At 35.0% G+C, this 71,602-nt stretch overlaps 6 protein-coding genes and 2 long non-coding RNA genes across 13 annotated transcripts in view; 3 read left to right on the top strand and 5 right to left on the bottom strand.

Moving 5' to 3' along the window:
- The window catches only part of LOC112769144 (uncharacterized), a 3,340-nt gene extending 1,378 nt beyond the window's left edge, over nt 1-1,962 (bottom strand). For all 5 annotated transcript variants that reach the window (XM_029294840.2, XM_025813575.3, XM_072225770.1 and 2 more), the window contains exons 1-2: nt 1,442-1,962; nt 363-875 (exon numbers count right to left, since the gene is read on the bottom strand). In XM_029294840.2, coding sequence (XP_029150673.1) covers nt 363-875; nt 1,442-1,696 — 768 coding nt within the window. In that variant the 5' untranslated portion in view covers nt 1,697-1,962. The remainder of the gene's footprint in view (nt 1-362; nt 876-1,441) is intronic.
- A 140-nt stretch (nt 1,963-2,102) lies between these two features.
- LOC112769146 (14-3-3-like protein D) lies at nt 2,103-6,302 on the top strand. The gene is made up of 6 exons (XM_025813579.3): nt 2,103-2,353; nt 2,728-3,034; nt 3,366-3,453; nt 4,940-5,049; nt 5,129-5,277; nt 6,011-6,302. The coding sequence occupies exons 1-6, from the start codon at nt 2,278-2,280 to the stop codon at nt 6,070-6,072; spliced, it is 792 nt and encodes a 263-aa protein (XP_025669364.1). The 5' UTR covers nt 2,103-2,277; the 3' UTR covers nt 6,073-6,302.
- Nucleotides 6,303-7,291: 989 nt separating this feature from the next.
- Nucleotides 7,292-9,172, top strand: LOC112769847 (AAA-ATPase At3g50940-like). Its single transcript, XM_072225771.1, has 2 exons — nt 7,292-8,397; nt 8,473-9,172. Exons 1-2 carry the CDS (start codon nt 8,038-8,040, stop codon nt 8,809-8,811), a joined length of 699 nt encoding a protein of 232 aa, XP_072081872.1. The 5' UTR covers nt 7,292-8,037; the 3' UTR covers nt 8,812-9,172.
- Nucleotides 9,173-42,401: 33,229 nt separating this feature from the next.
- On the top strand, nt 42,402-44,071 carry LOC112769074 (AAA-ATPase At3g50940-like). Its single transcript, XM_029294743.2, has 2 exons — nt 42,402-43,460; nt 43,581-44,071. Exons 1-2 carry the CDS (start codon nt 43,173-43,175, stop codon nt 43,755-43,757), a joined length of 465 nt encoding a protein of 154 aa, XP_029150576.1. The 5' UTR covers nt 42,402-43,172; the 3' UTR covers nt 43,758-44,071.
- Nucleotides 44,072-44,554: 483 nt separating this feature from the next.
- Nucleotides 44,555-46,581, bottom strand: LOC112769075 (AAA-ATPase At3g50940). Of its 2 annotated transcripts, none has more exons than XM_072225696.1 (2): nt 45,343-46,581; nt 44,555-45,235 (listed from the first exon to the last, which is right to left on the bottom strand). In XM_072225696.1, exons 1-2 carry the CDS (start codon nt 46,360-46,362, stop codon nt 45,233-45,235), a joined length of 1,023 nt encoding a protein of 340 aa, XP_072081797.1. In that variant the 5' UTR covers nt 46,363-46,581; the 3' UTR covers nt 44,555-45,232. The 2 variants fall into 2 exon arrangements, with proteins under 2 accessions (XP_072081797.1, XP_029150736.2); XM_029294903.2 differs by having other exon boundaries at nt 44,555-45,118.
- Nucleotides 46,582-56,959: 10,378 nt separating this feature from the next.
- Nucleotides 56,960-58,413, bottom strand: LOC140181608 (uncharacterized). The gene is made up of 2 exons (XR_011876579.1): nt 58,225-58,413; nt 56,960-57,838 (listed from the first exon to the last, which is right to left on the bottom strand). It is a non-coding gene; the product is annotated as an uncharacterized lncRNA (long non-coding RNA).
- Nucleotides 58,414-62,709: 4,296 nt separating this feature from the next.
- Nucleotides 62,710-64,061, bottom strand: LOC140181609 (uncharacterized). Its single transcript, XR_011876580.1, has 2 exons — nt 63,962-64,061; nt 62,710-63,575 (listed from the first exon to the last, which is right to left on the bottom strand). It is a non-coding gene; the product is annotated as an uncharacterized lncRNA (long non-coding RNA).
- A 1,494-nt stretch (nt 64,062-65,555) lies between these two features.
- LOC112772154 (AAA-ATPase At3g50940-like) lies at nt 65,556-68,088 on the bottom strand. Its single transcript, XM_025817035.2, has 2 exons — nt 66,795-68,088; nt 65,556-66,300 (listed from the first exon to the last, which is right to left on the bottom strand). Exons 1-2 carry the CDS (start codon nt 67,779-67,781, stop codon nt 65,911-65,913), a joined length of 1,377 nt encoding a protein of 458 aa, XP_025672820.1. The 5' UTR covers nt 67,782-68,088; the 3' UTR covers nt 65,556-65,910.
- Nucleotides 68,089-71,602: the final 3,514 nt, after the last annotated feature.

The raw sequence follows: 71,602 nt of genomic DNA, 5'->3' as shown, positions 1-71,602 counted from the left end.
TTTAAGCAATTCAAACAATGGAAGCTATTAAAATACCTTGGACTCCATTTTCATCTCAAACCAACAAACCAGACAGGATAAGAGCAAAGTGTCCCCAAATGAAATTGACAATTACACTGGCAAGTGTATGGGTATTTTTTACTAAACTACTAACACAACTTAAATAAATACTAACTGTTTCAAAACTATCCTACTATTAAAAATTTAAAAAGAAAAAAAGAGGGTGGGAGATATTCTATTTTTGGACAAAACATTATCACCTACATGATAATAAGATTTTCTCCTCAATTGAAAAGTCAAATTTGTTTGACATCCTGGGAATAAAAATAAAATAAAATAAAATAAACTGATTACCAACTTACCAATGGATCAAAGGGTTTTCCAACTGTCTTAACTGGTTCAACTCCAAGTGCAGTAAGAATTTCCATGAACTGTTTATATATGCTCTGATAGCTGTTGTTTATTTTCTCCTCTCCTTCTGTCTCCACCTTGATCTGAGTTTTTGCTCTCTCAAAATTATCCAATACAGGCAACAAGCTCTCCATAACTTCCCCCTGTGCATTAGTGACCAGAGAAAGGCGATCTCTCTCGGTTCTCTTCCGGAAATTGTCAAAGTCTGCACTAATCCTTAGAATCCTATCCTTCTCTATTGATAACTCTGCAGATAACGAAGCTATTTTCCTTTCAAGACCTATTTTCTCATCTTCAATGGACTTCAAATATGATTCCAGCTCGGCAACTATGGCTTCATTATTATTAGCTACCGCTTCTTTGTAAGATTGCAGTAACTCTTGCAAGGGTGAAGATTCCTCACTTTCATCAGCCTCACTAACCTCATTATGGCCAGCACTGTCCTCTACATCAACAGCACCATCCTGTTACAAGAGTTCACCAGAAAATTGAGCTAGAACATGGAAAATCAACTAATCCTAAAAACTCTTGACTCATCATTTTCTTTATCCGAGATAATCAAAGTTGCAAATATCAAAGATAGGTATGCATTGTGTGTGATTCTTAGATAAGCTTCTTAAAAGAACAAAACCAGAATATTTTTGTTTTCCTTTTTCAAAATAATCTATCCAACCACAATCTAAAGTTCATAATTTCAGAGTCACAGTTTGCCCAAAATAAATTTGTATTCTGGAACGGTCCAAAATGATAGCTTTCCTCAGGTATCATAAACAATTAAAATAAAACTATCATATATTATCAATTTACCATTGAATATCGCCTCAATTTTATATAGCATCACAAAATGCAAAGTATGATACACACTACTTCAAAGTAAGTCAACATAAAAGTCTCTCATTCCAATACAGTCCTTCTCAAACCAAGAAATTTTGCAATCCAAAATTCAACTAGGTTACAATTTCACCCAACCGCACAAAATTTGAAAGGAAACAAAAAAAGAACTTAAATTTAATTCCAAATTGAAACTCACCTCAAGCTGAAGCTCAGGTTCTTGAACTTGAGGCGAGGCCTCGGTGTCTCCTTCGAAAGCGAAAGGGGCGAACTTCGTGAAGCGCAGGGAAGGAATTGAAGGGAACCGCAAAGTGGTCCTTCTGCGGGTAGCAGTTTGTCTGAAAGAGGGAAAGGCAACGCATGAGGGCTTGGTGGCGGCGGCGGCGGAAGAAGAGGAGGAGCGCGGCGGCAGGATAACTGGCCGGAGAATGGGGGTTCTAAAGACAGTGGCCATTTTGGAGAGGAAAATGAAGATTGAAGAGAGGAAGATAAGGGGAGGGAAGTGAGAAGTGGAACTGTGGAAGGGCAAGTGTTAGCTGTCAGGTGGCGAGTGGGGTAATTACTTTGGAAGACATTGGTGGGTGATGGGGCTCCGTTCGATGGCCACTTGGTATTTCAATCTGACGGTTCCCCTGCCTTCGTTTTGCCTTCTGTTTTATTGGAAGAGAAACCTTGAGAAAGATCTGGAAGGATTAATAACTGCTACTCTGCTACAACAATGAACATCAGTGATAGCTAAAATTTAATAAGTAAAAAATAACAAAGTATGTCATTTTAATTTCTTTCTCCCTGTGTCACCGTTAATAGCCGGTCACCTATAAATTCTCAAAACCTGAAAACCGTATCAACCGTTTCCCTTCCACTTGTAACTTCTTGAGTTTGGTCCCCCCTCTCTTTAAACTCTTGTTTCCTTGTTCTTTTGTCTCTTTCTCTCTCTCTCTCTCTCTCTCTCTCTCAAGTCTAACTACACTGGGAGCAGAGTGAGATAGTGGAACCAGAGAGAACAACAGGTTCAAGCTCAGATCAACAACAACAATGGCTTCCTCTTCCAAGGACCGTGAGAACTTCGTCTACATAGCTAAGCTAGCTGAGCAAGCTGAACGCTATGATGGTTCTCTCTCTCTCTCTCTCTCTCTCTCTCTCTCTCTCTCTGTGTGGACACTGTTTCAGATTCTTCCATTTTATGCTTCATTGCACTTTCATTCATTTCTTCAGCACTTTCCAAAACTACCCACTTTCTCTTTTTTGTTTTTCTTCAAGGACTCCTTTTATCTGATAAAGTTTGTCTTTGCAAAAAAGGTTCACGTTTTTTTTTTTTTTTTTTTAATTTTCTTCCCACCCATATGCATTAATTACACTCATACCTCATACTTCACTTTTTACATGCCCACATAGTCATTTATGCAAAAGCCACAAAAAAGAACAAAAATTTGGAATCTTTTTCAAAGTTTGTGCAATGTGTGCAACATGGGGTTGGTGATGCAGAAATGGTGGTGGCCATGAAGAAGGTAGCGAAGCTTGACGTTGAGCTGAGTGTGGAAGAGAGGAACCTGTTCTCTGTTGGGTACAAGAACGTGGTGGGTTCAAGGAGGGCTTCATGGAGGATCCTGTCAAAGATAGAGCAGAAGGAAGAGTCAAGGGGCAATGAGGTAAATGCAAAGCGCATAAGGGAATACATGCACAAGGTGGAGTTGGAGCTCTCGAAAATTTGCAGTGACATTATGATTGTCTTAGATGAGCATCTTATCCCATCCACTAATGTTGCTGAGTCCACTGTTTTTTACTATAAAATGTAATGTAATGCCTTCTTTTTAGTGTGTGTAAAATTTTTTGGCTGGTTTTCGTGTATGTTTGCGTATTAGTTTGTGATATCAATCCATGCCTCTAGAATTGATTCTGTCAGAAGTGAAAATATTTTATTTTATGTGGGAACCACTTTTTAGAGGAGCTAACAAAGTAAATCACTTTTCATCAAAATTAAAATTTTAACTAAATTGGTTCTGCCAAAACTTCTACTTAAGCAGAATTGTTTGTGGTGGAGTGGTTTTTTAAGTTGTTATGTTTTGTTATGTGTTAGATTATGGCAGTTTATGTACTGTTTTTGAGTTTTGGATTTGATGCAGGAAAGGAGACTACTATCGGTATTTAGCGGAATTTAAAGATGGTGATGAGAAAAAAGAGGTGGCAGATCAGTCACTTAAAGCATATGAGGTATTCTATTCACTTAATTAGGTTGGAATGAATTTCCGAATTTCCTTTTTTAGCACAAGATGTAAAATTGAAATGATGTTTATTAGAATATGAGTTGAAGGCAAAGCTTCATAGTCCTGAATTTATCAGAAAAATTGTCATCCTTTCACAGCTTTGTGTTAGAAGGTTAGAGAGATATGATTTCATTTGGAAATGGATTTCCTCATCTGAAAAGTTCAGATGATTTGATCATGTTTTGATTTTTATTAGATTCTCTTATCATCCCATACTTGGACTCCTCATTAATGGTTAATAGTGAACATCAAAATAGGACCAAGTCATGTGAAATCTTCACGAGAGGATCCATTTCCGATTCATCCGCATTTTGGCTCATAAGATCCTGCCACTTGGGATTACCTTGTACACCATGCTTTAATTAAGGCTTGAGTTTATCTGAACGTTTTTGTGTTTATATTGAAATATTGAATTAGGTATGATGTAATTGGCGTATGATATGAATTAATCCTCTGCAAATTTGAAGTTACTTTCAACGTTTTTATTGATCTATGCTATTTGCCTGATTAGGGAACTCCACACGTTTGTTTATTTAACTTTGCAACTAGTACTGAATTCACTTTTCTTTATGCATTATGAGGGTGTGGTCCATATGTTAATCTTTCATAATTTTCTCAAGTTGTTTGGCTGTTATGGAACTGACGCTGCCCCCTCCCCGAACAACAGCAAGAGTCAAGAGATTCTTTTGTTTCTCCCCAATGAACCTTTTGCTTAGCTAGTTGATATCTTCTAGACCGAAGTAGGACTTCACATGATACAGAAAGCTATTTGCAGTCTCAGAAAATCAAGCTCCGATTATACTGATGGAATGAGTAAACTACCTCTGTTTGGGAGGCAGATTAGGTGTAAGAGACGTGATAGTTTCTATGCCAAGTTTTCATATTTTTATGTTAATGGAAATTAATCTTCAATCCAGAAATTTTCAGGTAGAGAGTTGGCAAACATTATCAGTGGTGCACCGCTATGTTTCTAACTACCTAAGTAGAATCACTTGTAACATTATCAAACATACATTAGAAGCTCATTTTCCTCTACATCAACCTTGATTATACTTTCAATTCCCCATTCATATTTTTTGCTTATTGGAGAAGGTTGGATGTTCTTCATTTTCCTTCTGCTTAAGTTTGATCTGTTTAATTGAGTGCACTGAGCCACCATAAGATTTGCAGTTAACAGTTATAAGTTAATTTAGTATTTGGGTATATTTCTTAAATCTGTATTGGTTGGAAATATTTGCAAGTCCATTCATCAGGCTTACTTCTTGTCATAATTGTTGGAGTTTGCACCAGCTTTTCATTTCATGCTATGTTTGTCTGGGTTCTTTTCTTGTTCCCAAACAAGGTCGTATTTCAAATTATTCGTGAATAACGGAGAAAGCTTCACAACTTTCAGCACTGAAGACTGAAACTATTGAGTTAACGATTATTTGCAGGCAGCTGCTACAACTGCCGAGAGTGAATTACCACCTACGCATCCTATCCGACTGGGTCTAATTCTAAATTTCTCAGTGTTTTATTATGAGATAATGAATTCACCTGAAAGGTATAGTGAAATTGCTCTGCTTATGAGAACAAACAAAAGTAGTGGCAGATTCTTATGTTGTCTATCTTTGTTTCTCCAGGGCATGCCACCTTGCGAAACAAGCCTTTGATGATGCTGTTTTGGAGCTGGATTCCCTGAATGAGGACTCTTACAAGGACAGTACCTTGATCATGCAACTTTTAAGAGACAACCTTACTTTGTGGACTTCTGATGTCCCAGAAGATAGTGGTAAGACATATCCTTATACATACATAGGACTGTAGGAGTTGTGTTATTTGTGCCGATTCTTATCTTGTACATTGAGCTGAGTAGCTGACATACACCCTTATATGTCGGTCCCATACCCCAATTAATGGTGGAAGAGTGTGTGTTGGCTTCATATACCAGGCAAAATAAGTGCGCAAAAGATTTCTCGATACATAGCCGTAACACAGTTTCCATTTATTTACAATGTTTTGCACAACCTGTCTTTTGAGATGCAAAGGACATCTAGATTTCTAACATTGCTAAACCTATTAAATTTATATCACTTCTTGCATCATATCTGAAAATCTTTTAATTAGAAGGTAGAATCTAGTTTTGGCCTTTATCGACATTTTCAAATAAGGCCTTTTCCTTCTGAGGCTCCAGTTAGTAGAGTCAAGAGTGGATCTGGGGGAGGGTAGTCTTCTAGGTAGAGGTAGAGAGATATCCAAGAAAACTTTAGAGGAAATTATTAAAAGAGATATAAATGTGAATGATTTAAACCCATATATGATTTATGAATATGATAAAACATTTAGACATCATTCGTTTCATGTAACCAACCCCATCTATTGAGACAATGCTTAAAGAGTGATGCTGCTTTCAATACTTATTTATGTGGCCTTGATAATTTTTATTTTACGCCTTTGAAGCATAAACTTTTATCGGTGCTTAATTATAGTTACTTTGTCATAACTTTTTAAACTTGCATTTTCAGATGATCAAAAGTTGGAAAGCACAGCCAAGGGTGGTCAAGCAGAAGATGAGGTTGGCTGCTAAATAGTTTGTTCTTGTCAACTTTGGGTGATGCACCTCACAAACATTCATTGAGTTAATTGTTATTTTAGCTTGAGAGAACATTTGAATCATTGCTATTGTTGGCTAAGTCTTCTTAAGTTTCTGCAACAAACAACCCTATTGATTTGGAACACATTGTGATTCCACTTTTTTTTTTCTGCTTTGTTATAAATTAAATTGGTTGATACCACCAAAGATTAGCCCTTGAAAAATTTTATCATGATGAGCCTGTCCTAATATTCAGATAGGTAGCATAATAGTTAGACTATTAGAGCCTGTCCTAATTTGTGCAATACAGTATTAACGTAGTGAAAAAAAAAATATTTTTTAAGTTAAAAAGAAGAGTGGTGCAAGAAAAGGATTTTGAATAAACAAAAAAGAAAAGTATAACATAATTTAAGTTTAGTGCATTACAATAGGCTACTAAAAAAAAATGTTATAAATCAACTTGGATTAGTCTAGTGGTTAATTCATTAGTCTGTTTTAATAAGTGTTAGGAGTTTGAATTTTATCTTGTGCATGTACAGTGAAAAATCAAGAAAAAAAAGAATATAATCATATTTAATCACTGTGATCAAGCTTTTGCTGCTAGATTTCTCTTTTTTTTTTCTAATTGATTTTTTATGTATGAAATTTTTTTTTAAATCACAATAGAGCCTCTTTCTTTTAAAAATATTTATTTTTTCTCGCACTCAGAATGTTTCAAGTTGTAGAACCCAACAGAAATGAAAAATGGCATAAGTCTGATTTTTTCAAACTGAACAGGTCATCATAAGGTGGTAACATGGGAAAAAAAACATAAGTTGGTAATAAACCTGAAAAGTACAAGCCATATTTTAGAAATATCAAGGCCAACCAAGAAAGTGTGCAAATTTCATAGTTAATAAAAGGGCTAAATGATAAATCAGAAATTAACAATCCAGAAAAGTCTTCAATATATACGTGGTAGGCAGGGAAACTGTTGAAATTTGAAACCTCTTTATGAGAAAATGTCCTTGTAATAGAAATCATGATATTTATACTATATCATTCCTAGGATCTTAGGTGAAATTAGCTCACCCCATATTGCATTTGATCAAAAATTCATTATTAGTGAAAAATTAGGCCACGTCAGATTCCATTTTGATCAAAATAATGTCCAATAGTTACCAAAATAGAAAAATAATGATATCAAATGTCACTGCACTAATATCTTCAATAGATCTGTTGCAGCCTCAGCTATGCTAATTCGAAGCGTCGCCAATGAATTCGTCCTCATGAGGTCCTAAGCTTTTTTTCCTCACAAATTCATGGCATTAAACAACATTTCTCTTCCCAACTCAGCATTGTGATTGAAGAATTTCAAGGGCTGTCAAAGAACCAATTATATGAGGCTGCAGAGGCCTATTTAGGAAGCAAAGGCACCCTCTCAGTGTTACCATGGTACAAAGAGTTTTAGGAAAGAAACGAAGAATTATTTAGAAAAGTATTATTTTTATTATTCATATTTTTTCATCTGTGATTACAAGATTCTTACCAATATATAGACCAAGAGTACGCTAAGAGTACATTGATTTTTTTTTCTAATCTTTCTTTGATATTTTCCTGATTTTGTTTCCTAATTATGATATTCTAATAATCAGCTCATAGAGTTAAAGCAGGAAAATCTGAAGATGATAAGAGACTCGCATTCGTCATTAATAAAAACCAAGAAGTATGTGATGATTTCGATGGAGTCAAAGTGAGGTGGAAGCTTGTCTGTAATGTATACAGATACCATAATAGTATGAGCGAAAACTGAGACCAGAAATAAGGTCTTATGAGCTAAGCTTTCACAGGAAACACAAAGAGAAGATCTTGAATTCTTACTTGCCTTATGTGTTGGAAAGAGGAAAAGCCATCAAAGAAGGTAACTTGGTTGCCAAGCTTCACAAACATGAATGTGAAGGTTATTGGAAAAGAGAAGCTATGAATTTCAATCACCCCATAAGTTTCAAGACAATTGCAATTGATTCTAAGCTTAAAAAGGAAATAATTGATGATTTGGACAAGTTTTTGAATGGCAAAGAGTTCTATGAAAAAACTGGGAGAGCTTGGAAAAGAGAGTACTTGCTTTATGGTCCTCCAGGGACCGGCAAGTCTAGCCTCATCACGGCCATGGCCAATTATCTTAACTATGATATCTATGATCTAGATCTCGCTGGTGTAGATGACAATTTGGACTTGAAGAATCTAATGCTTCGGATGAATAACCTTTCCTTACTTGTTGTGGAAGATATTGATTGCAGTATAGAGCTGCAGAACAGAGAAGAAGGAGAAGAAAATAAGGTTTGCAATTTTTATTTCATTATATAATTACTCATTTTTGGTAATGAAGAATGAAATAATTGATAATTTCAACAGGTAACACTTCCAGGGCTATTGAATGCAACAGATGGTCTATGGTCATGCTGCAACGAGGAACGAATCATCGTGTTCACGACAAATCATAAAGAGAGGCTTGATCCTACTCTTCCAAGGCCTGGAAGAATGGACATGCACATTCACTTGTCATACTGCACTTTCTCTGCTTTTAAACAATTGGCATTCAACTACCTTGGAATCTCACATCACAATCTCTTTCAAGAGATTGAAGGGCTCTTAGGAGAAGTGCGGGTTACTCCAGCAGAAATTGCAGAAGAACTAACAAAAAAAGATCAATTTCAAAGAGCCCTTGCAAGAATTTGTCAATTTCTTGCATAACAAGGTACTAATGTCGGTGTCTTGGGAGAGTTCCTGTGACAGCCGATCACAAGAAAGCCAAAGCTCGTTCGCACATAAAGGCAGTAGACAGAGTTGGGTTGGCCGAGGCCGGAGGAGCAGATAGGTGTCGGTAGTGTAATTAACCTTAGTGCTAACGACCCTCTTCAAGAGCTTGTCAGCTTTCTTGAATCACAAGAAACCAATAATGCTATTCATGAATGTTGTTCATGACTTGTGTATGTAAGTTTTGATTTTGGAGGTAAAAAAATAGAGTAATGCTACACATCCAACTCTTTTTATGAATTAAGTCCAACCAAATTAAATAATAAGACTTGAAATAATGCTAACTATAAGTCTATAATTGATTTTTGTTATGTTAGACCAATTTAATTAGATTTGATTAATAAAAAGTCTTGGATATGTATTATTTAAAAAGATGAGACTTGGAGGTGTAAAGTTTTAAGTTCCTTTCAAGGATATTAAATTCATAGGAAAAGTTTAGTGTTACTTTGATTTTGCCATGTCATTACGTTTTTAACGCTTTAATTTTGCGCTACGAAAGTCACGATCTTATATATATATATATATATAGTGTGTGTTGCCTTGGGATAAAATTTTCATAAATTTGATCTCTAATATGTGTAAAAATTCTTTTTATGCAATTTTTTTAAAAAAATTAGAGAAAAAGACAAATAGGTTATTGACTTTTTGTTCTGTTGATATTTAAGTCATTGACGATTTGAAAATGAATTTAAGTTCCTGACATTTTTAAAATTTGGATATATCGATCCTTTATATTTGGTCTGTTAGACCCAACGGAAAAATCAAACGTGACTCTGTTCTATTGACCTAGTTGATACGGATGCAGACGTGAAAGAGTTTTTAAAATGGGACAAATTAAACTTAGGAATCGATGTGTCCAGATTTTAAAAAAGTTAGGAACTTAAATATATTTTTAAATATTTAGGGACTTAAAAATGTCTGCAGATAAAAAAATCAGGGATCGATTTGTCATTTTCTCTTTTTAAAACGAAAACAACCTCATGTAAACCAGATATTAGAAAATTTCTTTGATACAATCATCAAATAGAAAAAAAAGTAGTCATTTGTTTAATTTGAACAATGTATTTTAATTTAAACTAGAATGAGACCCGCGCATTGTAAGATCCAGAACCTTTGAAAAGTCTTTTTATGATCAAGTCTCAAATCATATGGTTATTTATAGCCTTAATTTCAGAAATTATTTTATTAAAGATAATTAAGGCAAGTTTCGATTTATTGAATTTGAGATAAGTTATGATTATTATCCAATTTTATAATTATTGGATTATTTTCTATATTTGAATTATAAAGTTGATAGTTATGAAATAATAAGGATTTTATACGATTTGGATTAGATAAGTAATATTTTAAATATTACTTTTGCTATTTTGGAAAAATGAAGAAAGTAAGTATATTATTTCTAATTATTTGATTTGGACATTTTATTAAAAGTAATTTGTAAAAAATTGATGAGCAAGTAGTATTTTCTATATACCTCTAGTGTTGGATTTAATTTGGGTTTCAATTACCATATTATTCCCAACTTTATTTGAAATTACCAAAATGCCCCTAACCCTAATTTTATTCAAAAATCCTAACCCTAAAACCCTGACCCAGTACCCGTTTCCCCTCTCTGAACCAGCAGCAGCAGCTGCTGCCCTCTAACCTAAACACACACACAGTATCTGAAGGAAAAGAAAGGGAAGGTAGAATCAGGAAAAAGAAGAAGGGGGGAAGGGGGCTTATACCGCCGTTCAGCTTGCCGCCACTATGTCACACCTTGCCGCCGTGCCTCACGCCTCGCTGCCATCATCCTCGCGGGCATGGAGGAAGCCTTTCTACTGCCAATGCTGCCAGTGAAGGCGACGCCGTCGCGTCAGAGCTCAGGCGAGAGGGAGAAGGTCGCGAAGGAGGAGGGAACCGCGCTGTTCTGCTCCGCCGTCGCCACTGAAGCTGCACCCAGTCCCTAGTCGCCACCGCGCCAAACACAGGAGTGGCCGCCGTCGCTGCAGAGGAGTCGCGTGGCCACCGTCGCATCCTCGCACACAGAGAGAGGGATGCGCGAAAGGGGACCCTTTTTCGCCGCTGTCGTGCCGTGAGCGCCGATTCGGTGTTTGCCGCCGCCGAGCTTCCATAGCCGCCGCGTTTCACCGCGGTTGAGGGCGTTTTCATCGTCGCACCTTGGCCGACGGCATTGCCGATTTGCTGCTCCGCGGTGCCTAGCTGGAGCTCCTGTTGCTGATGCCGGAGATCGGTGGTTGCCGGAAAACACCACTATTGTTGTTGCCAAAGGAGGGAGAAGCCGTGCCGCTGTTCTGGCCGCCGGAGCTTCTGGCCGAGCCTCAACCGCCGGGAACGCCACTGCCACCACCGAGCTCCACTGCCAGTAAGGCTTTTAAGTTGAGTTTCCCTTCTGTTGAGTTTCCTGGAACTTCATCGTCGCTGCGTGTGGTCCAGATCACCGCTGCTGCTTGGGGCTGACTGCCGGGGGCCACCACCCAACCGGTTCAGAGGACGCCCCGGTTCAGTTCAGCCGTTCTCTCTTAGTTTCAGTAAGTATTCCTGTTTTGAGAGCCTCGCTTTAGTATTTTGTTGTGTATGGTTAATGAATGAGTTCTGATAGCGTGGGGTCGAGTCCTGATTATTGTATGCTGCGATTAATGTCGCTATGGTTATTGCGGATGTGGCTTGAAGCTGAGGTTGCGGTTGTTGATGATTTCGGGTTGAGGCGGAAAGGACTCTGTGACGCGTTTGAGTTATGGAATTCACGTTTTGAGTTAGGGGCGCTTTCCGAAAACTATAGTTATTATCAGAATTATTAAATATTGATACTGATGTGAGATATGGTGTATTTAGTGATTGTATCTATCTTATGTATTATTTGATTGACTCGAATGATTATGGATGTGTGTTTGGCTGAATTGTTGTGCGGCTTTGTGAAATGTAATATTTTGAAGTGATTCTTTAAAGATTTGAAATCTGAGTTTAATCCCTTGAGGATTGATTTGATTTGAGTCAATTATTTGATGATGTGAAAAGTCGAATACACTTTTGAATTCAGCCTGGTTTACTTTAATTGACTTGATCTTGGACAAATGATTTGTTACTGAACCGTTTCTTTAAAGCTTTAGAAATGAGTTAAATCAGTTGATATTGAGTTGACTTTGAAATGGTTTTCTTGAGATATGCCACTGAGGCGACTGTTGGATTTAGCTTGCTTTGAATTGATTTCTGGTTTTGAGCTGTTGAAAAGGAATGAGAAACGGTTTAGTTGGGACCTGAACCGGGTGGCAAAAGTTCAAGTTTTAGGGGAGGTGCTGCCGAAATTTTTACAAAATCCTAGTCTTGTTTAAAAAGTTATTTAAAAAGGATTGGATTTGAGAAGTTGTATTATTTGATTTATTAAGAGAATATTTATATTTTCAAGCTTAATTTATTTAGTGAACTTTATGCCTTGAGTTTGACTTATTTAGAAATGAACTATTTTTACCGTTTGAATCACTGAAGGAGAGAATGATGCTCTAATATTGATTTCAATATAAAAAGGAGCTTTTAGTGATTTCAAAGGAATCTAGACTTTTGATTGAGTAATTAAGTTTGAGGCATTTTGGAAGAGTTAGAAAAATGGATTCCAAAAAGAAACCTGAAAGTGGTTTGATTCAAATGAACCGGTTCCTTTTCAAATGAGTTGATTTTTGGACCGGGTTGGAACTTGTGATTTTGTATGGTCGGTTTCATAATAAATTCAGTTTTATTTACTTGAACCGAGAATCCATGATTTTAAGAGTTTCAATGAATTTTAAGGAATTGATATAGGTTGACCTTCCCTAAAGACTTGGGACACTGCCGAGAAACTTTTGTTATAAAATCCCATTGTTGTATGGGTGATTTTGAATACTTTGAAATAAATCCTTAAGTTGCCATGGTTTTGGAAGTTTTGGAAAGAGAATGCCGAGAGTGGCTTTGTTTTAAACAAGGAACTCATTTTGAGTAAATTTGGCTTATGAGCCTGAGATGATTTGAGAAATGAGATCTTTAAAGCCAAGGCTGAAAAGAGTTAAAATTTGATTTCAAAGTGAAATGGCTTGAGAAAAGTGATTTGTGGCTTAAATGCCGGTTTTATGAATTTGATGATGTTGAATGGTTGAAGTGTTGTTTTGTTATGGGCCGGAATGGCTGTGTATGATTATGAATATTGGCTGGTTCTGGATTGAACCGTGAGCCGAAATGGCTGTGTATGATATTGATTTATGGCTGATTGCCGAATGAGTTATGGGCCGTATGGCTGACTATGAATTATGAATTTAAGCCGTATGGCTGAGATGGATGTTGATCGATGGCTGGAACTGAATGAATATATGCTTGAGATACCTGGGTAGTAGCAAGGGTTGTGGTTCGTCCCACTTGCTCCAGGTCAGAGACTATGACGCCTGGGTAGTAGCGGTAGTAGTGGTGATTTCACTCGCTCCAGGTTGAGCTTTTAAACACCCGCCTGGGTAGTAGCCGCAGTAGTGGTTATTCCACTGGCTCTAGGTTGAGCGGGTAGTAGCAATGGGGTTGTAGCTCAAACCTACTTGCTCCGCGATGGGTGTTTCTGTCCATGGTTAGCTACCAGGACGTGTCGGGTTGGCTACATAACCGAAAGATGATATCATCAGCCACTAGGGACAGGCATGCATCATATGCATCTATGTGACATTGTTTGGGTGTGCATATTATACTTGGTTTGCCTATGTGATTAATTGCTAACCGTTCTACTTGCAATAACTGTTTGTTTGTGCTTGCATCTTTCTATTTGTGTTTGCTACTGGGACTCTGTTGGACTGTGGTGATTGGTTGTTGTTGGATTGTTTGGGCCTAGGGCCGTGGTTGGAATGAGATGAATTGATGGTTGATTTCGGTTTTGTGTTTCTGGTTTGGAATAAAATATGAAAGGCTATTTTGGTTCCGCATAGATAAACCGTTTGAAAGGCTTTTGAATTTTTGAAAATTGGACGGTTCTTCTTTCAGAAAATATTTCCGTCTTTACTTTTATTGTAAACCGTTGTTTTTGAAAAGAGGCATAAGACAGTTATTAATCACTGCTGCGGTTATCTTCACGTATCCTATTACAGTAATTCCCAAAAACCCTCTACTGAGAACCCTTTCGAGGATGATATTCTCACCCCCCTACATTTTTCCCCTTTTAGGACATGGGCACAGAAGTTACGAAGATTTTATTTAGTTGTTGTTGAGATGCTCTGTATTGCTTTAGATTATTTATTGTACCCTCGCCTGTATCTTGATATATTCTGTAAGAGGATTAGAGATTGTATTGGTTAATGCTTATAATATAATATATATATATATATATATATATATATATGGATGTATCCTTTATGAGTTTTTGTAAGTTGTATGGTATCTATGGATATATGTTATCGAACGAAAGTATTTTTGGAAGCGGTATTGCGGTTTAAAGTTTTAAACAGGCTCATATTTTAGTATTAAATAATATAAAAGTCATCGTAATGTCCGAGCTATCGGAGTCGCGCAGCCGGAAGTGTGAGCTTTGGTAGTTAGGGTGTTACATTATGGTATCAGAGCGGTCTTTCCTATAGAGCCTGAGAAATGGACCGACTATGCTTTAGTTGCATACTCTGAGTGTCTATCATGCAATAGTCTTATCGAATGACGAGAATTAGAGCTTTATACACATGACGATCTATTGATTAACACCGTTAGTCTTGCATTGCATAATTCTTGGTATTAAGTTTGGCCGGCTTAATACTAGTGAATTATGTATATGAGAGCACTAATGGGTTATCATAGATGATATACGAGTTTTGAGTAAAGCGAATTGCGAGTTTGGGAACGTTAGAAACTATTTCTCGAGGCTATTCAGTTGTGTCTTGAATTCTGTTCGAGTCGACCTGTTCCTTCATGTCCTAACTTGAAGTCCTTGTTTGCTAATCCTTTTGAAAAGTAGTTTGATTCTTCAATTCTATTCCTCTATTCCTATGCATTCTTGTTTGATCTTAATTGCATATGCTTGTTTGCAATCATTGTTACATCTATCTTTCTCTGTTTGAGTTCTTCTTGATTCACGTAATCTTTGATATAGCTTTGAACTTGTCTTAATGCGCTGTGCCTTTTAACTCCTGATTTTGAGTACATTCTTAGAGAAATTGTTGATTCAGTTTTTCTCTTATTTGATAGTGATCACAGCCAATTTTGAGATTTTTATGAAAATTGCTGTTGAATAGATGTATACTTATCTATATGTGAATCTTTGAAGATTTCTTATACAGTTTAATAACTATTTATCTCTAATACCTCGCATGTACTTTTACTGGTTTACGGAACTACACTTACTTTAAAAGTAAATTGACTTTCTAGTAATTCTACTATAGCTCCAGTGCACATCTTCATTTGGTTATGTATTTGGATATTTTTCAAAATTTTGAAAAGAAAGGATTTACCACTTTTGTCTCGGTTGAGTTTCGTTTGATAAACTTTACTTAATTCATTTTTATTTGAGTTTGATTTAGCATACTACATGGCTTATGCCATTGTTGTTCTTTTGAAAATGTTGGACTCATGGCTTTCTTCTTATGAGCGAACTTGTTCTCTCTTAAGCTTTCCATCTCCATGAATGTCATGCTTGACCTTGTTTTTAACTGATCTCTTACATCTTGTGAGCATTACTATTGATCTTGGTTTTTCCAACCTTGTGAATCTCATTCTTATGTGAGTTAGTTTGATTCGTTTCAAAATAGTGCATCGTTTATTCTCTCATTGTCTTTACAAGAGTTTTTAGTCAAAGATTTATCCTTGGGAAATTACTAATGATTGGGTTGTATTTTCCTATGACTTTCGTATTCTTTTGAATCAATTGAAATCTTGTTTGATGCCTCATGCCTAGTGGATCTTGTTTGAACTATCTTGATTTAAGATCCTTTCTGGTATGGCTTAACTCCTTTTAAGTACATTCTAATCTCCTTGAATATCCTTCTGAGATGGTGATTTCAAGAACACTTTTGGAGTCTTGTTTTGAATTTTTTAAAGAAGTTTTGAATTCTCTTTAAAGTAGTTCTAAACTAAATTTATTTTTCAACTGCTTGATTGTAATGGAAACCATCGTTCAACTTTGACAAAGTTATTTTAAAATGGCATGCGCTATTTTAAATGAGGTTTTGGAAAGCTTCCTTGTTTAGTGGAAATCGGTTCGTTTGTAACGCACTACTTATTTCCTTTACCAAATTGTAAGCAAATTTTTACTTCGGAGTTTCTTTTCTAAAAAGAGTTTAACTTCCTCTTTCGTACTTGCTATAAATGTTATACACGCTTGTTTGAATATGAAATTTTGAGAATTTTGAACAAGCATTTGATTACTTCCGAGTTTTTATGAACTGCTTTTGGTTAAGTTGTGCATCTAATTATCTTTCTAAAATATTTGAGGAAATATTTTAGCTCTTAGCCAAAGTTGTGTGCATTTGTTTTTGGAACTCTACAAAATCTACTTCAACATGAAATTGTATTGAAGTAAAGCCACATTTATGCTTTTGCTACTCTCTTGAAGAATGTTTGTTGTTTAACTTTTCTTCTAGACTGCAAAGTGGTTTTTCCGCAAGTTTTCGACTCTTTCATGAACAATGTATCCGAAAGTATTTGTAATCGTGCTCTTGAGTTCTGTGAGCTTTGTCGTGGGTTCGAGATATTCTTTCCTGTAAACCTCCTACTTCTTCGACTCAATTTGAATTTGTTTCGAACTAAGGCGCTGGTTCTCTTCTTATTGGTCCTATTGCATTTCTTGGATCCAAGGGTTATCTTTGAAGTTGTCAATTGATTTATTTATAGCAAACTTCATTGCTTGAGCGTCTTTGTTTATCTGGGAATTGGATACATTCTCTTAAATCATGAGCATTATCCTTGATATTGTTTCTCCGTTCTAAATCTTGTATCCTTCTGAGTAGACTCGAGAATTGTTTGATATCACGTGCGACTTGTAGACGTATACGTAACGCGATGCGTTAGTTCTTTAAGACGTGATATGTGTATATGGAAGGTGAAGCAGTATGTGTGTAACGTTATGATGAGTTGTGGGTATTTTGTCCCTTGCAAACGAGCTTGCGGGTGTTAGGCTTATGATTGGCTATGAGGTTGAAAAGTGCTTGACGAAGTTGGAAAGTTGAAGCCTTGAGGTTGATATGAGATTAGTGTGTGGATGTTAAGCATGCCGTTTTAACCCCATCATGTTTTATAGCCTTCGATGCCTTGCTTTACTATCACATGTTTGAACCATGTCATCTTTGCTTTGTGAACGCCTATCTTGATTTGCACCCTATTTTGGCACCTCAAGTTTTTGTGAGGCATTGAAATCATATGACCTTGTGCATTGAGCCTATCTTATAACGTTTGCTTCACAATCACACTCCTGCCTTTGTATCTTTATGCATACCACCATCCAAGTATTTGAAAACCGTATATATGTTTATATGTTGAGATATTTTTGCTTCTTCCTTAAATGTGTTCAAGGATAAACTGTTATGAGATTTCTTTCGTTTTGTATCAATTTTCGAGGACGAAAATTTTTATAAGGTGGGTAGAATGCAAGACCCAGAACCTTTGAAAAGTCTTTTTATGATCAAGTCTCAAATCATATGGTTATTTATAGCCTTAATTTCAGAAATTATTTTATTAAAGGTAATTAAGGCAAGTTTCGATTTATTGAATTTGAGATAAGTTATGATTATTATCCAATTTTATAATTATTGGATTATTTTCTATATTTGAATTATAAAGTTGATAGTTATGAAATAATAAGGATTTTATACGATTTGGATTAGATAAGTAATATTTTAAATATTACTATTGCTATTTTGGAAAAATGAAGAAAGTAAGTATATTATTTCTAATTATTTGATTTGGACATTTTATTAAAAGTAATTTGTAAAAAATTGACGAGCAAGTAGTATTTTCTATATACCTCTAGTGTTGGATTTAATTTGGGTTTCAATTACCATATTATTCCCAACTTTATTTGACATTACCAAAATGCCCCTAACCCTAATTTTATTCAAAAACTCTAACCCTAAGACCCTGACCCAGTACCCGTTTCCCCTCTCTGAACTAGCAGCAGCAGCTGCTGCCCTCTAACCTAAACACACACACACAGTATCTGAAGGAAAAGAAAGGGAAGGTAGAATCGGGAAAAAGAAGAAGGGGGGAAGGAGGCTTATACTGCCGTGCCTCACGCCTCGCCGCCATCATCCTCGCGGGCATGGAGGAAGCCTTTCTACTGCCAATGCTGCCCGTGAAGGCGACACCGTCACGTCAGAGCTCAGGCGAGAGGGAGAAGGTCGTGAAGGAGGAGGGAACCGCGCTGTTCTGCTCCGCCGTCGCCACTGAAGCTGCACCCAGTCCCTAGTCGCCGCCGCGCCAAACACAGGAGTGGCCGCCGTCGCTACAGAGGAGTCGCGTGGCCACCGTCGCATCCTCGCGCACAGAGAGAGGGATGCGCGAAAGGGGACCCTTTTCCGCCGCTGTCGTGCCGTGAGCGCCGATTCGGTGTTTGCCGCCACCGAGCTTCCATAGCCGCCGCGTTTCACCGCGGTTGAGGGCGTCTTCATCGTCGCACCTTGGCCGACGGCATTGCCGATTTGCTGCTCTGCGGTGCCTAGCTGGAGCTCCTGTTGCTGATGCCGGAGATCGGTGGTTGCCGGAAAACACCACTATTGTTGTTGCCGAAGGAGGGAGAAGCCGTGCCGCTGTTCTGGCCGCCGGAGCTTCTGGCCGAGCCTCAACCGCCGGGAACGCCGCTGCTGCCACCGAGCTCCACTGCCAGTAAGGCTTTTAAGTTGAGTTTTCCTTCTGTTGAGTTTCCTGGAACTTCATCGTCGCTGCGTGTGGTTCAGATCACCGCTGCTGCTTGGGGCTGACTGCCGGGGGCCACCACCCAACCGGTTCAGAGGGCTCTGTGGTTCAGTTCAACCGTTCTCTCTTAGTTTCAGTAAGTATTCCTGTTTTGAGAGCCTCGCGTTAGTATTTTGTTGTGTATGGTTAATGAATGAGTTCTGATAGCGTGGGATCGAGTCCTGATTATTGTATGCTGCGATTAATGTCGCTATGGTTATTGCGGATGTGGCTTGAAGCTGAGGTTGCGGTTGTTGATGATTTCGGGTTGAGGCGGAAAGGACTCTGTGACGCGTTTGAGTTATGGAATTCGCGTTTTGAGATAGGGGCACTTTTCGAAAACTATAGTTTATTATTGGAATTATTACATATGGATACTGATGTGAGATATGGTGTATTTAGTGATTTATCTGCCTTATGTATTATTTGATTGACTCGAATGATTATGGATGTTTGTTTGGTTGAATTGTTGTGCAGCTTTGTGAAATGTAATGTTTTGAAGTGATTCTTTAAAGATTTGAAATCTGAGTTTAATCCATTGAGGATTGATTTGATTTGAGTCAATTATTTGATGATGTGAAAAGTCAAATGCACTTTTAAATTCAGCCTGGTTTACTTTAATTGACTTGATCTTGGACAAATGATTTGTTACTGAACCGTTTCTTTAAAGCTTTGGAAATGAGTTAAATCGGTTGATATTGAGTTGACTTTGAAATGGTTTTCTTGAGATATGCCACTGAGGCGACTGTTGGATTTATCTTGCTTTGAATTGATTTATGGTTTTGAGCTGTTGAAAAGGAATGAGAAACGGTTTAGTTGGGACCCGAACCGGGTGGCAAAAGTTCAAGTTTTAGGGGAGGTGCTGCCGAAATTTCTACAAAATCCTAGTCTTGTTTAAAAAGTTATTTAAAAAGGATTGGATTTGAGAAGTTGTATTATTTGATTTATTAAGATAATATTTATATTTTCAAGCTTAATTTATTTAGTGAACTTTATGCCTTGAGTTTGACTTATTTAGAAATGAACTATTTTTACCGTTTGAATCACTGAAGGAGAGAATGATGCTCTAATATTGATTTCAATATAAAAAGGAGCTTTTAGTGATTTCAAAGGAATCTAGACTTTTGATTGAGTAATTAAGTTTGAGGCATTTTGGAAGAGTTAGAAAAATGGATTCCAAAAAGAAACCTGAAAGTGGTTTGATTCAAATGAACCGGTTCCTTTTCAAATGAGTTGATTTTTGGACCGGGTTGGAACTTGTGATTTTGTATGGTCGGTTTCATAATAAATTCAGTTTTATTTACTTGAACCGAGAATCCATGATTTTAAGAGTTTCAATGAATTTTAAGGAATTGATATAGGTTGACCTTCCCTAAAGACTTGGGACACTGCCGAGAAACTTTTGTTATAAAATTCCATTGTTGTATGGGTGATTTTGAATACTTTGAAATAAATCCTTAAGTTGCCATGGTTTTGGAAGTTTTGGAAAGAGAATGCCGAGAGTGGCTTTGTTTTAAACAAGGAACTCACTTTGAGTAAATTCAGCTTATGAGCCTGAGATGATTTGAGAAATGAGATCTTTAAAGCCAAGGCTGAAAAGAGTTGAAATTTGATTTCAAAGTGAAATGGCTTGAGAAAAGTGATTTGTGGCTTAAATGCCGGTTTTATGAATTTGTTGATGTTGAATGGTTGAAGTGCTGTTTTGTTATGGGCCGGAATGGCTGTGTATGATTATGAATATTGGCTGGTTTTGGATTGAACCGTGAGCCGAAATGGCTGTGTATAATATTGATTTATGGCTGATTGCTGAATGAGTTATGGGCCGTATGGCTGACTATGAATTATGAATTTAAGTCGTATGGCTGAGATGGATGTTGATCCATGGCTGGAACTGAATGAATATATGCTTGAGATACCTGGGTAGTAGCAAGGGTTGTGGTTCGTCCCACTTGCTCCAGGTCAGAGACTGTGACGCCTGGGTAGTAGCGGTAGTAGTGGTAATTCCACTCGCTCCAGGTTGAGCTTTTAAACACCCGCCTGGGTAGTAGCCGCAATAGTGGTTATTCCACTGGCTCTAGGTTGAGCGGGTAGTAGCAATGGGGTTGTAGCTCAAACCTACTTGCTCCGTGATGGGTGTTTCTGTCCATGGTTAGCTACCAGGACGTGTCGGGTTGGCTACATAACCGACAGATGATATCATCAGCCACTAGGGACAGGCATGCATCATATGCATCTATGTGACATTGTTTGGGTGTGCATATTATACTTGGTTTGCCTATGTGATTAATTGCTAACCGTTCTACTTGCAATAACTGTTTGTTTGTGCTTGCATCTTCCTATTTATGTTTGCTACTGGGACTCTGTTAGACTGTGGTGATTGGTTGTTGTTGGATTGTTTGGGCCTAGGGCCGTGGTTGGAATGAGATGAACTGATGGTTGATTTTGGTTTTGTGTTTTTGGTTTGGAATAAAATATGAAAGGCTATTTTGGTTCCGCATAGATAAACCGTTTGAAAGGCTTTTGAGTTTTTGAAAATTGGACGGTTCTTCTTTCAGAAAAGATTTCCGACTTTACTTTTATTGTAAACCGTTGTTTTTGAAAAGAGGCATAAGACGGTTATTAATCACTGGTGCGGTTATCTTCACGTATCCTATTACACTAATTTCCAAAAACCCTCTACTGAGAACCCTTTCAAGGATGATGTTCTCACCCCCTACATTTTTTCCCTTTCAGGACATGGGCGCAGAAGTTACGAAGATTTTATTTAGTTGTTGTTGAGATGCTCTGTATTGCTTTAGATTATTTATTGTACCCTCGCTTGTATCTTGATATATTCTGTAATAGGGTTAGAGATTGTATTGGTTAATGCTTGTAATATATATATATATATATATGGATGTATCCTTTATGAGTTTTTGTAAGTTGTATGGTATCTATGGATGTATGTTATCGAACGAAAGTATTTTTGGGAGCGGTATTGCGGTTTAAAGTTTTAAACAGTCTTATATTTTAGTATTAAATAATATAAAAGTCGTCGTAATGTCCGAGCTATCGGAGTCGCACAGCCGGAAGCGTGAGCTTTGGTAGTTAGGGTGTTACACGCATCGCGCGGACGACAAATTGATGATGATAATATATAATAATTATTAAAAATTGCTATGTTTTGTAAAATTAAATTAAATATATGTAAACTAAAGTTAAATTTTAAAGATGTTTTATTTAAAATAATTTGTAGTACAAAAGATTTGGATGTTGAAATTGTACAAAGTGACCTTTTTATTTGGTAATTTGATTTTTGCATTTGTTTTAGTTAATGGACTTAGTCTTCTTATGTGGCGCTCATCTTTCTTTTTCTTTATTAGTTGTTGTTAGAGTTGTTGCTTTTTTCTTTCTGTCATAGGTTCTTGGAAAGGCATGTTCTTTATGAATAGTTGAGTTGTATGCACTTTCTATTTTGTTGTTTGTTCAATCTTTATATGTATATGTTCTTCTTTCGAAGATGTGTCTTGAATTTGTATGATTTTCTTTCTCCTTAATCTCTTGATGAATATGTAATCTTCGTCTGATAATATTAGTGTTGGCGAAGTTGGTTCCTATAATCATGAATAATTTAAATTAGAAATAAAAATGATGTCTTGAATGTATTATATAAAATATAATTCTTTGAACTAAGAAAAACAATAGATTTAAATTTTTTTGAAAAAGTTCGTACCTTTGTATTCACTAACCAATGTTGATGTGAGTGCAACAATTTTTTGGCCATTTGTTTGTGTTGTAATTTCTTTGTTTATTTGACGTGAGAGATTTCTCTACAACGTGACTTTTAACACGATATTCCTAAAATTATTAGTATTTTGTTAAATGAAAAATGAATTGCTTATATATATATTTTTTACTCTTTTAAGTATCAATTCCATTCTTTGTATTTTTGTGGTTTTTTTTAACATCTATTTGTTCTTCTCCTAGTGCATGCAGTTTTTCAATGACATCTATAATAAAAAGAACAAAAATGTGTAATTTTTTTTTTGAATAAGTTAATTTTAATAAGAATAATTGAAATAGTATAAAGAAAAATTACTTGTTAATATTTTTCTTTGGCCCACTCTGTCAAATAATGTCCCAAGTGGTACAAATTCAAAATAGTGTTGGAAAATGTTTAAAACTCAATCTTTAATTTCTGTTACAACAGTTGTGAGTAAAAAATTTGTTTTCATTGTACCTTTAATTGGTCTATACAAATCATTTGCATCTTCTATTTTCAAAATTTTTATAGTATAGACTTTTTCTTCTTATAACAAATGTTTGAATTTGTTCACCATATTTTTCTTTACAACTACATGAAGAGATGTTTGATGGAGAAAAAATATCGGTAAAGATTTTCATAAAAATGATCACGTTGCAAGTATAGTTCTAAACCGACAAGTAAACCTCAATCAATGTTTAAATTATTTGTCACTTAAGCAAACCCAATAAAATTAACAGAAGTATTTAAATCTCGGGTCGTCTCTCAAAGAATTACAGGGAAGTGTACTTATAATTGGTTATGGAAAAGTATTTTTGGAGTTTTTGTGATAAAAGACAAGTAATGTAAATAACAAAGAAATAAAATAACAACTAAGAAAAGTCCTAGCAAGGATTGAGAATGGGAATTCCTATCCTCGTTATCATCATCAATTGTGATGGTAATTGCCTTTTGCTTTCACTTAGTTAACCTCTAACAATAAAAGAAAGTCAAGTGAGTAAAATCAACTTAAGTTCACAAGTCCTAATCGAAGACTAGATTTATTGAAGCCTAAGCCAACCAGCAAGTCTCAATCACCAATCAACAAAAGAATTTCGATAACTCAAGAGTCTCTAATTGATCAATCCAAGTTAAGAACATAAAAATCTAATTTAAAATCCAACCAAGCATTTTATCAAAAACTTGGAAGGTATAAAATAAAAACTTAGAAAACTAACAAGACATAGCAAAATCTAAAACTAACCAAAGCAAAGAAATAACAATAACAAAGCAATTGAACAATAAGAAACGTGAAACATAAAATGCATTAATGAAAATTGAGAGTAACACATGAACTCATAAACTAAATTAGCAAAATAAAGGAATCAGTGAGAGAAGTAAATAACTAAAGTACTAGAACAAATAAAAGTAGAAGAAAACTAAGCTAAAGTAAGATGGAAAGCTGAATTGAAGAAGAAATAAACCTAAAAATCCTAAACCTAGAGAGAGGAGAGAGCTTCTCTCTCTAGAATTCTACATCTAAACCTAAAATGTGTATGAAAGTGTGAATGATTGATTCCCCCTTCCAGCTCCACTCTGCAGCCTCTATTTTGTGTTTTTGGGTTTGAAACTGGGCCAAAAACAGTCCAAAAATTGCCCCCAGTGATTTTTGATATCTGCAGCACGTGACGCTTTGTCATGCGTACACGTCTGCCATGCGTACGCGTCACTAAACTTTTCATTGGCCACACGTAGGCGTCGGCCACGCGTGCGCGTCATCTGTCGAATGCACCAGTCACGCACGCGCGTTCTCCTATGCGTGCGCGTCACTACCAGATTCTGAAATACTTGATTTCTTGCGTTCCTTCCACTTTTGCATGCTTCCTTTCTATTCTCTAAGTCATTCCTGCTCTGTAAACCCTGAAAACACTTAACAGACATATCACGGTATCGAATGGTAATAAGAGAGGATTAAAAATTAGTAATTTAAGGCCAAAGAAACATGTTTTCAATCACAGCACAAAATTAGGAAGGAAAATGTAAAACATACGAATTCTATGAATAAGTGTGAGAATAATGGATAAAATCCACTCAATTCAGCCTAAAATATACCACGAAATAGTGGTGCATCAAATCTCCCCACACTTAAACATTAGCATGTGCTCATGCTAAGCTCAAGAGAAGCTATAAGGAGTGAAGAGGAATGGTAGAATTTATAAAATGTAACCTATCTATATGAATGCAACTAAATGAAAAATACTTTTTCCTACTTGGATAAAAGTAAATCAAATTCTCCAAAAACAAATATGAACTAGATTCCACTAATTCAAATCATAAAATAAAGTACACATAGACTTGCAAGAAGAAAGCTCGTGAAAGCCGGGAACAAAGAATCGAGCATCGAACCCTCACCGGAAGTGTATACACTCTAATTGCTCAAGTGTTTAAGGTTCGATTCTCTCAATTCTCTACTAACCTTGCTTTCTAAGGCTTGCTCTTCTTCTACCAATCAATAAAAATTTAATGCACAAATACACATATCAAGAGATCTTTTAAGGGTTGTAATGAGATTAGGGTCAAGGTAGGATTGTATTTGGTTAAGTAGACTAAAATCTGAATCCTTAATTAACCTAAACTTCTCACCTAACTTAAGACAATCCATGTAATCAACATACAAAATCTAACTATCCATTAACTATGTTTCCCATATATTCATGCATCCGAATTTGAGTACAACTCATATGCATTGCTATCACCATTTACTTTGGGGCATTTTGTCCCCTTTTATTATTTGCTCGTTTTCTTTTCTTTTTTTTTTTCTGTTTATTTATTTTTTCTTTTCTTTTATTTTTCTCAATGTATATGACTAAGGTATTGAATGTATGAACATGTCCTCAATATTTTTTTCACATTTTTATAAAAATATACAACATCTAATTCTCAAACCAAATATCTCCAAACCCAATTTTTCCACAATTAAATCATGAGCACTCTCACTAGTCTAAGCTAACCAAGGATTCAAATGAAGGACATTATTATTTTCTGCTTAGAGTTAATGATGTGCTAAAATAAAGAATAAATTGGGTTAAAAAGGCTAAACATTAGTTTGCAAAGGATAATGAAAGGTTAAGGCCATATGGGTATGTGAGCTATAGTGAAACAAATGCCTCAATCATATAAGTGTATGCATACATCAACCAATGAAAATATAGAATCAAGTAAGACAAAGATCACAATTTTAGAGAGAACAACACACACCAAAACAAAATATTGGTTGATAAGATGCAACCAATCAAATAGGTTCAAAATCTCACTGGGTTTTGTGTGTTTGAGCTCTAAACTATGTTCCAAAATAAATTTCTTCAAGCAAGTTCAACAAAAATAAAATTTTTTTTATTCAAATTAGTGAAATGCTATAAAATAGTTTCTTTGAAAAGAATTCATCACTTCAATCAAGTAGTACATACATGCAAACAATTAACTACATATACAATGTATTATGCAATGCAACAATGAACTAATAAAGAAAACTAAACATTGATGTTGAAAAGAAAGTGACTAACCCATGGAAGTCGGTATCGACCTCCCCACAATTAAAGATTGCACCGTCCTCGGTGCATGCAAAGATGTGCAAGTGGACGGGTGGCTACAACTGATGTTTTTTCTCCAAAGATTGTGTGGAGAGACTTGTTGTGGCCCAATTAGAAATTTTTCCTTCTCCCTCTTGGTGGCCAGCCTGAAAGGAGAGACGAAGAAAGAAGAAGAAGAACCCACAAAAAAAGATATGCAAATAAATAAAATATGGGTGCGCTAATGCCAAGTAATAATGAGGTTCTCAACTACATGGTAAAAACAATGCAAGAAATATGCAACAGTTGAGTAAAAACAATCAACACCAATAGTATAATATCAAACTTAGAAAAGGAAATAAAAACATGCACAAAGTAAAAATGCAACGAATGATGGTATGCAAATGCAATTTGTAAAAGAAAATGAAGGATAAGAAAAATGATAAGTGAACTTTTGAAAAGTGAGAGAAGAAGAATGTAAGAAGGAAAGAAGAAAGGAGAAAGAAAAAAAAAGAAAGGCATAAACAAGGCGCGAACGCGACACGTGCGCATAGGTCACGCGTGCGCGTGAAAACAGAAACAGGCATGCGACGTGTAAGCGTCGTCCACGCGTACGCGTGGATGGCCCAAAATGAAAAGTGACGCGTGAGCGTCGGACACACATACGCGTGATTACTCGTTGTGCTAGCCGCACGATTCCAGCATTATACCAGCACAACTCTCTGTTCAATGTATCAAAGTGTGCCGAATTTGCATACCACGCGTACGCTTCACGGACGTACACGCGTGGAGTGGCAAAATAGCTAGTGATGCGTACGCGTGGGGTGGGTTGTGCGCCAGGCACCCCTTGCGCACAGTTCCAACGTAACTCTCTGTTCACTATACTAGAGAGCGAACCTACATATGACGCGTGCGCGTCATTGACACTTACGCGTCAGCCACAATTTTTTTTTAATTTATTTTTATAAACTAACAAGCTACCAGAGTAAAGACAAACTTTATTAAATAAGTAAAACCACAGCTTAAACTCAATAATCCTAACTGTTACGGATCCAACCCACGGATCCCACATACCCGATTACCCGGGGACAACCCGTTTCGACCCGAAGGCCCAGAACCGGCCCTTCAAAGCTCCTAACCAACTTTCGAATTCAAATCTCTCTCTTATCTTAATCAAACAAGATAAGATAAGATAACGACCATCACCTATAAAAGGAGGACCCAAGTCCCCTCAGGTATGATTCATTCCACACACCTCATACCTCTCAGATCCATTCTGACTTGAGCGTCGGAGTGTCTTTGCAGGTACCACCCCCCCACCGCTCCAGTCAAGCAATCCGGTTCCAGCCTTGCCCGCGGGTTCCCGATCCACCCTTCAAACCGTACCGGAGACATCTCTACCGGAGACATCTCGTACATTGGCGCCGTCTGTGGGGACCCTGCACCAGCTGGGCCCGATGGGGGACGTCCTGGAGGAAACCCCCTCAAGCCAGGACGACTCTCAACCGATTAACCCAACCCCCGAGCACCGAGAGGTCACGAACCAAGCGAGAATAGCGAGTACTGTCCAAAACGCGAACGACCACGACGTCACGGACCGACGACATCCTGAGAAAGCCAGGGACAAAGCGGCGCAGATCATCCAGGATCTCTGCCTCCGGGTTCAGGAACTCGAAGGCAAGATAACCAACAAAGAAAAATACAACAACGAACACGGAAGCCATGCAACCTCCAGATCAAGGTCTCGCCGCGGTAGGTCGCCAACCCGACGACACGACAGAAGAGACGGTCGCAGCTCCTCACGCGACCACAGACACGAGAAATCGCCAGAACGGCGATACAACAAGAAACATAACCGTAGCGCTTCTCGAGATCTGAGTTATCAACACTACTCAGACGAAGATCGGAGGGACCGAAACACCAAACGCACGAAAAATGACCATATAATAATGGCAGCTACACCCTTTACAGAAAGAATCCTAAGAGCAAAACTCCCCAAAGGCTTCGACAAACCTACCGATATGAAGTACGATGGAACTAAAGATCCCCAAGAACATCTAACGGCTTTTGAAGCCAGAATGAACCTAGAAGGAGCGGTCGACGCGGTCCGATGCAGAGCCTTCCCGGTAACCCTCGCCGGGCCAGCGATCAAATGGTTCAACGCCCTCCCAAATGGATCCATAGCCAGTTTCCACGATATTACACGAAAGTTCATGGCCCAGTTCACTACTAGGATTACTAAAGCTAAACACCCCATCAGCTTACTAGGGGTCACACAAAAACAAGAGGAATCCACAAGAAAATACCTCGACCGCTTCAACGACGAATGCCTAACGGTCGACGGACTCACGGATTCCGTCGCAAGCCTTTGCCTGACCAATGGGCTAATGAACGAAGATTTTCGCAAACACCTCACCACCAGACCGGTATGGACCATGCATGAGATCCAGAACCGCCAAAGACTACATCAACGACGAAGAAGTCAGCCAGGTCGTCGCGGCCAACAAGCGGCAGCACGGCAACACCCAACGCGGCAATTTGGCTTCTCTCCATAACCCAACACCCAAAGAGAATCAACGGGACCACCCCAGGCCAACCAGCCGACCACCGAGAATAGGCAAATTCTCTAATTACACGCCCCTGACAACACCAATTACCGAGATATACCACCAAATAGCAAATCGAGGCATCATTCCGAAAGCCCGACAACTCAAAGAAAGGACAGGAGGCAACAAAACCCTCTACTGCGAATACCACCAAGGTTACGGTCACAAAACACAAGATTATTTCGACCTTAAAGACACCCTTGAACAAGCCATACGAGACGGCAAACTCCCAGAATTTGCCAAAATCATCAGAGAACTGAGACGCACGGAGAGAGACAGGTCGTCGGAAAGAGAAGGACGCAACCCGAGAACCCAAAAGCAACCCCCCAGGGAAAGCCCAGAGGAAGATCCGACCATCATAGTAAACGTCATCACAGGCAAGGACGTATCGAGCAAGTCAAAACTAACAATGAAGAAAGACCTCAAGGTAATGGCTGTAAGGAACCAAGCCCCAATCTCCGCGGCCGACAATACGATAACGTTCTTACCAGAGGACTGCCAACACGGCACCTCAGCCGAGGATGCCCCTTTCGTCATCTCAGCTAGAATCGGAACAGGACTAGTACGAAGGATACTGGTAGACACCGGGGCAGACTCAAACATCCTTTTTCGAGGAGCCTTCGATAAACTCGGACTCCACAACGACAACCTCCAAACACACCGCCACGGCGTCACGGGACTCGGAGACAACTTTCTCAAACCAGATGGCTCAATCACACTTCCCATCACCATAGGAACGAGCAGCCAGAAGAAGACAATCCTATCTGAATTCGTAGTCCTAAAAGACTCCGCAGCCTATAACGTGATCCTCGGAAGGAAAACAATCAATGACTTCTCCGCAGTCATCTTTACCAAATACCTCCTTATGAAATTCAGAACCGACGAAGGCTCCGTCGGTACCATCCACGGGGACCGAGAAGTCGCAGCCGAATGCGACAACACCAGCCTAGCCCTAAGGAAGAAATCCCGAGATGTGGCCGAAGTATTCCTAGCCGATCTGGATGCCCGACAAAACGGCCAACTCAGGCCAGAGCCAGAAGGAGATATGGAAAAACTACAAATAGGGCCAACCAAAGATGAATACACCTTTATTAACAGGAACCTCCCATATGACCTCAAAGAGGAACTCTCTCAACTCCTGAAACAAAATAAAGACCTGTTTGCATTCACACCAGCCGACATGCCGGGAATAAACCCCGACCTAATGTCCCACCGTCTAGCCGTGGACCCCAAAGCTAAACCAGTAGCACAAAGGAGAAGAAAAATGTCATCAGACCGAGCCACCGAAGTCAAAAAACAAGTTAAAGCCCTACTCGAGGCCAACTTCATCCGGGAACTCCCCTACACGACCTGGCTAGCCAACATCGTACTAGTGAAAAAATCTAACGGGAAATGGCGAATGTGCATCGACTACACGGACCTCAACAAAGCTTGTCCGAAGGACGCCTTTCCCCTACCAAACATCGACGGATTAGTAGACGCTGCATCCGGTCACCGATACCTCAGCTTCATGGACGCATATTCCGGATACAACCAGATTCCGATGCACCGTCCAGACGAAGAGAAAACAACGTTCATCACCCTGGACGGGACGTACTGCTACACAGTAATGCCCTTCGGCTTGAAAAATGCTGGAGCAACCTATCAAAGACTTGTTAACAAGATATTTCGAGACCTGTCCGGTAACAAATTAGAAGTCTACATAGACGACATGCTCGCCAAGACCGAATCCGGCGAACAACTAACCGACGACCTCAAAGTCATAATGAACACCCTACGAAAGCACCAAATGCGACTCAACCCGGCAAAATGTGCCTTCGGAATGGAGGCAGGGAAGTTCCTCGGCTTCATGATTACGCAACGCGGAGTTGAAGCAAACCCAGAGAAATGTCGCACCGTCCTCGAGATGACAAGCCCCAAAAACCTTAAAGACATCCAAAAGCTTACCGGCCGACTGACGGCATTATCGCGCTTTCTCGGGGCATCGGCTCAAAAAGCGACCCCTTTCTTCAAACTAATGAAAAAAGGAGCCCCTTTCAAATGGGAGACGGAATGTGAAGAAGCATTCCAACACTTCAAGAGGGTCCTAGCGGAACCACCAATCCTCGCCAAACCCCAAATAGGGGAAACACTTTACTTATACCTCTCCATAACGGAAGAGGCACTCGCAGCAGCACTCGTCCGTGAAAACGAGAAAAAGGAACAAAAACCCGTATACTTCATAAGCAAAGTCCTACAAGATGCGGAAGCTCGCTACTCACGCTTAGAAAAGCTAGTTTTCACACTCCTTACAGCCTCCCGACGCCTACGACAATACTTCCAAGCTCATCCCATGACGGTTCGAACCGACCAGGCGGTCAAGCAGGTGTTGCAGAAACCCGATCTAGCGGGAAGAATGCTAGCGTGGTCCATCGAACTATCTCAATTCCAGATCAAATTCGAACCCCGAAATGCGATCAAAGCACAAGCTATGGCCGACTTCATCGCCGAGATGACTCCGGGAAAGCTCACCCCCGAATCATGGAAACTACATGTCGACGGCTCATCAAACTCCACCTACGGAGGCGCCGGAGTCATACTCGAAAACCAAGACGGGATCACGATCGAACAGTCGATACGATATGAATTTCCAGTATCAAACAACCAAGCAGAATACGAGGCCCTCTTGGCAGGCCTATCCTTAGCCCGGGAAGTCGGAGCAAAGGTCCTAGAAGTAAATACCGATTCACAGGTAGTCAGTTCCCAAATTAACGGAGACTACCAGACACGAGATCCCCTACTCCAACAATACCTCGCCAAGGTAAACAAACTAAAAGAAGGATTCGAACACGTCACCATACAGCACATCCCTAGAGAACGAAATGCCAGAGCAGACCTACTCTCCAAGCTAGCCAGTACCAAACCTGGACACGGTAACAAATCGCTAATCCAGGAAGTCGTTAAGACACCCTCCGTGTCAACAACAAACAACGCTCACCTGACAATCTCAAACCAGGGTTCTTGGACCTACCCTATCCTGCAATACCTCCTCGATGGAACACTGCCACCAGACCCCAAAGAGGAAAAACGAAAAAAAGGGGAAGCCACCAACTATACCATTGTCGCAGGACAGCTATACAAACGCGGATTCTCGCAACCCCTGCTCAAATACATCGAACCCGAGAACACGGAGTACATACTCCGTGAAATCCACGAAGGCTGCTGCGGTCACCACGTCGGAGGCAAAACATTAGCCCAAAAAGTCATCAGAGCAGGCTACTTCTGGCCCACGGTTATCCGGGATTCCATACAAATAGTTAAAAACTGCGACAAATGCCAAAGGCACGCCAATATCCACCAAGCCGCGCCGCACCAGCTCAGCACCATATCGGCAGAGCGGCCGTTCGGCACTTGGGGCATCGACCTCGTCGGACCCTTCCCTACGGCACCCGGCCAGCTTAGATACCTCATCGTCGCCATAGACTACTACACTAAATGGATCGAAGCCGAACCCCTGTCCTCCATAACGGCAACCCAATGCCGAAAGTTCCTCTGGCGACAGATCATCACCCGATTCGGGATCCCCGAGATCGTTATCTCGGACAACGGAACCCAATTTACCGACAAAAAATTCAGAGAATTTTTAGAGGGGCTACGTGTATCTCACCGTTTCAGCTCGGTAGAACACCCTCAGACAAACGGACAGGTGGAATCCGCAAACAAAATAATCGTCAAAGGACTTAAAAAGCGGCTCGACGAAGCCAAAGGACTATGGGCCGACGAACTCGGGTCGGTCCTATGGTTGTACCGAACCACACCTCAAACGACAACGGGAGAAACACCTTTCCGACTAACATACGGTGTTGAGGCGGTCATCCCGGTAGAGATCGGAGACCCAAGCCCCAGAAAAATGGTCGGAGGTAACGACGAGGAAGCAGAACGAGACCTCATTGACGAAACAAGAAGCATAACCCATCTCAGGGAGCTAGCCCTAAAGCAAAGAATCAACCTGAGATACAATCACGGAGTCATCCGGCGAGAATTCGCAGCCGACGATCTCGTCTTACGACGAAACGATATCGGTCCCCCGACCCCAGGAGAAGGGAAGCTCACCCCCAACTGGGAAGGACCATACAGAATCAAGGCTGTAATCGAAAAAGGAGCGTACAAACTCGAACGGCTCAACGGCGACGAAGTCCCGAGAACATGGAACGCCGCCAACTTGCGACGATACTACGCCTAAACCAACCTACAAAGGTCGCACCCTTGTCCTCATTTCTGTTTTTGTACTTCTCCTACCAGTTTACAAATTCTAAGGTTTTATTTCTCATCTAAGTTTTAAACTCGGCTACTCTTTCCCGCCACCAACGGAGGGTTTTAACGAGGCCCAACCATCAATAAAAATTCCATTAAAACAAGCTATTTCTATTTTCCTAAGTGTCCCAAATACGGAACAAAAACACGGCCGCAACTGGGGGACTGATCACCCCCCAGGCCCAAACACGCGGATATCCACAAAAGAACCCGACCAAACGACGGTCCGAGGAAACAAACGGAATACACACGGAATACACACGGAATAGCCTAAAACGGAATGTATGATAGGCCCGGACGGCCCAAAAACAACGTAACAACGAAATATACAAAACTCCCGAACGGCCAATAAGCACTATTAAAACGAAAATAAAGTGTTCCGAAATCAAAATACACGGCCCTTGGCCATCCGAAAATATCCAAAACACAGTTCAAAGAAAAATCCAAAGAGATAAAGGTAAAAGCTACTCGAGGTCAACGATCTGGCCATCACGAACAGTCTTGAAGGCCCCCATCACGGACATATCCACACCAGGAGCTAGCACTGAAGCTTGAGCCCTCATCGTTTCCTCGGTAGCCGCAATTGCATCCTTCGCATCAGCTAGCAACTCCGTCTTCTCCCTCTTCAAGGCAGCAACCTCAGCCTTTAGAGCCTCCGACTCGGCGAGAAGCATGGCAGCCTGAGAACCCACATCTGAAGCCCGCTGCCGCTCCTCTGCCAACTGAGAGAGAAGAGAAGTTTCAACCTCGGTAAGTCGGAGAATCTCTGCCCCGGCCTCCTCAGAAGACTTCACAGCCCTCTCCCTCGCAGCTTCGGCAGCCTCAAGTTCCCCCTTCAACTTGGCTACCTCAGCATGAGAATGACGAAGCTTCTTATCCAGCAAACCAACCTGAGCCATCACAGGCTCATCCTTCCGAACAACAACGGCAGACCGGAGGAGAGCACGATACACCGACTTGGCCTGGAACGAAACATCGCAGCCATAAAAAAACGGCTCCGTTCCAGGCATCAAGTGTTGATCAATAAACCCTGGGGCATCGAAGCGTCGATCCATCACGCTGGGCACAAGACCCTCATCCTCAAAAGTCTCACTGCTCGGGTCCTCAGGCCTCTTTCTCTTCCGAGAAGCCTCAGCAGCCGTCACCACGACGACTTCAGGAGAGTTCGCAGGGCCAGGAGAAACTTGAGCATCGGCCCGCGCACCCGAGGAAATCACCTCCTAAGAAACCGGCTGAGAATCCACGGTAGGATTAGAAACAGGAGTAGCCGGGGACGACGACCCCTCCTCCTGGGCCATCGCCGCCTTCAGACGCGCCAAGGATGTCAAGCCACCAGCCATTTCAACTGCAAGGAAACAAGAAACAAAAATCCCAAGTTACGAAAATGGGAAACAAAACATAAAAACCAAGAAAAGAACAGACACACACGACACACACCAACATACGACCAGCAAGCAACCGGATCACCCATCACGTCCCGAGGATTAAGAGGACGCTCCCCAAATAACTGCCACAGAACAAGAGCGATATCCCGCTCCTCCGAGGACAGGAACTCCTTCGAAACCCGAGTAAACACGGACGGACCAGCCTTAAAGTTCCAGTAAGTAGGGAACCGATGTTCACCCTCCAGCGTCAACCAAAAAGGGTGATGCCCCCTCGCGGGACGAACTTTAAAGTAACCACTTTTAAAACCATGGAAGGAGTCTTCATACAAACCAAAAACCCGACGGTGGGGCTGAGCTCGGAAAGATACATACCCCTTCTTATGCTTCCCCTCCTTAGTCGGAAGAGTACACAAGAAAAGGAAGAGAAAAACATTTACTGAGGCAGGTAGCTCTAAAAAATCACAAACAAGTTCAAAAGACCGTATCGCCGCCCAGCTGTTCAGATGTAGCTGGGACGGTGCCACGGAGCACCGATTCAACAACTGCTGAACAAACTGAGAAAAGGGAAGCCGAACACCAAGCCGGGTAAACATCGCCTCATACACCCACATCCAATCCGGCACTATCGGGGAGTCGAGATTGGTATAGCAAACCCTCTCGTCAACCCAGGGAGGGCAAGCTCGTAGTGGCGTTCGGCATCGCCACCCCCACAAACAGCCTCTTCATCACGGAGCCGTTGGAGGTCCGCCTCCGTCATCCCTGACGGCGTCCCCCAAACATCACTGGTGACCCAAGAAAAAAGGTCAGGGACACCCCCCGCCGGGGCCACCGGAGCCCTCACACCCTCCGTCCGTCGGCGAGCCATACCTAAAATATCGACGAGCACCACCGTCAGCCAAACCTCACGGCAGAAAACGACGGCGAGTAAAAAACCAAAAACAAACACCGCCACCGCACACCACCAATTATACGGTGGCACTCGCCCCAACCCTTTTCTAGAAACCCAACAGAACTATCTAACCACCATACAAACACCACAAAACTACTCTAAAACTACACTTAGCAAAAACAAAAACAAAATACTGCAGAAAACAAAGCAGAAGAAGCAAAAAGAAACAAGAGAAATGCTAACCTGATAAATCAGAGGAAGAAAATCCGAAGGAAAGATGCCGCAGAAGAAGACCAACCGAAACCACAGAAAGCAAAAATGGAGAATGGGAAATGCTCTGGTTGGAAAAAGAAGCAATAGAGAAGTAAAAGCAGAACGAGGGAACTGAAGGAGGAAAGCCAAAATGATTTTTGAAAAATGCAAAATGACAAAAATACCCTCAGAAAGCAAAGCAAACGCAAGGACAAAAAAGGAAAAGCACAGCTTGCAATAAATACCCCATCGAAAGAAGGTAACGCCTCAAAGAACGCAACAGACGCGACTGATACGGAAGAGTCACGTCAGACCTAAACGGTCAGACGAATCTTCCACGATACGAAAACCGAGGCACCGACCTCATCTCAAAGAAATCAAACGGGCACCCGAGAAAAAATCGAGCCCATAACAAACGTCTCCCAACGACAGACCGAACTCGCTCGCTCTCCCGCTGCGGGGGCAACTGTTACGGATCCAACCCACGGATCCCACATACCCGATTACCCGGGGACAACCCGTTTCGACCCGAAGGCCCAGAACCGGCCCTTCAAAGCTCCTAACCAACTTTCGAATTCAAATATCTCTCTTATCTTAATCAAACAAGATAAGATAAGATAACGACCATCACCTATAAAAGGAGGACCCAAGTCCCCTCAGGTATGATTCATTCCACACACCTCATACCTCTCAGATCCATTCTGACTTGAGCGTCGGAGTGTCTTTGCAGGTACCACCCCCCACAGCTCTAGTCAAGCAATCCGGTTCCAGCCTTGCCCGCAGGTTTCCGATCCACCCTTCAAACCGTACCGGAGACATCTCGTACACTAACTAAAAATAAAAATTCAAATTATTACCAATATAAATAAAAGAGAAAATAGGAAGAATTTACCATGGTGTGGTGTCTCCCACCTAGCACTTTTAGTTAAAGTCCTTAAGTTGGACATTTGGTGAGCTCTTTGTCATGGTGGCTTGTGCTTGAACTCATCTTGAAACTTCCACCAACGCTTGGACTTCCAATAAGCTTCAACATTTTCAAGTGAATTCACCAAGCCTTGATGAAGGTCTTCATAAGTTTTGAGCTCTCAAAGTTGATCCTCTTGTATCCCGGGATCCCAAATCTTGTTTCTACACCCGTCTTTAAGTTGATCATCATTGTTCCAACCGGGTGGTAAGCTATCTGAATTCTCAATGATGTACCAAACTCTTCTTTTAGATCCAACCAAATTATCACCAGTCCAGCCCTTGCATCTAGCTCTTTAAATCTCAACCTTGATGAGCCTTGATTTGCAACTCCAACCACTAAACATCCTTCTCTTACGCTTAATGCCATAAAGCCTCCTAAGTTGGCCATCCGTTTCAAGCATACCATACTCAAGTGGGACAATAAAGCTAATAGAGATAAGTTTTACCCACTCAAATGACGGAGTAGACGGTAGCCTAGGTAGAGAAGTCTCCAACGTTCTTGACAAAGCATATTCAACTCTCGTCCACCTTTGCCGAAAGACTTCCACCTTTTGAAAAGATTCTTCACTTTCAAGCTCTTCCTCACCAAATTTATCCAACTCTTCTCCGTCACTCACATCATAACTATAAGGTTGAGAGGAATCTACTTCAACGTCGCTTCCAATGTTATTGGGAGAAGGCTCTTCTAACTCAAGGGGTTCGCTTGTGGATGCAAATTCATTACTAGGATGGCTTGATTCATGATCATCATCACCAAGGGAGCTTGCCTCTTGATCTATCATGTCCAATTCTTCATAAGGAATATGCCTTGGAGGTTGTGCACTACCCTCCTCAACATCAATTTCAAGCTTCTTGGAGGAATACTCTACAACTCTAGATTCCCATGGAGGTTCAGCATCTCCTAACTCTTCAACCACTTCTTCCTCTGCAACAATTACAGCTTCCTCTAATTGTTCCAGTACAAATTAAGTCACATTCCTTACTTTCCACCGGCATTCCTAGTCTCTCCTTCATGCTATGTTCTTCATTAGATTTCCCACATGTAGCCATTGGAGTGCCTTGAGTATTGATGTGCAGTGAGGCTAAATTACTAGTGTCATCCTTTGCATCTCTCTTTGCCCTTGAAGAAGAACACCAAGAGTGTCATCCATTAAAGAGTGGAGTAGATATGAGGGTTCATTGCTTGGGAGGAAGGGTTCATGATAGGAGGGTGGTTCATCATGATATGGATGTGGCGGTTTAACACTCTCCATCTTTTTTACTTGTTGTACAACATACTGCAGTCCCTTGTTCTCAAGTTGAGATTTGTTAGCCATGAGAGTTTCGTGTACTTTTCAACTTTTCTCTCGCTCTATTTGGTGGATGGTTTCTTGAAGTCAATCCATTGCTTCCTTAAAATGATCCTGTGGCACTTGTTCCACTTGGCTAACATAATTGGATCATATTGTGGTTGAAAGCTCGCATACATTGGAGGTGGTGGTTCTTGGGGATAATTATATTGGAATTGGGGTGGTTTTGTGTATGGTTTATAGGGCTCATAGGGTGGTTGGTATGGTGGATATGGGTTAGGGTCATAAGGAAGTGTTTGATTGTAGGTGGCTTGTGAGTATGGTGGTTCAAAGCTATGTTGAGGAGGGGTTCATAGGCATATAGTGGGACTTGTTCGTAACTACAAGGGGGTCCACCATAGCTATTGGATTGATATGCATCCTAGAATGGCTCTTACTCATAGTATGTTGGTGGAGGTTGTTGCCAAAAAGGTTGATCATATGCTCGAGGCTCCTCCCACCCTTGATGGTTCCATCCTTGATGCATATCCTCATTGTAGCTTTCATTCCCTATAACTTAGTTGTAACCACTCTCATAGCCAAAGGGATGAGAATTCATAATAGCAAATAAAAATAAAAACTAATAAAAATAAGCAACAAAGTCCTAAACTAACAAAAACTAACAAACAAGTAAAAGGTAAATATATACAATAACAAATAATAAGGCACACGTTTGCAATTCCCCGGCAACAGCGCCAAAAACTTGATGGAGGAAAATGTCGGTAAAGATTTTTACAAAAATGATCACGTTGCAAGTATAGTTCTAAACCGATAAGTAAACCTCAATCAATGTTTAAATTGTTTGTCACTTAAGCAAACCCAATAAAATTAACCGAAGTATTTAAACCTCGAGTCGTCTCTCAAGGAATTGTAGGGAAGTGTACTTATAATTGGTTATGGAAAAGTATTTTTGGGGTCTTTGTGATAAAAGACAAGTAATGTAAATAACAAGGAAATAAAATAACAACTAAGAAAAGTCCTAGCAAGGATTGAGAATTGGAATTCCTATCCTCATTATCATCATCAATTGTGATGGTAATTGCCTTTTGCTTTCTCTTAGTTAACTTCTAACAATGAAAGAAAGTCAAGTGAGCAAAATCAACTTAAGTTCACAAGTCCTAATCGAAGACTAGATATAGTGAAGCCTAAGCCAACCAGCAAGTCTCAATCACCAATCAACAAAATAATTTTGATAACTCAGGAGTCTCTAATTGATCAATCCAAGTTAAGAACATAAAAATCTAATTTAAAATCCAACCAAGCATTTTATCAAATACTTGGAAGTAGGGGTGGCAAGCGAGGAAGCCCGCCCCGCCCCACCTAGTGACGCGGTCCCAGAATCCCAGCCTGCCCCGCCTAATGGTGGGCTGGCGGGTCCGCGGGCTAAGCCCGCCAAATATTCTCTTTTTTTTTTACTTTTAACTATTAAATAATATATATAAAAGCATAACAAAATTTCTTTTGTTTTTTACTTTTAACTATTACAATTTCTAAAAGTATAAACAAATTATAATTTTTATATTCACAAACATTAAAGTCTTTATAATTATAAATATTGTTCCCAAAGCAAAATAAACATAATTCAAAACATAATTATAAATATTGTCTCTAAAATAAAATAAACATAATCCAAAACACTCAATTTTCATCTTCATTCTCTTGTAAGTTGGGTTGGGGGAAGTTGGGTTTTGGCAAAAAAATTGTAAAAATACCTCTTGCCAAAAAAATACTAAGCTCGGCGGGGAAGTCAGCTCCGCCCCGCCAAAGCCCGCAGTTTAAGAGGTGCGGGTTAGGCGGGCTTTTGCTATTTGGCGGTTTCAATTTTCCAGCCCAACCTGCCTTTTTTGGCGGGTTACGCGGGCTGACCCGGCGGGTTTATGTCCGTTTGCCACCCCTACTTGGAAGGCATAAAATAAAAACTTAGAAAACTAACAAGACATAGCAAAATTTTAAACTAACCAAAGCAAAGAAATAACAATAACAAAGCAATTGAACAATAAGAAATGTGAAACATAAATTGCATTAATGAAAATTGAGAGTAACACATGAACTCATAAACTAAATTAGCAAAATAAAAGAATTAGTGAGAGAAGTAAATAACTAAAGTACTAGAACAAATAAAAGTAGAAGAAAACTAAGTTAAAATAAGATGAAAAGTTGAATTGGAGAAGAAATAAACCTAAAAATCCTAAACCTAGAGAGAGGAGAGGAGGAGAGAGCCTCTCCCTCTCTCTAGAATTCTACATCTAAACCTAAAATGTGTATGAAAGTGTGAATGATTGATTCCCCCTTCCAGCTCCACTCTGCAGCCTCTATTCTGTGTTTTCGGGCTTGAAACTGGGCCAAAAATAGCCCAGCAATCGTCCCCAGTGATTTCTGATATCTGCAGCACGTGATGCTTTGTCATGCGTACGCGTCGGCCATGCATATGCGTCGCTGAACTTTTCACTGGCCACGCGTAGGCGTCGGCCACGCGTGCGCGTCATCTGTCGAATGCACTAGTCACGCGCGCGCGTCGCCCATTCGTGCATGTCGCTACCAGATTCTGAAATACTTGATTTTTATGTTCCTTCCACTTTTGCATACTTCCTTTCTATCCTCTAAGTCATTCATGTCCTGTAAACCCTGAAAACACTTAACAAACATATCACGGCATCGAATGGTAATAAGAGAGGATTAAAAATTAGTAATTTAAGGTCAAAGAAACATGTTTTCAATCACAGAACAAAATTAGGAAGGAAAATGTAAAACATGCGAATTCTATGAATAAGTGTGAGAATAATGGATAAAATCCACTCAATTCAGCCTAAAATGTACCACGAAATAGTGTTGCATCATTGTTCCCTACAGTGTTAGTAAATCATAGTTAATAATTAGTTAAACAAATTTATTACATTTATTTTTTTAAGTTATTAAAAAAAGAACAATGAATAATATATTGAAAGAAGTATAATTTTAATGATATTAAAATACAATTAGATATAAAGTATTATAAAATAATATAAAAAGTATAAAAATCAAAAACAATTAAAGTATTTTTTTCGTAAATTCAATTTAAAAATACAATAAATATGTTTGTTTTGTATATTTTCATCTAATATAATCATTTCTAAGCAAAGAGACTCCTTTTCATTTGTGGGTGTTAATGTTTTTCAAAGACGAACCACGCGAACTTTGATAAACCAATTGTCTGTGTGTTTGGTGATATTGTCCAAAAAATGATGTTCCATTGAGTAAGTTTGAGATGTTGTATAGTTCAGAAATAATTTTTTTGTGCTAAATTTGATGTTATTTGAAGGAATAGTGATAAGAAACTTATATAAGTAGTTCAAATAGTATGGAATTTGAATATTTGTAACGTAAAATTTATTATAATTAATAATATTATCATGACATTTGTAATATGGATGTTTATTATATTTAATAAGTTATTTATAGAAATTAATAAATTAATTATTGGGGTTATAAATTTATTGTATTGTTTATAATTGTAAGATATAATAAATATAAGGATATGAATTTAGTGTCTTTGTAGATTACAAATTTGGTTAGACATTATTAATTTCTAATTATTGTCATTGGTAATTTGCTGATTTAGAAATAATAGTTGATTCGGCAAAATTTGAGTAGTTGATTTTAAAATTTTGCCAAATAAGTGATGTTGCTGACATAACATTAATAGAAGAAGAGATATATCTTAAAAATAACGTGGGTAAACTTATTCATTTATTTTTATATATTAAGAATAGATGTGACCAAGACTTTTATTGCAATATATTTTTTCTCATTGGTCAAGGTATAAATTAAGTTGGTAAAAATTCAGTAGGATTTTTCCCATGGCTTTTAACCAAGAAGATACAAGTTCCAAACCTATAGAATAGGACTGGAAAAAAAAAAAGGAAGAAAAAACTGAAATAAATATGAACTTCTCTAACTTAACGGTTCACCATGCATAATTGCATATGCAGTTATGCATGGTAACCAGGAACGTATTATACTTTAGAAACGTCAATACTCAACACTCGGTAGGATACTGCGACGGAGACTGGTGACCAACAAATGGTCAAATATAATGCATCAACTTTCCTAAAGACCTTTTACATTAGGCACAAGAAAAATAAAAGTCACATAACATTGAATTCAAACGTGGTATTACAAGGAAATTCTTCTTTGTGTTCTCTAATATTTGAGTTAAATTTTAATTTTAAATGATTAAAATATTTATAGTAAATATTTTATTTTATTTTATTTTAGTCTATTTTTTTTAAATATTATTTTTTTTTCTTATTATTCTAACACTTTTATTCTCAAATTACTACGATGACCATCATGTGACTACTATAATTTTTGTTGTTATTTAAAAAAATCATAACACAAGAAAATATATTTTTTTTAAAAAATAAAGAATTAAAATATAACAAAATACGACAGTTGAGATAAAAGTAGAATATTTCAAAATATTAAAAGACGAAATTAGAAATTAGCCCAAACTCTAAGAATTAAATCAGCACTTTAATTTTTTTTTTTCTTTTACAAGGTTCAAATGAGAAAAGTCTTCATATATACTTGGTATGCAAGGAAACGTTGAATTTTCATTCTTTGTAGAAGTTATCTCAACAAAAACTCAAAAGTGAAAATAATACACAAATCATCATCCCTATCACTATTTGTTAGTCCTAAACTCCTAAGCTATTATAATAAGCATATTAAGATTCCTTAGAAAAAATGTCCAATAATTACCACAAAGGAAAAATGATATCAACAGTGGCATCCATTGCAGCCACGGCTATGCTAATTAGAAGCATTGCCCATGATTTCATTCCTCATGAAATCCTAGACTTTTTCTCCTCACAAATTCATGGTATTAGACTTCACTTCTCTTCCCAATTCACCATTGTCATTGAAGAATTTCATGGGGTCACAAGGAACCAAGCGTATGAAGCTGCAGAGGCCTATTTGGGCAGCAAAGGCACTCTCTCAGCTCTAAAAGTTAAAGCAGGCAAATCCAAAGACCATAAGAAACTCTTATTTTTCGTAGATAAAAACCAAGAAGTCTGCGATGAATTCGAAGGGATCAAGGTTAGATGGAGAGTTTGTTGTGAATTTGTTGAATCTTCTGGCAATGGATATGGAAATCGGAGCTATATAAATGCGTCTTTGAGATCTGAAGTAAGATCCTATGAGTTAAGCTTTCACAAGAAACACAAAGAAAAGATCTTGAATTCTTACTTGCCTTATGTGTTGGACAGAGGAAAAGCCATCAAAGAAGGTAACTTGGCTGTCAAGCTACACACAGGTGAGCATAGAAATTGGAATGGCGACGCTTTTAAATTTGGCCATCCAATGACTTTCAAGACTCTCACGATTGAAGCCGAGCTCAAGAAGGAGATAATGGAGGATTTGGACAAGTTCTTGAATGGGAAAGAGTTCTAATAAGAGAACAGGGAAAGCTTGGAAAAGGGGTTACCTTCTGTATGGTCTTCCTGGGACCGGCAAGTCAAGCCTTATCGCGGCCATGGCGAATTATCTCAACTATGATATCTATGATTTAGATCTCACTGGTATATATAACAATATGAACTTGAAGGATTTGGTTCTTGGCATGTCTAACCGTTCCATACTTGTCATAGAGGATATTGATTGTACTATAGAGTTGGAAAACAGAGAGGGAGATAAAGAAGCACACAGAAAGCAAGAGCCTAAGGTTTGAGATTTTGTTTTCATTGCATCATTCAACTTCTAAAGTTAAGTCCATCAAAACCTTCAGTTCATGATAACTGAAAGAAGTTGATAACTTTAATCTTTTCTATTGATTTTTGAACAGGTGACACTTTCAGGACTATTCAATGCAATAGATGGTCTATGGTCAAGCTGTGGCGAGGAACGAATTATTGTGTTCACGACGAATCACAAAGAGAGGCTTGATCCTGCTCTTCTAAGGCCTGGAAGAATGGACATGCACATTCACTTGTCCTATTGCACCTTTTCTGCTTTTCAATAATTGGTATTCAACTACTTTGGAATCTCAGATCACAATCTCTTTCAAGAGATTGAAAGGCTCTTGGGAGAAGTGCAGGTTACTCCAGCAGAGATTGCAGGAGAGCTAACAAAGACAAGAAGTTCCAGTGACTCCCTTCAAGACCTTGTTAAGTTCCTTCATAGCAAGAAAATTTTGCAATAGCCAAACTTGATCATGATTGTGTAGATGAAAAATACTTATTGTTGGATCTATTTAGAAACAAGGTCAAAATGATTGACATAGTAAAAACCAACCTTGTATCTAACAAGCACCCAAATTTGATTTCTGTTATCGATATGGGCTCGCCACTTTGTCAAATGATATAAGTACATGACTTGAAAAAATGATTTAATCTCATCTTAGGTGATTTAGACGATGTGAGGAAAAGACTAGTAGAGCATTCAATTAAGATAGTAGATCAAATGTAAACACAGATCAGTGGTTAGAGGTCGAGGAATTCCTAAAAGGACTCTGTTAGGAGCTGGTCAAGTGAGGTCGTTATTCAAGATATGATCCATGTTAGGACGCAATGGTATTGTTTGATCTATATAACCGACTTCACCTACTAGGATAATGCTTTATTGTTGAATCTAAGACTTGATATCAATTGTCAATTCTACATAAACTTTTTACAAGAATAAACAACTTTTTAGTCCTTTAAATATCAATTTCTGATTAACTTCTCCAGCTTTTTTTATGAGGATTCATATGATAACTAGAGGCAATAACAACTCAGTTCCTGTAACCGAGAACCAATAACTGCAAAGAGAAGCAAATCCTGTGAATGAATTCCGTTAACTTACCATTATGGAAAAAGAAATAGAAGCTTTAAAAAATTATTGAGGCTTATCTGATACAAAGATCTTCCAAATATGAAATAATAAATCCATAAAAGTAAAGAGAAATTCTCCATTAAAATGATAGTTGTGCATATTTCTAAAGTACGTATTAAATGTGCTTCAAGAACATACGGAAATTTCTTGTGGTTCTTGCACCATATCCTTGCTGTGCAAGAATCTCACAAGTTCTTGTAAGGGTTCTTTGGAATTGATGTTCTTTGTTAGCTCTCCTGAGATTTCTGCAGGGGTAACCTGGACTTTTCCTAGCAGCCCTTGAATCTCTTCAAAAAGTTTGTGTTGTGAGATGCCAAGGTAGTTGAATGCCAATTGCTGAAAGGCAGAAAAGGTACAGTATGACAAGTGAATGTGCATGTCCATTCTTCCAGCTCTTATAAGAGCAGGATCAAGCTTCTCTTTGTGATTTGTTGTCAATACTATGATTCTTTCCTCACCGCAGCATGACCATAGACCATCTATTGCATTCAACAGCCCTGAAAGTGTCACCTGTTCGAAAAGAGAAGGAAAAGAGTCGACCTTGAACTTTAAAATTGATCGTTTGTTAATGAGTCAAGTCGTGGCCAACCCTAGTCAAGTTCGTCTCAGCTTGCCTCGCTTCCATCACTAATTAAGACATATCTAAATTCAATTCATGTATGATCTATGTAATTAACTCCTAAATCATGTCGATTTTAATGAATCATAAAATGCAACAAATCAATGAGACAAACCTTGCTATCTTCACTTTTATCTGCTTCCTTATTATTATTATTATTATCTTCTTTTTCTTCTTCTCTGTTGGGAAGCTTTATAGTGCAATCAATATCCTCCATTACAAGTATGGAACGGTTGGACATGCCAAGGATCAGATTCTTCAAGTCCTTATTAGTACTAACAGCAGTGAGATCTAAGTCATAGATGTCATAATTAAGATAATTCGCCATGGCGGCAATGAGACTCGATTTGCCAGTCCCCGGAGGACCATACAGCAGGTAGCCTCTTTTCCAAGCTTTCCCAATCCTCTTATAAAACTCTTTCCCATTCACAAACTTTTCCAAATCATCAACTATCTCCTTCTTGAGTTCATCATCAATTGCAAGTGTCTTGAAACTCATGGGGTGACAAAACTTGACTTCTCCAACCCAATAATGATCATAGTCAATTGTGTGAAGCTTCAAAGCCATGTTCCCTTCTCTAATAGCCTTTGCTCTTTCCAACACAAAGGGCAAATATGAATTGAAGATCTTGTCTCTGTGTTTCATGTGAAAGGTGAGTTCATAGGATCTTACCTCTGATTTCAAAGAAGCATTGATATCATCAGGGTGTTCTTTGTTACCTGCTGAAGCAACATATTCACAGCATAGCTTCCACCTCACCATAACTCCTTCATAATCATCACAAACTTCTTGGTTCTTGTCCATAACAAATGCAAGATTCTTGTCCTCCATTGATTTGCTTGCTTTAACTCTAACCGCAGAGAGTGTGCCTTTGCTTCCTAAATAGACCTCTGCAGCCTCATAAACTTGGTTCTTTGAAACTCCTTTGAACTCTTCGATCACAATGGTGAGTTGGGAGGAGAAGAAACGCTTCATGTCATGAAACTTTAAGTTGAAAAAGTTTATGATCTCATGAGGAACGTAATCGTAGACAATTGTTCGAATTAGCATAGCCGAGGCTGCAATGGAAGCCACTGTGGATATAACTGCAGTGCCATTGTTGTTGTTTCCATGATCTTGGAAACAGTTGTCCATGATTTTGATGAGAAGAAGCAAGATATGGGAGGAGAAGATAGAGAAGAGGGTCTTGTTGACCAAAACAAGTTTAGGCTTTATTATTGTGAAAACTCATATCTAAGTGCAGAGGTGGTGATGGTGATAGAGTAGAGTTGAGAGAGAGAAAGGCTAGAGCATGCAAAGATCAGAAAATGAGAGAATGGAATTAATAATGAATCACATCTGATTCAGTTACACAAGGTATTCAGAACAAAAAACAGTAACTAACTTCTAATTATGGCTAACAAACTCTGGTTAGCTTCTAACTCAAGTTAAGTTAATTAACACTTAAATATCTAGCTGCAACAAACTAATAGCTTGTTTGGGTGGGCTTTTAAAAAAATATCTTTTTTTGAATTATCTTTTTTTAAAAGATCTTTTTTCAAAACATAAAATTACTTTTTATTTTCTATAAGATCTTTTAAAAAAAATAATTTAAAAAAAGATCTTTTTTTAGAAGTTCACTCAAACAAGTCCATTTGGATATAATAATATAAAAGTACTTTTTTATTTATTTATTACATGAAAAACATCTTTTTTTAATAAAAAAATATCTTTTAAAAAAAATGTAAATTTGAGATTCTCAGAAAATATATTTTTTTAATTTTTTATTTTTACTATTAAAAATTTACCAAAAACATTATAAATAAAAAAAATCTTTTTTATTAATAAAAATTTTTTTTTATCAAAATAATAATAGCCAAACAAGCACTAAGTGAACCAGCAGCTAGTTGCAGCATAACTAACTCCGCACACACAGTAGTTAGTTATGCATGCATCAAATCAACTCCTCTATCACTACTGGCTGAGTTCTATTGTCCACAATTATTACAAGTTTAAATTCGATGGAAGACTATTTATTTTTAATATATAAAAGTAAATGAACAAGTTTATCACGTTACTTTTAAAATATTTTTCCCCTTTTATTAATGTCATGTAAGCAACATTGCTTAGTTGGTAAAATTTTAAAATAAACCACTCAAATTTTACCAAATCAATTATTATTTTCAAATAAAAAAATTACCAATGACAATAATTAGAAATTAATAGTGTCTAACCAAATTTGTAATCTACAAAGACACTGAATTCATATTCTTATATTTATTATATCTTACCGTTATAAATAATACAGTAAATTTATAACCTCAATAATTAATTTATTAATTTCTATAAATAACTCATTAAATATAATAAACATCCATATTACAAATGTCATAATAATATTATTAATTATAATAAATTTTACGTTACAAATATTCAAATTTCATACTATTTGAACTACTTCTATAAGTTTTTTATCACTATTCCTTCAAATAACATCAAATTTAGCACAAAAAAATTATTTTCGAACTACACAACATCTCAAACTTACTCAGTGGAGCATCATTCTTTGGACAATATCACCAAACAAACAGACAATTGGTTTATCAAAGTTCGCGTGGTTCGTCTATGGAAAACAATAACACCCACAAATGAAGAGGAGTCTCTTTGCTTAGAAATGATTATATTAGATGAAAATGTACAAAACAAACATATTTATTGTATTTTTAAATTGAATTTACAAAAAATACTTTAATTATTTTTGCTTTTAATACTTTTTATATTATTTTATAATACTTTATATCTAATTGTATTTTAATATCATTAAAATTATACTTCTTTCAATATGTTATTCATTGTTCTTTTTTTAATAACTTAAAAAAATAAATGTAATCACTTTTTTTAACTAATTATTAACTATGATTTACTAACACTGCAGAGAACATCTCTTCATGTAGTTGTGAAGAAAAATATGATGAATAAATTCAAACATTTGTTACAAGAAGGAAAAGTCTATACTATAAAAATTTTGAAAATAGAAGATGCAAACACTACAACAAACAAGGCTTTTCGCAACGGTCAAAAACCGTTACCGTAGATTGAAAAACCGTCTCCAAAATTTTAGGCAACGCTTTGGCAACGGTTTTTGACCTGTGGTATATGCGGCCGTTACCAATACTCAAACGCAACGGTTTTTTACCTAAGGCAACGGTAACAGAAAAACCGTTGCCACAGTTAGTGGCATAGACAACGGTTTTGACGAAAAATTTTAAACAACGGTTTTGATCCGTTACTCAATAAGCAACAGTTTCGAACCGTTCCTATTAACATGACAACGGTTTAAAATCGTAACTGGATAGGCAACAGAAATCAGAAAAGAAGACCACTTACCACAGATGACAACCCACAAACGGCCAATGCAGCGAAGCAGCAGCAGCAGCAAAGCAACAACAGCGAAGCACAATCACAATCATCCAAGACAGTGACGCAGAAGCAGCGAGGTAGAAACAGAACAGGGGAGAAGCAAAGACGCCGTAGAGAAGCAGTGAAGCCTCGGAGAGGGGAGAAGCAACGACGCCGCGGAAAGACTCAGCGACGCCGGGAAGAAGGAGGCAGCGACGATGATGGTGCGACGATGGTGAGTGGCGATTTGGGGCTTCCTGGTGACTTGCGATGATGGTGCGATTTACGGTTTCATGGAGAGCTGCGGTGCGATGACTTCTCTGATTCTGAGGCGTGGGTTAGGGTTCGGTACGGTGGAGGGAGGAAGAGTAGCATTCTCTTTGGTTTCGAAGAGAAGGAGGGAGCTTTCTTAGTAAATTTTGCTGTTATGTATTCCTTTATTAATTAGGAAAAAATTACTAATCAATAATAGATATATAATATTTATTTTAAAATTATTTTAATTTTATTTCTTTATATTAATATTTATTATAAATTTATTTTAGCTATATGTGTTAAAAATATAATATTTTTTATATATTTATAATAATATATAATGTTAATAATAAATTTATTTCAATTTTATTTTTTTAAAATAATATTTATAGAAAAAATAGTTTCAATTTATATAATTATCTGAAATTATTTTTATTAGTATTGTTTAATTTGTATAATTATTTAAATAATATTAGAAAATGGTTGTTTCATAAATAATTGTTGTAATAATTGTAAAACCATTCTTTAAAATAGTTAAAGAGAACGATTTTATTTTATTACTATAGCATAATGAAAAAATGAATTTCAACAGTAACACTGTAAAAATTGTTGTCTAAGACCATCTAATGGAACGGTTTTAAAGTGTAGCATTTCGGCAACGGTTTTAATGCGTTTTCTTTGTGCAATTCTTTAAACAACAATAAAAAATCGTTGCTTAAAGCCAAATCATGGTAACGGTTATAAAACCGTTCTTTAAAGTAGTCAAACAGAACGGTTTTAATTTATTGCTAGAAATTGATGAAAAATTGAATTCAACAGTAACACTTTAAAAAACCGTTGTCTAAACCTATCTAAGAGAACGGTTTTAAGGCATTGTAAACTTTGGCGTTGCTAAAGGCCATATTTGTTGTAGTGAAGTGATTTGTATAGACCAATTAAAGGTACAATGAAAACAAATTTTTTACTCACAACTGTTGTGAAAGAAATTAAAGATCCAGTTTTGAACATTTTCCAACACTATTTTGAATTTCTATCACTTGAGACATTATCTATCAGAGTGGGTCAAAAATAATATTAACAAGTAATTTTATTTTATACTATTTCAATTATTCTTATTAAAAGTAACTTATTAAAAAAAAATTTACACATTTTTGTTCTTTTTATTGTAAATGTCATTGAAAAACTGCATACACTAAGAGAAGAAGAACAAATAGATGTTAAAAAAAATCCACAAAAATACAAAGAATGGAATTGATACTTAAAAGAGTAAAAAAGTATACAAGCAATTCATTTTTCATTTATATATAGTTATTAACAAAATACTAATAATTTTAGGAATATCGTGTTAAAAGTCACGTTGTAGAGAAATCTCTCACGTCAGATAAACAAAAAAATTACAACACAAATAAAGGGCCAAAAAATTGTTGCACTCATATCAATATTGGTTAGTGAATACAAAGGTACGATCTTTTTCAAAAAATTTTAAATCTATTGTTTTTCTTAGTTTAAAGAATTATATTTTATATAATACATTCAAGACATCATTTTTATTTCTAATTTAAATTATTCATTGATTATAAGAACCAATTTCACCAACACTAATATTATCAAACGAAAATTACATATTCATCAAGAGATTAAGGAGAAAGAAAATCATACAAATTCACGACACATCTTCGAAAGAAGAACATACATATAAAGATGGAACAAACAACACAATAGAAAGTGCATACAACTCAACAATTCATAAAGAACATACCTTCACAAGAACCTACGACAGAAAGAAAAAAGCAACAACTCTAACAACAACCAATAAAAAGAAAGGAAGATGAGCGCCACATAAGAAGATTAAGCCCATTAACTAAAACAAATGTGAAAATCAAACTACCAAATAAAAATGTCACTTTGTACAATTCTAATATCCAAATCTTTTGTAGTACAAATTATTTTAAATAAAACATCTTTTAAATTTAACTTTAATTTATATATATTTAATTTAATTTTACAAAACATAGCAATTTTTAATATTTATTATATACTATCATTAATTTGTCGTTCTGCGCATCGCGCGAGTCTCATTCTAGTGTATTTAAAAAGTAGGTAATTTTGATGATATGATATTATTAGATTATATGTATGTGTAATACTAGTTTATATCGACAATATTAAATTCTATTATTATACTCAAAATATATCAATATTTTTTTAATTTAAAATTTTCAAATTTTCTAATTTTAGTTATTTGTTATTATACGGTTATATTATACCACAAAAAGGAATTCAAACACATATATAGAAACATATCTAGCAACTTGGAAAATGGAGAGTTCATTTGTAGTATCTAGCAATATATCTATTATGTGGCAGCAAATCAGCAAAGTATAATTTGCCTCTTAAATTATAGTGCATAAGCATACAACTAATCGTCCAAATAAGGTGGGAAATTGCTTCTTGAATTTATTTTTCTTGTCATGTGCCGGCCATAAATGTGAATGAAATGGCAGCATCACTGCTTCACAAAAAAAAAATTTAAAATTTACTTAAGTGAGTTTTTAAGAAAAAAAATATTTTTTTAAAATTTTTAAAAAAATAAAAATAATTTTATATTTAAATATTTATATAATTTTTTTTATTTATCAATTATGTTTAGATATAATAATATAAAAATATTTTTTATAAAATAAAAAATATTTTTTTATAAAAAAAACTTTTTTAAAAAAATATAAATTATAATTTAAAAAAATATATTTTTATTTTTTAGTACTTTTATTTTTATTATTAAAAATTTGTCAAATATACTAAAAATTAAAAAAAAATCTTTTTTTAATAACTTAATGACACACTCAAACAAATTCTTAGTCTATGGATACCAAATGAAGGTAAAATATTCTTCTTTAGAGTACAGCAACATATTCTTTAGAGTAAATATATCATTAAATATAAACCCTTTTTTATTTAAAATTCAAAATGCTATGATTTGAGTTTGTCAGTTTATTTGATTTTGAAAAAAAAAAACTTAAAGAAATGAATAATTAAACAAAAATTCTTTCTTAACAAAAGGGGTGAAATTAATTTTATTTAAAAACATTTGAGGTAATTGAAACGATAATTTTTTAGGACTAAATTCGCATAATTCAGTAACATCAAGAGTAAAAAATTCATGTAAAAATGAACCTACCAATATCTATTAATTATTTATAAATTTGTATTCTTTTAATTTAATTATCTTCTACTATTGTTGAAATGAGTTTTTAATTATTTGAATAAATATTTAAAAATATTTCTTCCTAAAATAATAAAAAAGCGACTGATCATGTTGAGTACTAGTGTAAATAATATGAATAAATTTGGCACAAAAATAACTTATAAGAGATATTATTTAATATGGTGAGATATTAACTATATCAAACAAAACTTTCCTAAACATTAAGCTTGTTACAATAATATCGCGAAAAAATAAAGGAGGCCACTCAGATAAACACGCCTAAAACGTCTTTTTTTAAAGATGTCTTTATGTTGTGTTTTAATTGGTTTTGGTATAATTTATTCGGTATTCCTCATCACATATTATTAAATTCCTCAAAAGATTTTCTTTCCAAAAACAATAAAAAATATTTAATTTGGACTAAAACAAAAAGGTAATAGATTAACTATTAGATTTTTTTTTAAAAGATTATTTACATAAAAAAATATATCACATTCATCAAAATATATATATATATATATATATATATATATATATATAACAATTAATTAATTATTTTATACATATAAGCTCTTAAAAAATTTTATAAATAAAAAATAATTAATTTTTATTCGTATAATATATAAAATAATTACTATATTATTATTATATTATAGATTAAAATTTACTAATTTAAATTTTGTTTTTATTTTTAATATAAGCATTAAAAATAAATAATTTTTTTATAACAAGATATATTGTAATAAAATATATATAATATTAATTAGTTTTTAAAAAATTCTGAAAAGATAGTTTTTTCTAATAAATTGTTATTAAAAAATTAACATTATAAAAACTAATTTCAACCAATATGATATAATATGATATAATAGGTTATTAAATATATTTAATACAAAATACATTGAATATAAATTTTTATTGAGTTTAAATTTTAAATAATTTTTAATTAAATTTCGAATATTTTTATTTTAAAGAGTTAGAATATTTTAACATCATTTTTTTCGTATCTTTTTAATTGAGTCTTTGATTTTTTAAATTATAAACCTTATTTATAATTAAGAGTAATGTTTTAACACCACCAATTAGTCACACATATAAAAATACAAGAACAATTCTATTGTCATAATTATAATCTAACTTTATAAGCAATACAATACAATGAAACTATATATAAGTAATATAACTAAATTTTATCTACATCTATAGTCACATTTTATAAATAATATAATTAAATTATATTTATGTTTATAATTAAAATATGAATAAAAATACAAAAAAGTATCAGGATGGTTAATTTTTTTCATTCATAATTTTTTATTATTTTTGTTGTGAAAATTTTAATTATTTTAATAATTAATTATTTTTTAAAAAAAGATAATTGAATAACACAAAAAAGTCTTATTAAGAGTAATTTATTTATATATGATTAAAAAATAATTGAATAATTATATACAGTAAAAAATTAATATTATTAAAAAATAAAAATAAAATTTATTTTAAAATTAAAAATAAAGTTTATTTAAAAATAAAATTAAAAATCATGGTTTTTTTTCTTTTTTCCAAAATTTATCTACGAGTAATTCTATAAATATTTTATGATGAATAAAAATATTAAACTCATACTAAAATTTATTCTAATAAAATTTATTTTTATTCTACTAAACGTTAAATAAATTATTGAAAAGAATTTTGTTTCCTCCATTAGAGAAGAATGATAAACTTCCATACTTCTATTATGTTATGGCAATAATTTGGCCTGTTATTTTTTAATGTACATAATAATAATAATAATAATAATAATAATAATAATAATAATAAAAAAACAAGTATATCACAGTAAAAAAGAAAGCACGTCACCAAATAATTTATCATCCGAATTATATACGAATCAAATTGATAATATGAGAGCTAACACTACAAAAATCGACAACAAAGTTAGAGACTTACAAAACCTTTCTTAAGATCATAGAAAAAAAAAGTTTATATTTGTGTGATATACAAAGCAATTATTATTATTATTATTATTATTATTATTATTATTATTATTATTATTATTATTATATGAGCAAAAAAAATCCAACTGTATGTTTTAAAGTAAAATTTTTTTTAATATTTGATTAAATGTTCTTGTATTTAGTACTTTTTTTTGCACTTCCTCTTAGTTAAAAATATAATCATTATAATTTTTTAGTTATTATTGCTAGGGGTGTTTACAGATGGGATATGGCTGAAATTTCGATCCAATCCGCACTAAACTCATTAGATCAAATTCGATATTCGCACTTTTTATGTTTGGATCAGATATCAAATATATCCATAAAATAAAAATATAAAAAAAATTATTTTTATAAAAAAAAGTCAATAATTTTTTTTGTTTACTTTTTTAAACATATTTACTTCTATCTGATTAGAGTGTGGATCCGATTCGATCCAATCCGATCATCTTACAGATCAGATCATATTCTCAAATTACAGATCAGATACGGATAAATACTGTGGATTTATATGGATATGATCTAATCTATGAACACCCCTAACTATTACTATAGGTTCATTGTTGCAAAAGAATGTTTCTTTTATTATAAACTATTATTAGATTTTAATTACCATTAAAACAACTAAATGGTCAACTTAATTACCATTATTATATCCATAGTTGTAAAAATCGAACTGGATCGGTTGGTTCGACCAAAAAACTAGTGAACCGGACTAGAACTGGATTATAGTCCAGTTCGGTTTACTCTTTAGACCGTTTAAGGAATAAAATCGGTGTGAACTGGTAAGAACCGGTGCAAACTGGTCTGCTTGAAAAAAATTTTAAAATGTCTCCACAAGGTCTCGAACCAAAAACCTTGGAGCAAAAGTAACCTCTACTTGCCACTTAACCATTACACTTCTAAGTACTATATTTGACAAATACTAATTATATAGTATACATAAATATCTAATTTAATTTAATTTTTGTTTTTTCTATTTTTAAAATTAATTATATTTTAATTATATACCATTATTAATATAAATATAAATTTCACTAAAAATTTATTAATTTACTTGATCTATTTTATTGCTAGTATTGTGATTAAGGTTATTTGTTTTGATGTTAGTGTTAAAATCTACTGATATTATAGTTAGATGATAGGCTTTGTGAATTAATTATTTTTTTATTGTGTCAAAATAAGATACTATTGTAGTATTAAAATTTTATGATTTTTTTTATATTAGTTATTTTTAGAAGTTGAGACTTGATTCTTCATAAAATGTTAGTGAAGATATGCATTTCAAATTTTAATTTTAAATTTTTAACTATTTTATATTTTATATTTACGTGAGACCAGTTTTATCGGTTCAACCAGTGATTTATCAGTTGAACCAATAAACCAGTGAACCAGTAGCTTGATCGGTTCAATCACTGATTCAGTTCTAACAATTATATTTCAATCTAATTTCAAAAATTTCGATTTACTCAATTCTTCATAAAATGTTAGTGAAGATATGCATTTCAAATTTTAATTTTAAATTTTTAACTATTTTATATTTTATATTTACGTGAGACCAGTTTTATCGGTTCAACCAGTAATTTATCAGTTGAACTAATAAACCAGTGAACCAGTAGCTTGATCGGTTCGATCACTGATTCAGTTCTAACAATTATATTTCAATCTAATTTCAAAAATTTCGATTTACTCAATTTAATAGTTATGACTCACAATTGGTTCCTAATCAAGCAACAACAAATTATGTCTCCCAATTGGTTCCTAATCAGTTCTAACAATTATGTCTCCCAACTTAATAGTTATGACTCACATTGGTTCCTAATCTTATTTTTGTCACTGTCTCACAAAATCGTTAACGACATGCTGAAATGGACTAACGACTGCTACATTATACATTCTAGCGACTATTTGATGTGACAATTGAAATTTTTTTACCTTATTTTTTATTTTCAACTAAACACTTAAAACCCTAATATGAGTCACGGATACCTAAGTTAAAAAATCAAACTAAGTAAATTGAAACTTTAAAAATCAGATTAAGGCTCGAATATAACTTCAAAACAGAACTTTAACTTATGTAGTGATTAATTTAAATGAAAATCAAATAAATCAAAATTCAACATAATTTTTATCAATGTTTTTAAATTCGAAATTTCTATACCAAAATTAACTAGGATTTTTCTTTAAATTAAAAATTTAATGAAATAGTGACTTTAATTATCTTAACCAATGTCCTAATTAATTGCTTTTATGTCTTAAAAAAACCGTATATGAAAAAAAAATAATTAATTTGTCTACTTTAATAAATAGTTATTTTACTAAAATGAGAAACTATTTTTTTAAAATTTTTAAGAACTAATTAATATTATATATATTTTGTTACACTACATTTAATTATAAAAATTTTATTTATTTCTAATACTTATATTAAAAATAAAAAAAATTAAATTAATGAATCTTAATCTATAATATAATAATAATATAGTAATTATTTTATATATTGTACGAATATAAATTAATTATTTTTTTTATTTATAAAAATTTTTAAACGCTTGAGCTTGTTATATATATATATATATATATATATATATATATATTTATGAATGTGATATATTTTTTATGTAAATAATCTTTTAAAAAAATCTAATAGTTAATCTATTATTTTTTTTGTTTTAGTCCAAATTAAATATTTTTTAGTGTTTTTGGAAAGAAAATCTTTTGAGGAATTTAATAATATGTGATGAGGAACACCGAATAAATTATACCAAAACTAATTAAAACACAACATAAAGACATCTTTAAAAAAAGACGTTTTAGGCGTGTTTATCTGAGTGACCTCCAAAAATAAAATATGTTGAAGAGTGAAGACTAAAAAAAGGTGTAACTGTTTAAGGCGGAGTTAACCCTCAAACTGATCTTTTTGAAGTTAATAATTACTTAATTTTATTTTTGAAATTGCACTCTAAGACTAATAATAATCTCAGTTTTTCATCCAACACTCGCCATCAAAACATTAAGGTGGATTGATTCCTGCCACAATTTAGTCTCTTTCTCCCTTTAAAATCCCTAACCCCCAATTTATGTTCGCTAATTATATTGCAGACCTTCTCTTCTCTTCTCTTTTCATCTGGTTTATTGGCTGAGCTATAGAAGATGAATTCATTATGATGATGGGTAGCGGTAGTAACGGTGTTGGAAGTTTGAACAAGCATCACTCCAATGGAAGTGCCACCAGGAGAAGCAGTAGAAGCTGATAATCATGTTTGTCAAACTAGTGTGGTTGTGGTTTGCAACCGGTTCTTCAATGGTCAGGAACTGGACTTGGATTTGGAGTTGATGTTGGTAATGTAGTGAGATTTGGTGTTGGGGTGCATATGGTGTTTTTGGTTGGTAATGTGGTGGGAGTTGGGGTTGGATTTGGAGTTTAAGTGGTTGTTGGATTGATGAAAAGTGTTGGAGATGCTGCTAGTTTAGTAATCTGAGGGCCTTTAGTCTTCTCTCCCTGAACTGGGTTATTCTTGGGGTATGAAAACACATTTCCATACGCTTTGTATCAGGGATGAGAGTTTGGAGACCAGTCTTTAGAGGCCTATTCAGAGCCAACCACCAACATTGACTCACTTTATCATATCCGATTTGCTTGTGGTAGTCCTGAATTGTGAAGATATCAAGAGTGTCTACATCCAACCCAGACAACTCAGAATATGCCAAACTTCCACCAGGATTTGGTGTAAAAGAACCCATAGTGATATATAATGGTAATCAGATCATCATCCATCTACAATCCAACAAAGGGCATGATTAGTATCTATATGATCAACCACATCTAATAAAACTGAATCACCAACATTTACTAACCTTGATCTTATACCATATAGTTACACTAAATCCTAACAAACAGTGCAAATCAAAATAAAATAAATGCCACTATTCAACAGAGATGAATCATAAAATACCACCCTTAATCAAACGAAAAATTATACCCTAATAATAAAAAAATTAGTTTGCATCAAACCTTAGCACATAATTTAAAGAAATCAGCACAAATGTCCTAACAAAAACAAGAAGCAAGACCAGATTAAAGTGCTAAAACAGATGGAGTCAAGGAACTGAAGAAAAAATAAAGCACATTGAACTGCATCTTTCTCTTTTTCAAATCTTTACCTTAACAAAGAGACAATACGTGTCAACAGACCAGCACAGCAACGATGACGTTTATGTACACCATGATCGACTCGATTTCTTCATGAGAAAAATCGTACCACATAGCAGCTCAATTCAGCGCAATTGAAAAGTAGGAGAAGAAGAAGAGTCTTTATTTGTCAGTGAAGGGAAGAGGGGTAGAAGTTGGTATTTTAACGTTATGGAGTGAAATTATATCAAACACACGGTGTCGTTTTAATCAAAAGCGTGCGAAATCCAATACGTCAATTTTTGAGTGTCAGCGTAGCAGAGATTAGTCCACCTCAACTTTTTTATGATCGGCGCTGGACAGAAACTTATGAGTAATGTAACACCTAACCTTCGTCACGTCATCAACTCATGATTGCACTAAAAGTGAGACGTTACCAACCTATTTTTCTTATTTACTATTTAATATTGGCCTTTAGTTCAATGTCTCATTTCAACTTTTAAAAAAATGTTGAAAAATTTTGTTTTTCATCAGTCAAAATTATTCATCAACAAACACAAGTAATAATAATCACATAATTATTAATAATAATAAATATTATACAAAAGAATTTAAATAAGACTCAAATACAAATCCTATCACTCTGTATAAAATAAAATCTTAAATGACAACGGCAAGGGTATTTTATGAAAGCAACTCAACACATAACTTAATTCAAATAAGATTAATAATTGCCCGCAGCTTCAAACTGAGTCTTCGAACATATGTCACTGAAAGGTAAACAGCTGGGGGCTACGTGTGTGTGAATTGAGTAATAGGGGTTAGGGTTAGTGAAATTAGGGTTTGAGTAGAGTTCTAATTTAAAACCAAATTTAATCAATATAATTAATTTTAAGAATACTACTTATTTTTCAAATTACAAATTATTTTTAATTAAATACTTCTAATTTAAAATTATAGATAAATAAATAAATTTTTCTTTTAGTTTATAATATTAATCAAAACTTTAAATTATTTTAATTTAAATTATATAAAATTTTCGTTATTTAATTTTAAAAATTCGGGTTGTTATATCCTACCCACCTTACAAAAATTTTTACTCTCGAAAATTGATATAAGATGAAAAAGATTTATATCAATTCCATTCTCAAAAATATCGAAGAAAAGAAATAGAAAGGTGTGGTACGTAAGTACGTTCAATTTTGCAAATGTGAAAGAAACCATATCTCATAAAAGTCACAGAAAAAGTGTAATGTGTTGCAAGGATTTAGAAAGATGCTTAAAATTAAGCTCTAACAAGGATATGCATGAATGGTAAGATATGGTTAGAATATAAATCAATCATATGTCAAGAAAGAAGTTTGAAACAAGGAGTTTTACGGCAAGCAACCAAGGAAAAGATTCACATTTATCTATTAACTCTATTTCGTCTATAATAACCCGTTAGTACTCTCATATACATAAATCATTAGTATTAAGTTAGCCAGATTTAACACCATGAGATATGTAATGGTAAGCTAACAGCATTATTCAACAGACAGTCACTCATCTTAAAACTCAAACTCTTGTCATTAGAACAAGTCCTATTGCATGACAGACACTCAGAGTATGCAGTGAAGCATAATCAGTCCATTCCCAAGGCTCTAATAGGAATATGAGGGAGTCCGCATGGGTGGTAAATAGGGGTGGCAAGCGGGGAAGCCCGCGCCGCCCTACCAATTTTAAAGGGAGATGCTGTCCAAATTTTTGTAAAAGGTATACGAAAAAGTGCTTTTGTTTTGAAAATCTGATTTACAGGTTTATTTTGAGAAATGATTTTGAAATTGAACCTGGTTAGCTTTCATATTTATAAAATGATTTGGCGTTGGATTTGGATTGTCGGATTTATCAGGAATGATCTTTGAGGATCGAAAATGATTTGGTTGGGACTCTTGAAGGGTGACAAAGTCCGAATTTTAGAGAAAATACTGCAGAAATTTTTATAAAACTTCGAGGCTTTGCTTAAAGCGTTAATCAAAGGAGAATTTGATTTAAAACTCATTCTATTTGGCTTTCAATTTATCAGGAAAAGAGTTATGTTTTAAGTTTATTTTATTGAGAAAAGTTTCTTGTTTAAGTAATAACTTGAGTCCAATTTATTAAGGAAAGGAATTTTTATTAAACGTTAAAGAAGTTTGGCTGCCTAAAAACTAATATTTTAAAGTATGGTAAGTAAAGGAATATGTGGTGATGCGAAGGTGTGAATAATAATAAGGTGATGCGGAGGTATGAGTATGTAATTGGCGATGTGGAGGAATAATGAAAAGTCATGAATGAAATAAATAATTGAAGTAGATTATGATTCATGAAAATGAAATGTGAATGGGCCTTGTGCCAAATTGCTAATGCGGGAATGTTCGCCTAATTGATAGTACTGTTCCTTACTGTGATACACATTAAAATGTTTTTATAATGAGGCCTAATTGACACGGGTAACCATGATGCCAAGGTGTCTAATTGACACAGTAAAGGGACCATATTCGGGGTTCACTCCGAGTAACGTCGGGTTACGGGTAGACAACCGACGCATGAGCTCATGACCTGCTTAGGATAGACATGCATCATATTGATTGCGCATTTGCATTTGGTCTTATTTTGCTTGTTGTATTTTCTCTGTGATTATGCTGTTTGACTTGTTTGTCTTTTTGCAATTTGTTTGTTTGTTGATCTGTTCCTTGTGCTATTGTTTCTCTGTGATTGGGAACTAAGGTTGTGATTGAGGTTGGTTTAAGTTCGGAAATTTAAAGAAGGTAATAAGTTAATAAAGTAAAAATAAAAAAGTATTTCCAAAAGTTTAACAAAATAGTTTTATTGAGTAAAGTTAGTTATTTGCATTTTATTTCATTACTTTTACGGCATTCCTATTCCCTATTGAGAACTAGTGGTTTGTTCTCACCCCAAAATCTTTCACTCTTTTAGCGACACAGGTTCAGGGACTTAGTTTGAAGCTGCAGGCGATTATTAGTTTTATTTAAGTTAAGTTTGTGTGTTGAGTTGTTTTCATAGAATTTCCTCGCCTTTGTTATTTAAGATTTTATTTTATACAGAGGGATATGAATTGTATTCAAGTTTCTTATTGAATTCATTTGTATAGTATTTATTATTATTAATAACTATGTGATTATTATTATTTGAATATCTTTGATACGTGACTTTAAATACTAAAAACAATTTTCTGTAATTTTCTCAAAAACTGAAACGCGATATCAACGTAAAGGCTCAACAGTAAATTTATAACGATGTAAGATCCCAGATTTTGAAACGCGGTATCGAACTAAAGGCTCAATATTAAATAGTAAATAAAAAAAACAGGTTGGTAACGCCTTGCTTTTGTGAGAGACTTAAGGCTTGGGTTGTGTGTGGTGGTGTCTAGCTTGTCTTTGGTGGGGTTTGGATGCTTGGGTGCTGAGTTGGGACACACACATAAGGTTAAGTCCTCTATCAGGATCCTTATTGGGGGCTTGTTGGCTATGGCTATCACTTTTGGGTTAACCAAATTAGTAGGCTTTAGTGCTAATTTGGAATTGTGAATCTATCTTTGAAGAATCAACCATGTTATGCTGTTGTTGTTGTTCCTCCTTGTCTTTATTCAATAATAAGGTATGCATTGGAGAATGAAATGTTTCAATTTGGTTAATTACTTTGCCTTATTCACTTTTCTAGCTACAAGCTTCTACTTTTACATTTGTTGTTTTCAGAAAGAGGAGTCAAGTCAAGGCTAAGCGAATATACTTGTCATATTCACTTCTTCTAGTTATTACTTGTTAACATGTTATGATGTTGTAAAAGTAATTTATTTTATTGATATATTAATGAGGGTATGACAATCAAGATTATATGTTTTATAACGTTTATATATAAAGAGAAACAAGAAAACATGGTGATAATAAACACTTTAATTAAAAACCTTGGCAAACGGCTAAAGATGCAGGCACCTATAGCTTATTAAGGGTAATAATATCACACCCTTCTCCCAACACACACATCCCACTCATTTATATAAAAAGACCAAAGAAAAAACTCAGGTGCAGTCAATTTCACGAAAAGTTGATAGTTGAGAGCCGTTAAATGATTTGTTTAATTTGATTAAATTTTTATTTAACGACTCTCAGTTATCAATTTCACGTGAAGTTGACTGCACTTGAGTTTCCAACAAAGACTGATAATAAAGAAGTATGCATTAGTTTAATATAGGAGATAAAATAAGTACACATAAGAAGGAATGATATTCTAAAATGAAACAGAGCCTAAAATAATAAAAAAACGACTGATCATGTTGAGCTACTAGTGTAAATAATATGAATAAAATTTGGCACAAAAATAACTTATAAGAGATATTATTTAATATGGTGAGATATTAACTATATCAAACAAAAGTTTCCTAAACATTAAGCTTGTTACAATAATATCGTGAAAAAATAAAATATGTTAAAGAGTGAAGGCTAAAGAAAGGTGTAACTGTTTAAAGTGGAGTTAAATTTTAAAGTAATCTTTGAAATTAATAATTATTTAATTTTATTTTTGAAATTACACTCTAAGACTCGTAATAATCTCAGTTTTTCATCCAACCATAAAAAAATTAAGGTGGATTGATTCCTGCCGCAATTTAGTCTCTTTCTCCCTTTAAAATCCCTAACCCCCAATTTATGTTCGCTAATTATATTGCAGACCTTCCCTTCTCTTCTCTTTTCATCTGGTTTATTGGCTGAGCTATAGAAGATGAATTCATTATGATGATGGGTAGCGGTAATAACGGTGTTGGAAGTTTGAACAAGCATCACTCCAATGGAAGTGCCACCAGGAGAAGCAGTAGAAGCTGATAATCATGTTTGTCAGACTAGTGTGGTTGTGGTTTGCAACCGGTTCTTCAATGGTCAGGAACTGGACTTGGATTTGGAGTTGATGTTGGTAATGTAGTGAGATTTGGTGTTGGGGTGCATATGGTGTTTTTGGTTGGTAATGTGGTGGGAGTTGGGGTTGGATTTGGAGTTTAAGTGGTTGTTGGATTGATGAACAGTGTTGGAGATGCTGCTAGCTTAGTAATCTAAGGGCCTTTAGTCTTCTCTCCCTGAACTGGGTTATTCTTGGGGTATGAAAACACATTTCCATAAGCTTTGTATCAGGGATGAGAGTTTGGAGACCAGTCTTTAGAGGCCTATTCAGAGCCAACCACCAACATTGACTCACTTTATCATATCCAATTTGCTTGTGGTAGTCCTGAATTGTGAAGATATCAAGAGTGTCTACATCCAACCCAGACAACTCAGAATATGCCAAACTTCCACCAGGATTTGGTGTAAAAGAATCCATAGTGATATATAATGGTAATCAGATCATCATCCATCTACAATCCAACAAAGGGCATGATTAGTATCTATATGATCAACCACATCTAATAAAACTGAATCACCAACATTTACTAACCTTGATCTTATACCATATAGTTACACTAAATCCTAACAAACAGTGCAAATCAAAATAAAATAAATGCCACTATTCAACAGAGATGAATCATAAAATACCACCCTTAATCAAACGAAAAATTATATCCTAATAATAAAAAAATTAGTTCGCATCAAACCTTAGCACATAATTTAAAGAAATCAGCACACATGTCCTAACAAAAACAAGAAGCAAGACCAGATTAAAATGCTAAAACAGATGGAGTCAAGGAACTGAAGAAAAAATAAAGCACATTGAACTGCATCTTTCTCTTTTCCAAATCCTTACCTTAACAAAGAGACAATACGTGTCAACAGACCAGCACAGCAACGTACACCATGATCGACTCGATTTCTTCATGAGAAAAATCGTACCACATAGCAGCTCAATTCAGCGCAATTGAAAAGTAGGAGAGTCTTTATTTGTCAGTGAAGGGAAGAGGGGTAGAAATTAGTATTTTAACGTTATGGAGTGAAATTATATCAAACAAAACACACGGCATTGTTTTAATCAAAAGCGTGCGAAATCCAATACAACGTCATTTTTGGAGTGTCAGCTCAACTTTTTTATGGTCAGCTTTGGACAGAAATTGATTGAAAAACTGTTATGAATGTTGGAGTGTAATTTTGAGGTTAATTTTTTTTGTATATTAAAAAAATTTTGGTGTAATACTTAATTATTGGATTTTATGGTGTTTTTTAAAATTGTGGGAACAGTACAATACGCCCCCTTGTATTATATATTTTAATTAAAATATATAATACAGGAGGCGTATTGTCAATACAAGAGGGCGTATTGTACTGTTCGTATAATTTTAAAAAACACCGTAAAATTCAATAATTGAGTATTACACCAATGATATACCAATATGTAAAAAAATAAATGTAATTTTGAGTGCTTTTTATTTTTCATGTGATATAGGGAGGTGTATCACAAGATGTTGTGAGGAGAGAAGTGTTTTACATTGTTGTGGGTTACACAAATTGGAGGTATTGATTTGTTTATATTGTGTTGTGTTTTAAACAAACAATCACAAATCGGACGGTCCAATTTGTGTCTTTGAAAATTAAAAAAAAAATTATAAAATCGGACCCTCCAATTTATAATTTATTTTTTTCTTCAAATAAATCGGACCATCCGATTTAAATATTATCAATTAAAAAAACGTTATATCAAAGAAAAACACCTAATCTTCCAATAATAACGTATTACACATATATTTAATCAATATAAAAAAAATTAATCTAATTTTGAGGACAAAATTAAGTAGGGGAGTGCTAGGTAAATAATGACTATTTTGAACAACATAAACAACCACTAATCAAATAAAAACACATTACACTTCCAAATTAACCATTTAAATCTTAATATTAAAATAATCATCTATACATCTAGTAAAATAAACATCCAATATATCTATTATTTACATTATTTAATATTTTCTTTGTCTATCTATACTTTTCTAATTAAGTAACTCTTAATTTGAGAGACACTTTAAGCTTTGAATACAATTTCAAAAACTATTTTAAAACTTAACTCCTCAGTGATGTAAGGTAGGTGTGGTCGTTGGTTGGACTAGAGTGTTAGACAATAATAAAAGGCATGATAATGTCGAATTAGTTTTGAAAGTAGACAAAATTATTTTTTTTTTAAAATAAAAAAATAATGTCTAACACATATAAACTTTCTAAAAGTTATATCTTTAAAAGATATATAATTTATAATGTATTCTTTTCATGCTTAGATATAAATATTTAGAACGTAAAATTTGCAGATATGATTTTTTGTAGATAGCTTATCTAACTACATTAGATCACATCAATTTTGATATTAAATGTTAAGATTCGTAATTATTGAGCAGAAATATTAGAGTAAATAAATAGAACGATAATATATTACTAGTGTATAGATATGTGTGTGTTACACGGAGAAGACCAAACATATAATCATATGTAGAGTACCTACTCAATCATTCTCTATAAAATATAAATAATAAATGCATCATCTAAAATCTAAACTACTAATGATTATCTACCAAAATAATATCCTCATATTTCAACGGTTACACATACAGAAAAAAAAAAACGAAAAAAAGAAAAATACACCGCCATAGGATATATGTGCCTGTGGCACCTCTCTACCATGAGTAAATGATTCATTTCCAAAGTCTGATCTGAACCATTTTGACAATATTGTCTCCATATCAATACTTTATAATTAAGTTTAACCAAACTTAATTATTCCATGATTACGCTCAACTTTGGCTCATTTTGCTCCACCATTTTCTTGTTGTGCAAGAATTTAACAATATCTGGCAGGCAATTTTCAGCATTAATTTTTTTTTGCAGCTCTCCTGCAATTTCTGCTGGAGTAACCTGCACTTCTCTTAAGAGCCCTTCAATCTCTTGAAAGAGATTGTGATCTGAGATTTTAAGGTAGTTGCATGCCAATTGTTTAAAAGCAGAGAAAGTGCAGTATGACAAGTGAATGTGCATGTCCATTCTTCCAGGCCTTAGAAGAGCAGGATCAAGCTTCTCTTTGTGATTTGTCGTGAACACGATGATTCGTTCCTCGCCGCAGCATGACCATAAACCATCTATTGCATTCAATAGCCCTGATAGTGTTACCTGTTTAGAGAATCATAAACAAAGATGAGAAAAATTAATATGTTTTTTAGTTTGACATGAGCTAGAGATTCTGATGGACATGAATAGATGCATATGTTTTCAGTTTAGCATGAAAATTTGGACTGAACTTTTAACATTTATTAAGTGTACTACTCTAAATTACTCTCTAAAATTTAGTCAGACACTTTAAAAATTTTTAGTCAAATATTTTAATCCTCAATAAATTTTAATTATCAAATTAATCTCTAACATATTAGTAAAAAATTAGACAAATCAGTTTCTGTTATTATTTAATAAAGATATAAAATAATCCTTAAAAGCTTGTGAAATTCTCATCCTAATTTTGTATATAGACAAACAATTTGATAGGAGAATTGATTTGTCTAATAAAAGTTGGAGAGACTGATACAGCTATTAAAATTTATTGAGTATTAAAGTGTCTAACTAAAAATTTCTTAGGCACTGATTTGATGTTAGGAAACAAAAACACAAACCTTGCTTTCTTTCTTATCTCTTTCCATGTTGTCCTCCTCCTCTTCTTCTTCTCTGTTCTGCAGCTTTATAGTGCAATCAATATCTTCCATAACAAGAATGGAACGGTTCGACATGTTAAGGACCAGATTCTTCAACTCCCTATTGGTAGGAACAGCACTGAGATCTAAGTCATAGAGATCATAATTGAGATAATTTGCCATGGCCGCGATAAGACTCGACTTGCCAGTTCCAGGAGGACCATACAATAAGTAACCCCTTTTCCAAGCTTTGCCAGTTCTGTTATAGAACTCTTTTCCTTTCACAAACTTGTCCAAATCATCAGTGATCTTGTTTTTGAGATCCGCATCGATCGCGAGAGTCTTGAAACTCATGGGGTGGGCAAATTCCACACCTCCAATCCATTCATTCTCACTGCCAACGGTGTAAAGATTCAAAGCCATGTTTGCTTCTTCAATTGCCTTTGCTCTTTCCAACACAAATGGAAGATATGAATTGAAGATCTTGTCTTTGTGTTTCTTGTGAAAGCTTAGTTCATAGGACTTTACTTCTCTCTTGGAAGAACCATTGAAATCATTAATATAATGATTTCTATTAGTACGTTGCTCAAAATAACGGAAAAATCTCCAAGTTACCTTAACTCCTTCAAAATCATCCAAAATTTCTTCATCTTTGTCTATGCTGAATGCTGGACTCTTATCATTCCCTGATTTGCTTGCTCGAACTCTGTGCCTCGCGAGAGCGGCTTTGGTGCCTAAATAGACCTCTGCAGCCTCATACATGTGGTTGCACATCATTCCCTGATACTCCTCGATCGCAATGGTGAATCGCGACGAGAAGTGGTGCCTGAGATTGAAAAATTTTGAAGAAAAGTACTCTAGAACCTCAGAAGGAACCAATTCGTTCGCGGCGCTTCGAATTAGCATAGCTGAGGCTGCAGCAGATGCAACTGCAGATACAATTACAGTGCTATTTGTGTTATTTGACATGATTTTGGAATTTGAACTGGAAAATTTGGAGATGAGATAGTTCTCACAGGATTATTGGAGATGGACAATGGTGTTAGTTTAAGACTAATTGATGATTAGCTTAGCTTAATTGTTTTGTTAATCACACAGAACTATATAAGCATAGATGAGGATTTGTATTCACACTTCTTTTAGTTTGTTTAATTGGAGTTTATTGCTTAAGAATGTTTCAGAAAAAGAGCTTCAGCATTTTTCTTTGCCTACTAATGAAGACTTCCATGGAGATCACTAATATGAAGACTTGTATTCAAAATATTCACACTTCTTTTAGGCTGTTTTAGACACATGTTCTAGGATGTTTCTGAGAAAGAAACCAGTTATGCTTTATATTCTTATTGCACGTTGTCTTCTAAGAAAATCACGAGTCACAACTTCAAATTTTTTAATTAACTTGTTGGCCAAGAATAAAGTTAGGGATTGTATTCCTACCGTATTTTATTCATATGCTTAATTATTAAGAAAAATGTGGAGCATAGATAATCATAACTTGTGTATTTTGGCTTTTGTTTATATTTATTAATTACATGTTTAAATAAAATGGGATTTAAAATTATCCAAACACAATAAATAAGAATTGGTTACATCTGGGTCCTATAATAATTCTATGTAAAACGTTATAATTTAAAGAGGTTTAGCAATTTTTACTTAAATCTTTCTAACCAATAACAGATTACGTTGAAGTATGAAGAACTGATAAACCGCTATACATTAGCGCGGTTTATGAAGGAAAAAAAATAAAGAATAAATAAACTTATTTGTAAGAAAAATGAGTGGCATTATCAAATTTTTTTCTATAAACAAACTAATTTGTTTTTCTTTTAGCTGTAATTTGGAGATCAAAAAGTATTCGTGCATAAACAGCGCTAACGTTTTATGAGTTATTCATGCTTCAACTAATCTGCTATTGGTTAGAGAGGTTTACATAAAAATTATTATACCTTTTAAGTTATAGTTGTTTACATAAAATTGTTATAGAATCTAAACATAACTAATTTTCTTTAAATTAAATAAGATAATTTTGTATTATTGTCTCTCCAGCATTGCTTGTTATTAATATTAAAAAGTATAAGTGTGTGTTTGGTTCCCATACTTTTGGTACCTCAAACGTGCATGGATTTAGAAAAACAATTAATCAAGCTTTTAATTTGCTCGTTTTGGTGCTTTTTAGTTTTCTTTTGCTTCTCTTCAGAAGTGCTTTTGAATACATAATATATAGATTACAACTACAAGCAAGATTTTCTTAATTACTTGTGCAATGGGTTTACGACAAACATGCTATGCTTCTTTTAATTAGTATATTATTTTAACATTAATTTGTATCATGATGGGTACTAACTAAGGCATTATGGATCTTCTAACAAAGATTCTTTTACTTTCTACTTTCTAGAGCTAAAGCTTTTAGTTAAGAAAGTACAATATTTAAATTACATTTGTCATTTGTGGTCATATACATTAACTTTCAACCGGTGATATTGGCGACAGTTTTAGAGCTATAGATGGTGTGTGGTCATGCTGCGGCGAGAAACGAGATCGTGTTCACGGCGAAGCATAGCATGCATCAGACTATCAGAGAGAGAGAGAGAGAGAGATATCACTTTATATAAGATTAAAGGCTAAATTAAAAAAAAAAAAATGAATACTTCAATAAAAATTTTATAATTATCACTATGTAAAGATATTTCATTTTCACCTTTAGATAATAGATTTTAAAACTTGATTTTTGTATGTTATAAAAGATGACAAAATAAAAAATCACATTTTTTAAATTAAAATTATTATGAAAAGATATTTTTGACATCTTTATAATTATTAGAATAATTGTCTTAAAAAAATATATAGTTTAAATTTAAATATTGATAAAATATTTTTAAAACAACTATTTTATATATACTGTGTATTAAAAATTAGTTACTAAATTAGTAATATATATTTATATAATACATATTAAAATATAAAATATATATTAAAATTAAATTTAACAACATATAATTATACATAAATATATAATAGTTAATTTAGTGTTTGATTTTGTGTAGGTAAAACTGTACATGATACTTTTTGTTTTTAAAATATCAAAATAACAAAAATATTATTTTGAAAGAGTAACAAAAATATATAAATATTATATGTATTTTTGGAGAATGTTAGGAGTTACTACTTTTAATGGAAAAAATACAAAGTTGCCTAGAGTTGGCTTAAGTGTAAGATAAATATAAGGAAAAAATATTTATCCCTAACGTTTGTCTTTTCATCCAGAATTCTAGTGATTGAATTTTGATCGAATTTTATTTTTCTATTTTTATTTTAAAATTGAATATGTTTTTCTTATTTGAATTAGTAATGGATCATAAACGCCCAAATTAAGTAATTGTATAGCGAAATGTTATTAAGGAGATATATAATTGTTCCTTAACATAGTGCTGCACATGGATCGGATAATATCCGCATATTGGCGGTAATTATTCGCATTCAATCCGAATTTTGTGGATATCGGATCTGATCCACATTATGATAGGATCGGATTGCGGATTTGACAGTGATATCCGCGGATCTGATCCGCAAATCCGCATATCCGTACATCACATATAAATAGCATAGTTTAAGAAAATAAATCCTAATGTGATATGAATTTTAGTGTGTTGTTTTATGAATATTATGATATCTTGTTTTTTATTTTTTATATTGTACTCCGACTTAGAATAATTAAACTTAAATCTTGTGTTATTATTTTTTTAATTATTAAAGAGAACTTTTATTGATAATATTTTAGAATTAAATATGTTTAAACAGGTGAAAAATGAATTTTTTTTGTTGTAAAAACAGCCAAATGGGATTTGAAAATAATTTTTTTAATTATGCGGATATACCTGATATCCGATCCGCATACTTGCGGATCGGATCGGATCGGATCCGGCCTGAAAAATTGCGGATATTGTATCCGATCTAATCCAATGAGTGCAGTGTGAATCGAATAGAATTTTAGGCTATATCCGATCCGATCCGATCCGTGTGCAGCCCTACCTTAATAAATAATTTTTATTACAAACTAAAATCTTATTAAGGAGAGATATTATATTCAAGTTTTTAATTAGATAATTCTTTTGGTTAAAGTAATGGGTTTATTTGTTTAAGTTTTGAAAAAAATAATTATTTTTTAAAAAATATAAATATTTATTTTGAGAAGAAAAGTAGAAATATTTTTTTTTGAGAAGACCGATAGTAGAAATAGGTGAAGAGAGAAAATGTAAATATGTTTGATTATTAATATTGATAACCAATATTTTTCAAATTATATTTTCAAAAATAAATATATATTTTAGTCAAATTTACTTTTGAAAATTACTTATTTTTTAAATTGGTTTCCAAAAGATTAAATTCATTATATTAAAATTTGAAAGATAAAATATAAGTTAAATTGGTCTTTCTATGAATTAGATAATGACATATCACATAACATAATCACGTGATAAGTTAATACCACGTATTACAAGATAATTAATTAATATGTCAGTGATACGTGACTGTCAAATTAGTCCCTAAAATTACGTTTTATTTATAAGGACAAGACACTAAAATATGGAGGAACATGGACAGAGACACAAAATTGTATTTGATAGGAGGGATATGGACAGAAGTATTATGTCATGAGATACTGAACTAGTATATTTTATATCTTTCTGAATAGAAAGGATACAGTGACATTAGATAGAAATACAACTTATTTTTTTATTTTTATTATTCTTACAAATTTTTTATAATTATATCTTTTATTATTCTATTTG

This window comes from Arachis hypogaea, chromosome 18 (genome assembly GCF_003086295.3).
Source record: "Arachis hypogaea cultivar Tifrunner chromosome 18, arahy.Tifrunner.gnm2.J5K5, whole genome shotgun sequence".
Classification (NCBI taxonomy): domain Eukaryota; kingdom Viridiplantae; phylum Streptophyta; class Magnoliopsida; order Fabales; family Fabaceae; genus Arachis; species Arachis hypogaea.
The sequence above is the reverse complement of the archived record's forward strand: the minus strand, read 5'-3'. Positions and strand labels throughout refer to the sequence as shown.

Excerpts from the sequence above, each read along its gene's own strand:
- LOC112769847 (XM_072225771.1), top strand. The coding sequence starts at position 8,038 with ATGAATTTCAATCACCCCATAAGTTTCAAGACAATTGCAATTGATTCT. Across the intron at positions 8,398-8,472 it reads AAGAAGGAGAAGAAAATAAG|GTAACACTTCCAGGGCTATT; the intron begins GTTTGCAATTTT and ends TAATTTCAACAG.
- LOC112769074 (XM_029294743.2), top strand. The coding sequence starts at position 43,173 with ATGGGAAAGAGTTCTAATAAGAGAACAGGGAAAGCTTGGAAAAGGGGT. Across the intron at positions 43,461-43,580 it reads ACAGAAAGCAAGAGCCTAAG|GTGACACTTTCAGGACTATT; the intron begins GTTTGAGATTTT and ends ATTTTTGAACAG.
- LOC112769075 (XM_029294903.2), bottom strand. The coding sequence starts at position 46,362 with ATGGACAACTGTTTCCAAGATCATGGAAACAACAACAATGGCACTGCA. Across the intron at positions 45,119-45,342 it reads ATAAAAGTGAAGATAGCAAG|GTGACACTTTCAGGGCTGTT; the intron begins GTTTGTCTCATT and ends CTTTTCGAACAG.
- LOC112769146 (XM_025813579.3), top strand. The coding sequence starts at position 2,278 with ATGGCTTCCTCTTCCAAGGACCGTGAGAACTTCGTCTACATAGCTAAG. Across the intron at positions 3,035-3,365 it reads ACTGTTTTTTACTATAAAAT|GAAAGGAGACTACTATCGGT; the intron begins GTAATGTAATGC and ends GATTTGATGCAG. Across the intron at positions 5,050-5,128 it reads ATAATGAATTCACCTGAAAG|GGCATGCCACCTTGCGAAAC; the intron begins GTATAGTGAAAT and ends TTGTTTCTCCAG.
- LOC112772154 (XM_025817035.2), bottom strand. The coding sequence starts at position 67,781 with ATGTCAAATAACACAAATAGCACTGTAATTGTATCTGCAGTTGCATCT. Across the intron at positions 66,301-66,794 it reads GAGATAAGAAAGAAAGCAAG|GTAACACTATCAGGGCTATT; the intron begins GTTTGTGTTTTT and ends TTCTCTAAACAG.